General features: G+C 47.0%; 2 protein-coding genes across 2 annotated transcripts; one reads left to right on the top strand and one right to left on the bottom strand.

Annotated features, from left to right (window-relative positions):
• Positions 1 to 8,079: 8,079 nt before the first annotated feature.
• Positions 8,080 to 18,530, top strand: KLHDC4 (kelch domain containing 4). The gene is made up of 12 exons (XM_070952778.1): positions 8,080 to 8,247; positions 8,850 to 8,941; positions 9,096 to 9,174; positions 10,468 to 10,566; positions 11,028 to 11,164; positions 11,489 to 11,581; positions 12,225 to 12,384; positions 12,937 to 13,006; positions 13,218 to 13,426; positions 13,854 to 14,277; positions 16,123 to 16,251; positions 17,709 to 18,530. The coding sequence occupies exons 1-12, from the start codon at positions 8,149 to 8,151 to the stop codon at positions 17,879 to 17,881; spliced, it is 1,764 nt and encodes a 587-aa protein (XP_070808879.1). The 5' UTR covers positions 8,080 to 8,148; the 3' UTR covers positions 17,882 to 18,530.
• A 3,352-nt stretch (positions 18,531 to 21,882) lies between these two features.
• JPH3 (junctophilin 3) lies at positions 21,883 to 54,360 on the bottom strand. Its single transcript, XM_070952890.1, has 5 exons — positions 53,979 to 54,360; positions 40,575 to 41,352; positions 28,995 to 29,119; positions 25,411 to 26,315; positions 21,883 to 21,969 (listed from the first exon to the last, which is right to left on the bottom strand). The coding sequence occupies exons 1-5, from the start codon at positions 54,358 to 54,360 to the stop codon at positions 21,889 to 21,891; spliced, it is 2,271 nt and encodes a 756-aa protein (XP_070808991.1). The 3' UTR covers positions 21,883 to 21,888.
• Positions 54,361 to 56,039: the final 1,679 nt, after the last annotated feature.

Here is a 56,039-nt window from a genome sequence, read left to right as displayed (position 1 = left end):
GTGCTCTTTTGTCCTGTGGACAGTATGGTGCCCAGATCTCCTGTCCTCCAGATGTGTTGCATTACAACACCCATTGTCCCCCGCCCACCCAATTCACTCTTTCTACAATGAGCCATGTAGTAGTTTCCCATCCAAATTGTGCACCTGCTGTGGGAACCCCCCTGGCTTTGAACATTATTCCACCCACCAATTTAGTACGCTGGCGTTGTTTTCCTAAAGGAGGGCAGACATGTGGAGTGTAGACCCAGGTGAGAACTGCAACCGAGCTTTCCGACTCATTCTCTTCCCCCGGGGTCATGCCCTTCTGCTTCACCCCGCTCATTTCCCTTGCTTACCGCTCAAGAATATTTGGCATTCTCTAGCTATTTATTAAGCACCCTCACCTTTTGCAGAGCTTTGTAGAATCGCTTTTGTGTGTCCCCACCCCACCCCGTTCCTTTTGTTCTTATTGTTTTGGGACTTCCGCAAAGGGGCTCATTGCCCGTCTTGGCTTCGGTTGTGCTCACCGTTACCGGTGGAGCCGAGAAGTCAAACCTCGCAGGCTGCAACTTGGTAAAAGAAACCAGCCTGCCAACCTAACAATTGCTTTGCTTTCTTGTGCATTGCCCAGCTGTCTTTCACCACGCCTTTTCTTTCAGCCACGTAGTCCAGTTATGCACCTCTTTGTGCATCGGCCTGGTTGACTTTCTAGTTGCTTGATGTCAAGCGCACCTCAAGAAAAGGCTAAGTGTGCAATTCAACGGAAGCCTAGCCAAGTTCATGAGCGTTGGGCCCAAAATCCATTGCTGGTCTTCTGAAACCACAAGGCCCCAATGACTGAGGAGAGAGCTCCCCAGCTGGTTCCTAAACAAAGGTGATGTTTCTTCAAATAGAGCAGAGGGGTATCCAAGCTTGGCAACTATAACACCTGTGCACAATGGCTGGCTGGGGAATTCTGGGAGTTGAAGTCCACAAGTCTTAAAAGGTGCCAAGCTTGGACACCCCTGAACTAGAGTGGAATGGCCATCTAGGCAACCTGTTATGGTTCTTCTGAACCTCTTACAGTTTGTCTTATGGACGATGAGGCTCATTTCAGGAGTGCTCGGGCAAATGACCAAACATGCTCCAAAAAATGGTGCTTTTCGGAAGAATGCAAAAATCGCAGGATTCGTGCCCTTCCAGGCCCGGGTTTTCTAAGCAACTTGCTTGAAAAGTTCATGCGGATTTCCCTTGTCTTAGGTTGCGTCTCTGTCCTTAATCAGTCTTCTTTTTAATTCCTTGGAAGCAGATTAATCGCACGACGTTTGCACAGGCAACAGGGTTGTTATCTTTGTAACTACTGAGTGAAATCTGACTCCTTAGAAATCTATATTTTCTTTTAATATAGTTTTTTTTATAAAATAAAAAGAAATAAAGTCTTTAAGATAAGGAAAAAAGAAACATAATTTTAAAAACTTTTTGTTACATTTGAAAAATAAATATTTTTACTAATTTAATTATTGTGCTCTATTTTAAACGAGTGAGTATCGGAAAGTGCAGCTCTATTATCTAATATTTTGCATTTGTCCATATAGAGTTGATTCAAGATTTGTGCTGCTTTTTTTTTTTATGAGTTCTGTAGTAAAAAGAGTCAATTTTGCCTTGTAAAAAAATGTGTAATGCAGTCCAGTCTGTCTTTTTTACTGTGTTTTTCTCCCCTTCTGGATTTGTTATTGTTCATTATAAACCATGGCTATTCCATTTTAAATGTTCTGGTTTTTATTTGAACAAAGTTTTCTGAATTTCAAGCTTGCTGTTCTGAGTTGAGTATTTCTTGATTCACTTGTTTAACATGGATCTCGGCTGGGTGTTCTCCCTGGGAATGTCCATTTCTGGTTCTTTACCAATCCGAAAAGAAAATCAGGATTATTTGGGCAGCTCCGTATGGGTGAACAGGGAATACTGTCCCGAGTTGAGAAAAGGCTGTGTGCTGTGGGGATTCTGGGAGTTGAAGTCCACAGGACTTGGACACCCCTGGAATAAGCCCTATTTGGCCATGGGTGCATAGTGCCACAGCACAAGTTTGCAAATCAAAATCTCCAGCTTTGTACAAATTTTGAATTTGCAAAATAGTTGAAGGATCAACTCTGCGCAAAGCCAGGAAGACAACAACAAAGCGGTTCCAGCCATTAGATCTTCACTTACACTAGTACTGTAAAAACAGAAGGTAAGTTTTCTTTTCCCAGGATAATTGACAGTGTTGGGAAAGAATTTTTACCTGCAAATAGAGAAAGCAGGAAGCGCTTAGTGCACTTCAGAAATTGTGCATTGGGTTCTAGCAAGCTCAGCTTGTTTTTACGCCCCTGAAAATCGAAAAGGCTTTTTCCAAACCATAATCCAAACATCGGAGCGGCTGGCAGGAATAATCTGCTGACAGGGTACAATTCCTGGTGGACAAATAGGTAAGGGAGGTTTTTCTTTACGAGAACTGCATCGGGCGGCAAATCTGACTTCAAAATGCCCAGCTTTCAAAATGGGTGTCTGCGAAGACCTCGCTCTAATGTCTCGGTCTTTTTCAAGTCTCCAGCACGAAGGGCACAAGGAGAAAAGGACAAGAAAACGGGAAATTAGTGCCACATTGTCACTCACAGCTTTGCAAAATCCCCGCAGATGGCATTTTGTGGGCAAGCTCCCTCTAATTGTAATAGAGCCGGTCCTTGATGGTGCCGCCCGCTTTGTTTTCTGCTAAAATAATAATTCTGCCTCCCATCCATTATACAGAGGAAGGAAAAGATAAGATTAGGATCCTTCAGGTGAGCTTTCTAAATCAAATTAACTCTGTACCTAGCAATTTTCAAAATCCAGGATTCAGCCCATAATCCCCTTTCTGAGGCACCACCTGCCTGAGACAAATTGCTCTCTGTTTTTCTCAAAGAGCAGCCAACTTCCCAGGTAAGTTGCAATCAGAGGCAGGCAGCTGCTCTGTACTTGTGGCATCAACTGAGTGAGGACTGATGCAAAGATGCAGGACATTTTCACTCCCATCTGGACTTCTGGTGTAAGGAATCAAGTCGAGACCCTCTGAGAAGGTGTAGACCTTCCTTTCTCTGGTCTTCTGAGCCTAGTTTTCTTATCCAGCACATAATTAACCGCCATGCCTGAACATCTCCAGAGGGACCTGAGGAATGGAGGCATCTGCTGTGCCTACGTGCCTTCTACTGAAGCCCTTGTCTTCCTGGAGAAGAACCGATGACAGTGCTTGCAGCTCCTGCTACGTGTGCAGCTCAGACTCCCTTCTCTCACAATCAACAGAGATGATTATCTTACCCTTGTTTTAGGCATACCTGTCCTTGGCTAAGATGTGTCCATGCTTTGAGGACATTGTTTGAGTTTGTTTAGCTTGGCCCCGTTGAGTGTTGCGCTCTCCAGAAAGCACTCAATTGAGCCCAGCACGATCACAAATGGCTCCTTTCTCCGGGAGCCAAAGAAAATACAAATGTCAAAAGATAAAAGCTGCCGGGCACGTTATAAATATCCCATCTGCAGGAAAGCAGATCAAGATAAGAGCCAAGCAGAGCCTGGTCTTGAAAGCACTTCCTCCTCCCCAATTCTGGTTATGCACACTTGTTTGCATGCCGTTCCCAGCCACCCACCTTACATAAGAAAATATCGCAAATATGCAGACCCCTCCTGTTGGAAAGGCACACGGACACCTTGAGCTGCCTGCGTATAATTGCATCTTCTTTTCTTAGGAATCATATTTATTTCTGGGAATTGCACCCCACCAGATCCTTATCCTTATTCTGGGAACCTTTTTAGTTGTTTAGTAATGGGATGCTGTGTGTTTTATGCTGCTGCTGATGAAGCATCTTCTCCAAACTCTGTCCCATCTCCCCTGGCGTAAAAATTAAGCCCCCGCCCCGATGGCTGCTCCGGTACAAGTTCAGGCCGGGGAGCGCATGAGGCAAGACTGTGCAGCACGGCTGGGGCCGACTGCCAGAGGCACGGCGTGGACCCCGAGAGGTGCTCAGACATGGCTTTGGCTGCAATGTTGCATCATGAATCCCGCTCAGCACATCAGCGTTGTAATCCTAGCTGTAGAAGAAGGTAGTGTGTTGGGAAGGGGAGACCCAAACTGCAGAAAGAGGAGATTTACAGGTATGGTGAGGGATGGCGAGATCTTGAAGAAAGTCCAAGGTCTTTGCTGTGGGGCAGGCTTTGAAAATGATGGTGGACCACCTCCTGCAAGAACAATCTGCTGCTTCTAATTCTTGGCTCTTCCCTCTCCACCCAGGTCCCCACCTGCAGGTCCTACCACCTGCAGTTCTTCTCATGCTAGCCTCTTTATCAATGGGTAAATCTATTTGATGGCCACATCCTGCTCTCATTGTTCCCAGGTAGCAGAGTGAGCAAATATAGGCAGAGAAGTGCCATCGAATTGCCAATCCCTCCTCCCAGGTGAAGTGGGCAATATTTCTGCAGTTTCTTTTGTCTCCCTCTGGTATAGCGTTGTCACCAGTTTAATTCCACTGGACACATGGAAGATAATGGACAGAGGCCTCTGCGTGAATGTAAAAATCTGTCAATGCCTCCGTTTTCCATCAGCCTCCAAAGGGATTACAGGCTAAAGGCAGTCCACATCCAAAGACTACAGCCATAGAGGAGTGGGCTTCTCTGTGAATGAGACAAGACAAGAATAGGGGTCCCCAACCCCTGGCTGCAGCATGCCAGAAACTGGGTGGCACAAACAAGCAAGGCCCCACCCACAGGATGAAGGCAGTATATGAAACCATGCCCTCTCCAGTCCAAGGAAAAACTTCTCCACAGAACTGGTCCCTGGTGCCCAAAAGGTTTGGGGGCCGCTGCTGTAGAGGTTCCTCACTAGGATCTCCTGGTGTCCTCCAAGCACTGCTGTGCCAAAAGGACATCGAAGAGGCTTTCTCTCACTTTCTCTCACTTCAGCAGCAACAGGATGGTTGTAGATGCTGTATCACTCAAGGGGAAATCTAGGGCTTTAAACACACACTGTTGGGAGTTGAGGAGCTTCCAAACGGATTGATTTGTTGTTAAAACAAAAACACTCTCTGAAAATAAGCCCATGTAGTAACAGCCCAAATACTTGGCTGTCTCCAGGAAAATCCTTTCAACCCTCCCCAACCAGGACGTTCTCCAGAGGTATGGACTTCGACTCCCAGAATCCCTGGCTATGAATTCTGGGAGTTGGAATCCCAAGCTCCATCAGGCTTAGGCCAGCCGGCCTGTTGTCTTCTCCTGAAGATGACCCATGCTTTGATGGTTCTGCCTTGTGGACAAGGGTTGAAAGTAGTGGTTTTCAAAGCTCCCCCAATAACTAGGAACAGTCTCCGTATATGGTGCTGATTTTTTACTAATGCAATCTTGCTGCTTTTTTATTATTATAAATAATTTCGGGAGGTAAAAAAAAACCAGTACAAAATAATGAATGTGTGCACGGGAGCACAAGGAAGCTACAAAGCAATGCAATTTCACAGCCTGATGAGCTCCTTTGGATTGGTTGATGATGGCTGGTAGGACAGTTAAACCCCTTTCACAGATATTTCACTAGCACTGCAGTTTCTCTCCTGCTTTTTAAAACAGGAAAGAGGACTGCAGAGACAGGGAATCCAGTACAGACGATACTTTAGGAAATGATCAGGAAAAGAATCTTCAGATAATGATCCTCCAAGGCCGGAAATAATGTATTACAAGTGTGAACATCTACAGAAGGACATTCCTTATGTATTGCTTAATGCGCAAGTATTAATACACGGGATATTTTTAAGAAGAAAGACGACTGCTATTTGCCCAGAATGATTTAGGGTCCCCTGCCTGAGTAGAGGGTTGGATTAGAAGACCTCCAAGTTGGAGGCTCCAAGGTCCCTTCCAACTCTATTATTCTAGGTTATTCATGAAATCCTGTTTGTTCCAGGGATCCATAGCTGATCTAGATCAGGAATCCCCAACCTGGGCAACTTTTAAGACTTATGGACTTCAACTCCCAGAAATCTTCAGCCAGCCAGCAGGGTATCCAACCTGCAGCAATTATTCTATACTTGTTAGATCCATTCCATTTTCTTTCCCTCCAGGAATTTAAGAAAGAGCGTTTTCTTCATCTTATCTGGACAACAACTCCCTTTGTGAGGTAGGAGGAGCTAAGAAAGAGACAGGGAGACCCACTTCTTCTTAATTTCCGTGGCTGAGATGGATCTGAATCTGGCTCACCCCAGTCCAGGTCCAACACCTCAGTTGCTCCATCACCGTGACTTCCCATTGAGAGAGAGATGGATGGGCAACAGGGAAGCTAAGGTGAGACCCAACAGACTGTTGGGACTCTGCCTTAATGCCCAGTTCTCGGGGCAAGATGAGGGTGCAGTTCAGAATGGGTTGTGGGTCTTTCATTGAACAGTTTGGGGCTCTGCGGATTTTCTATGTCCTTAAAATTCACTTAATTCCCCAAAGCATCTCAGAGCAACTCATCCTGTCCTTTCAGATTGGAACATGGGGAACAGGGAGTTGGAGAAGGATGGCTGGTGGACGTAAGCCTTCCCACCGCCTGCCGTGAGAAAGCAAATGGAAACAACTCCTAAAGTTCTCCCAGAATAAGTTAGAAAACCAGAATCCTTGTATCCAGGGGAAGGGAAATACATAAGGAATCTAATTATGTCCTAGTAGGGATTTGAGAGCCGAGGCAATTTGAGAGGAAATTGCCAGGAAGAAGCAGTGAAGTTTTGCTACCTGGAGAACCTCTTGATGAAGGCGAGGAGAGGTTTTGGGGTGGAAAGGGCTCAGGAACAGGTCTTGGCTGGCTCCCCAGTGGGGTCAGGCCCATTCTCCATCCCATAGAAATGCAGAACAGACACCCTGGCATGATGCAACTTTTTGGCTGCTCTTGCACCATCCTCTCAGCGATGGGATGGGCAACCAGAGCTTCTAAACCAGGCTGTGATGGTTGCACTGGGAGAAGCTGCCCGTCTGTTGCACAAGACTGCCACCTGGTGGCGATTGACAGCCCCTGCAGCTGCAGCAGCTCATCACATCGCAGCCAAAATTGCATCAGCTGCATGTTTGCAAAAGGAGGGACTCCTGCGTGTGTGTGTGTGAGTGTGTGTGTGTGTGTGCTTCACCCAAAAACTCAAAACCCTCCTGCAGTTTTTTCTTCTTCTTTTTACTAAAGACTAGGATTTATTTAATTACTGGATCTTGCATTTGAGGCTTCCAACCAGCACCAGAGGGTTAGGAAAAGGAGGTTTCTGGATGGCTGTGTGGTTGTGGAGCGAGTGGGGGGCTTTTTCCAAGGGAGGGGTCCTTGGTGCTCTCTGAGCTTGGTTGTTTTCTTTCTAGACATTTCATTATCTAACTAGGTAACCTGATCAGTGCTAGGAGTGGGTGGGTTTTTCAGAGAGGAGGAGGAGGAGGACTGCCATGGAATTGCTCTAGAATTTGCCTGCTTTTGTGCAGAATTTTGTGCAACTACAAGCACAGACGCAAAAGCCTTGGTAGTACAGGGGTCTAAGGCACCCTGTTATTAAGCTGGTTATTAAGACCAGCTGCCTGCAATTACTGCAGGGTTCGAATCTCGCCAAGGCTCAAGGTTGATTCAGCCTTCCATCCTTTCTAAGGTAGGTGAAATGAGGACCCAGTTTGTGAGGGCAATAAGCTGACTTTGTATAAAATATACAAAAGGATGAAGGCTATTGCTTAACGCATTGCAAGCCGCCCTGAGTCTCTGGAGAAGGGCGGCATATAAATCAAATTAAAAAAAAAAAAAAAAGAGTTTGGTGCTCTCTGAGCTTGGCTGTTTTCTTGCAGATGTTTCATGACCCAAACTGGGCGACGTCATCGGTGCCAGTGTAGCTAGCGCTGGCATTTGGGACATAAAATATCTGCAAGGAAACCACCAAACCCTGAGCTACCAGGATTCTCCCTTATTGATTTTTCCAAATGCTGTTTCTTTTTTTTCTTTTTTTTGGCAAGGCTGCGTCAGGCGCTCCCTTCCGGCCTTGCAAAGCAGCCTCCCTCCCGCAGATGGCAACCCTTTTGCAGGCTCAGCCTCTCCGCCTCCTGGTTCTTTTCGCTGGCAGGAAATGCCCCAGGAACGGGAAAGGCCGGGGCTGCCATGTGAGCGACGCCTGCAGCTTCCCTGGCCGGGCACAGCTGCCCTGACTTGCCAAGATGGGCAAGAAAAATAAGAAGGAGAAGAAGGCCAAGGGGGCCGAGAAGACGGCGGCCAAGATGGAGAAGAAAGTCTCCAAGCGGACCAAGAAAGAGGAGGTGATTAGGAGGGTGCTGGGGCTGCAGGGGCTTTTCCAGCTGCAGGGCAGGCAGGAATCCAACTGGTCCAGACTCCCCCACCATCTCTCTCCTGCAGGAGGGTCCCTGCCTGCCCTTCCCCAGCACAATTCCTCTGTGCAATCCAAGAGATCGGATTAGTGCAAGGGAAGGGTAGGAGCAGTGAGTTAGTGCAACAGTAGATTAGTGCAAGAGAAGGAAATGTGCAACAGTGAAAAAGAAGAAGAGAAAAATGGATGTGTAATTTGTAACGAATTTGACAGTTAGAAAGAGCAGCATGGAAAGAAAGCGAGATGTGACCTTAGAGATGGTAAAATATTAACATATTTATAACCACGTTTAAGGAGATTGGAAGGCGTTTCTTTATACTTTTTTTCTTTTTCGCTGATTTCTTCTCCCGCTATGCGCTATTTTTCTCTTTTTCTGCTCCGTCTCTTTTCAGTATCCGTTTTGATCTCGTTAAAATCTCTTTCGCCAAAGTTATACGCACACACAAAACCTATGTTTTCACGTATGCATGAAAGATTGGGGGGGGCACACGTCTCCCTTTTTGTTGCAAAACCAAGCTGTTTCTCGAACTGCAGGAGGACCTGGAAGCGCTGATCGCCCAATTCCAGTCTCTGGATGACGCAAAGACGCAGGTGCTGGAGACCCCCTGCGCCCCTCCCTCCCCAAGGTGAGAGTGGAAATGCCAAGGTTATTTGGGCAGTTGGGAACGTTTGGTCTCAAAATGTTTTGTGCACCCCTTCAATCCCCAGTGAAAAGCTGCTAGTCCTCATGAACTCTGTTCCCTGAAATCTTGCTTAGCCTCTTTTCCTCTTGGTTCCCAGGCTCAACGCCTCTCTCTCCGCCCACCCTGAGAAAGACGAGCTCATCCTGTTCGGAGGTGAATATTTCAATGGCCAAAAAGTAAAGTATTCCTTTTTTTTCCTCTCTCTCTCTTTTCCCTTCTCTCACCCAGCTTCACTTTTAAATCTTCCAGAAATTGCATGTCAAATTTTTATCGTTTTAAGGAATTGCAGAGCCCAAAATGGATCCAGCACTGATCGATATGGGTAGTTCTCAATGTACGACCATGATTGAGCCTAAAATTTCTGTTGCTAAATGAGATTTTGGTTAAGTGGGCTTTATCCAGGGGCAAATAGAACGATGGAGGAGATGGGGGAAAGGGTTTTACTAAAATCTGTAGACTGAATGGATTTCTCATCAGTAGCCCTTCATTTTTAATTGCTAATTTTATCGGTTTTGATTCTGTCGGCTGCCTTCAGGAGCTTCTCTGAGCAGAAAAAAGGGGATATAATTCAAATCAATAAATGTAAATAATGCATATAGGGCTGAAAATGTTCTTTCCCTTCTGCTTCTTGTAGCAATTGATGTCATGGTCAAGTCATCAAAGTTTATTTGGCAGGAAATGTAAAGCAGATGTGGGAGAACTTCATCCCATAGCAGAGGGGTCTTCAAATCTGGCTGCTTTAAGGCTTGTGGACTTCAACTCCCAGAATTCCTCATACTGACTGAGGAATTCTGGGATCTGAAGTCCACAAGTTTTAAAGGAGCCAAGTTTAGAGAACCAACTGCTGTGGAGACCATGAATCCGAATGGCCTCAAGATGGAGCTTCAGCCTTTCTTCTCACCTTCTTCTCCAGACACCCAATATTCTTGTGGAAGGAAATGTGGGAGGCTGATCTTGCTCTGATGAGTGGAGTACCAGCTATCTGGAGCAGGGGTCTCCAACCTTGGCAACTTTCAAGACTTGTGGACTTCAACAAAGCTGGCTGAGGAATTGTGGGAATTGAAGTCCACAAGTCTTAAAGTTGCCAAGGTCGGAGACCCCTGTTCTGGAGGACCTCAGTTGAAGGGAACTTGCGTTTGGCTTCTGAATTCCTGGCCTTGGGATGGCCACTTTTCTCCTCTGGAGCAGGGGAGGAAGTGACCCTCAGCATCACAGCAGCTTGGAGAATTTGCAATTGCTTTATTAAAATAAGGGCCTGTTTAGGGCTGACCTGGTACCATGTGCTGATCTGGATACTGAAGCAGCTAGAGCCGCCCAAGGAATTTAAAGATTTCCAAGAGTTGGGAAGTTGGAAAATGCTGGCTGGGTTGTCGTTTTGAGATATCAAGTTGTGCAGTACAATGGGCCTTTCCTGGAAGATCTCCACTTCTAGCAAAGCCCTCCTCCTCCTCCTTTGATGTCTCCCGTAGACCCTCCTCTACAACGAGCTCTTCGTTTACAACATCCGGAAGGACAGCTGGGCTAAAATCGATATTCCGAGTCCTCCGCCTCGGCGCTGTGCTCACCAGGTATGGTGGTTGGGACAGTCTGGGGTTAGGATCACCCACTGTGCTAAGCAAGGATGGGACTTGTTTCATAATAGTATAGATTGATGAAGGAATATAGTTAAAGTAGCTGCTTCTCCAGAAAAGATGGTTCTGTAAATGCATGTGGACGTCCTCCCTCCCTCCCATTTCTAACCTTTCTCTTCTCTCCTCCTTCCTTCCTTCCTTCCTTTCCTTCCTTCCTTCCTCCCTCCCTTCCTTTCTCCCTCCCTCCCTTCTCCCTCTATCCCTCCCACCCTCCCTCCCTTCCTTTTGTCTCTTCTCCCTCCCTCCCTCCCTCCCTCCCTTTTCTACCTCTTACCTACCTAGCAAGCATGAGCACAGGGGTTCAACCCAGCGTGGTCAGAATGATTAAGAGAAAACCTTGGGTTTTGCATGTCAAAAAGGAGACAGACGCTACCCTCTCTCTCTCTTTTGTCTGGCAGGCTGTGGTTGTTGCTCAGGGTGGTGGACAACTCTGGCTGTTCGGTGGGGAATTTGCTTCTCCGGATGGGGAGCAGTTCTACCACTACAAAGACCTCTGGGTCTTGCATTTGGCCAGCAGGACCTGGGAGCAAGTCAAGTAAGTAAAGAGAGTTCTGGAAGGACCCACTGTTGGTGCCCTCCACCCCCGGGGTTGCCAGAGGCCTCCGATGGAGAACAGGGAATGTCAGAATTGGCGTGGTGTCCCTCCCTGCAGCCCCAAGACATGCTCAGGTCTCTGGAAGTCCATTGTTGCTTTCTAGAAGTGGTCATTCCTTTCTTGCCTTGGCTTTCAGAGGAACAACTTAGGCCAGAAGGGGAAGGGGGACAAAGGGGTAGCCTACAAGAAGGGGACAAGCTGGAGGAGCACCATGACCCACTGAAGAAATCAGAGGGGCTGCTGAATCCCCTTCTTTGATTTCAGAGCTTCAGGAGGGCCCTCTGGGCGGAGTGGACACCGGATGGCCGTCAGTAAGAGGCAACTCATTGTCTTTGGAGGCTTCCATGAAAGTAGCCGGTGAGTCTGCTCCGCTGTCCATTTTTTTGGGGGGGAGGGTTATTTTGCCTCCACTCAGCCCAGGATGCCTCCTGTCCTTCCCTTGAAGATGCTTCCATTAAGCACAAAGGAACCCAGGGCAGATGGAGTAGGAGGTGGTGGTCCAGATTTTGACTCCTTCACCCTGCTATTTTCACCGGGCTTTCCCTGGAGGAGCATATTCTGATGTTGATGATGATGACCTCTAAGCAGTGGGCAGCCAAAAACTGTTCAGCCCCCACTTTCGTTCAAGGGAGGAGCTGAGCTTCACTCATTTAAGGGCAATTTTTATCGGTCCTTTTTTTCAAATGCTGAGTGCTTATGCTTTATTTATCGTGGTTACTTAACTTGAGTGCTTCTCTAGGCAGAAAGTTCAGGTAGAGGGGATTAGAAGTCAACCTACAGACAGCTCATGTAATCTGGAACGTGGGGCTGCCTAGGACAAGGAGATGGGTCGCCAAGAGAAATCAGAAGGAATTCTAGAACAGATGGAAGGTTGGGGGGCCAGGCCTGCACCCTTGTTGCTTATGCTGTTGTGGGAGGCGGTTCTTTGTCTCTGCTGGAGATCTGTTGCCAACTCAACTCTGCCTTCCATCACTTGCGTCTGATGCTTTTGATCAACTAGAGATTACATCTACTACAACGATGTCCATGCTTTCAACCTGGACACCTTTGCTTGGTCTAAGCTGGCTCCTTCTGGGATCGCCCCAGCCCCGAGGTCAGGTTGCCATCTGGCTTCAACACCTGAGGGCCACCTCATGGTCTATGGAGGCTACTCCAAACAGGTGAGGGTCATCTTTTGCTATTAGGGTTGGTATGAGTCGCCGGTCTTTTAAGACTAGAAGTTGTTCAAAGCGGTTTGGAGCACGTTTGAAAGGGACCAGTACGAGGGCCTTCTCTGCAGCAGGTGTAGGTTCAGGGGCTTCACAAAAGCTGCTATTAGGTGCTATGGATCAGCCTGTGGTCCTCCACTGTTGCTAGATTGACCTTCCTTCACCTTGGCAGGCATTGCTGGATATTACGGTTCAGCAACTTCTGAAGGACCTCTTTCCCAGCCCTGCTTCTCAGTAAGGAATGGATGAAGTATTTGCAGGCTCTAAGTCCCCCTAGGAAAATACTTGGGAATATTTCCACACAATGGAAATTTGGGGAAAGTCCCTGGAAATCTCACTGGCCAAAGATCCTGACCCTTTGCTCTTGTAGGTGAAGTCATAAAACAAGGGCTTAGAAGGATTGTGCATGATTCATAAGGAAGATTTGTGGAAATAATTCCTTGTTGATAGCTTGGTTCTACTTCCATAATATGATTCCATAATGCAGCTGCTTTCCTTGTGCAGCGAATTAAGAAAGACGTCGACAAAGGGACCCTCCATACGGATATGTTCCTCCTGAGTGCTGAAGGCTTGGGTAAGTGCAGACCTTCTGTCCTTGCTGAATCCTTTGCTATGCTGAGGGTTGAATGGGGGGGGGGAGGGGTGTCTTCTACGGCAGTGAAGGCTTCTCATGAGTATAGGCCCTCCTCATGTCCTCCAAAGCCTGAAGTTTAAGAAGTTTCCCTATTATTATGCTTTTCATCCATCTCCCACTTTTCTTGTTCTGCTTTTTCTATCTTTGACAGAAAAATGGACTTGGAGCAGGGTGAGTCCTTCTGGTGTGAAGCCAACACCCAGATCTGGCTTCTCGGTGGCCCTGGGGCCCGGCAACCGCTCTCTTCTCTTTGGTGGGGTCCATGATGAAGAAGAGGAGGAACGTCTAGAAGGAGACTTCTTCAACGATATTTATTTCTACGATCTGGCAAAGAATCGGTGGTTTCTTGGACAATTAAAGGTTTGTGGCAAAATCTCATACAGTGAGGTTTTTCCCCCCTCTGTTCTCTTGATCTCCATCTCCAAGTACTCTAGTTCAAGGGTCTCCAACCTTGGCAACTTTAAGATTTGTGGACTTCAACTCCCAGAATTCCTCAGCCAGCACAGTCTTAAATTGCCACGGGTTGGAGACTTCTGCTCTCAGCTTCCATTTTCAATGGAGGAGAAAAATACTGGTTTATTGAGTTGTCACTTCAAATTTGAAATGGAAGCTGAGGATTTGGGGGTCGGTTTTGGAGACTCCCGGAAACCTAAAAGCAGTCAAGGCAAATGACTGTGGCATCTTAGAAGAAGAGTGGTGGTGGTGCTCCCAGAAGTTCTTTAGAACATCTCTTGTACTTGGGTTGGATTTTCGTGATCTTCTGGTACATGCTTGTCTCTATCACTAGGGGTTGAAGTCCGACAAAAAGAGAAGAAGACGAGGCGCAGCGAAAGGGGAGCCCCATCAGGCTGGTGGTGGAGGGGATGAGGTGGAAGGACAGCCTCCCCCTGGACCTGTGGAGATTGTCAAGGAGGTGGTGGCAGAAGATGGGACTGTGATGATTGTCAAGCAGCTGATCTCAGCTCCCCAAGGGAAGTCAACGGAGTCACCAGAGTCGGAAGGAGAAGACGATGACGGGGGGAATGAAGCCTCCAACCCTCCAGTGGAGCCCTGCCCGCGTTCAAATGCCATGCTGGCAGTGAAGCATGGGGTGCTCTACCTCTACGGGGGGATGTTTGAGGTGGGAGACCGCCAGTTCACTCTCAATGACCTCTACGCCCTCGACCTCCACAAAATGGAAGAGTGGAAGGTCCTTGTGGAGATGGACCCAAGTGAGTTAGGACCTTTCTGGTCTCCGTCTGCTTTCGGGCTTTGTCTCCACCTCATTCTCTGTACCTTCAGATGTCTTCATTTCTTCTCTTCCTTTATTTTTAAAAGGGGGAAAAAACCCTCAAGGATGTTTAGCTTTTACTACAGTCGAAGAGAAGTTTGTAGAAAAAAATATCTGATGAGATTCTGGAACTTGGGAAGATTGGACAATGTTTCTAGGATCAGGAATCTGAATTTTGGGGATTTCTTTCCCTTCCCTCCGAGAAAGCAGAAACAAAATTACACACCTAACTTTCTGCACACTGGTTTAAGTGGCATAAAGTCTGGGATTGCCAAATTTTGCTTCTTACTCAGAATCCAGAATTCTCACTGATCCACAGAATCCGCCCAGATGATTTCTCCACCTGCTGGAATACATAACTAGCATGTGACCAAGAAAGCCAGTCCAGAATCCTTCTCGATCCACTAGATTTCCTTGCTGAATGCTGTGGCCCTCTCCAGAAAGCTTCCAGCATTCCCCAAAAGCTGGGTTAGAGGGGTCTTTGTTGCACAGAAAGTATACAATCACATCATAGCAGTTGCTCTTAATTTTGTTTTTGCTTTTGGGTTCAAACGTTGTGATTAGTACTTTTGTGCTTTAATTCTTTCCCCGCACCTGCGAAGCATCTTCTCTTCTTGCTGAAACGGTCCATTCCAAGGTGGCTTCAGAAGCACAGGGCAGCTTGCGTATTTTACCAGCCTACTTCTGTTGTCACCAGGCCAAGGAAGTTCTAGTTCTGGGTGAAGCACCATCTGCATTAGACCACTGAAAGGGGCTGGGGGTGGAGGAGGTTGTCCATCCACAAGCAACACGTGAAGCCCGATTTAGATTTCCTGAATTCTTGGCTTGGAAGATGTTCCTCAAGAGCTGAAAGGCAGCGGGGTTTAATTCTATCCCAGCTCTCATGTTAATCTGAGACAAAAGCTTATTTGGACCGACGCAGAGACAGGTGATGGGAACTGTGGCTGAGGGTACCGTCATGCCGAGGGCTCTGAATAGATGTCACCAACTGGCCGGCGCAAGAGCAGCTAATTTTGGCCGGGCTTAATCCCTGGAAGGACGCCTTCACCGAGCCTTGGCCTCACTTGATCTTGGGTCCTGAACTTTTTTTTTTTTTTTGTTAATCCTAGCAGGGGCTGTTTAGTGCTTTCTCTTCTCTTAACATGGGCTGGAAATACTTTAAACCTTCCTTTCGGTCGCTGGAATCCGTGTGTGTGTGTGTGTGGGGGGGATTTTTAATGAAATCCTGAAGTTTCACAAGGGATTCTCTCTATTTTTACCTAAACCTGAGCTTTTTTCGCCCAGGAACAGTCCAGCCATCATAGACTGGTCCAGACAGATTTCAGAAGAACTGGGGATACTCCAGGGATACAGGGTCTTCTCTGGATCTTCAGGCTTTGAGGAAGTTATTATTGCTGTACAATTCAAGCATTATTCACCCCCTTCGGAATCAAACAGCCCAGCCTCAGGTTGACTTCGGCATCTTTCCTACTAATTTGGAAGGCACTGTCTGCCCTTTAAGGCAGAGTCTCCAACCTTGGCAACTTTAAGCCTGGCGGACTTCAACTCCCAGAATTCTTTGCTGGCTGAGGAATTCTGGGAGTTGAAGTCCACCAGGCTTAAGGTTGCCAAGGTTGAAGACTCCTGCTTTAGAGGCTAACACATGGAGGACTGATGGTAATTTCAGGACGGAAAAGTTCTTAACAAGTAGTGTTAATTTTGAATGTTCTTCTGCATGCGAGGATCATGTATTTGCATGTGTGTGTTCCTGTGTAAACATTTATGTGTTTATGTTCTGCTGTGGTAGAAGCTCAGGAATGGCTTGAAGAATCAGAGTCGGATGAAGATGTGGAAGGTGCCGAAGGAGGAGAGGAGGAGGAGGAGGAGGAGGAAGAGGAGGAAGAGGACTCTGATGAGGAGGAGAGTGGAGAGGATGGTAAGGCCACCAAAGAACCCTGGACAGGATTCAGTTCCTCAAAGCCTTTGGGCGTTTGCTTCCCATGAGTGGCTCTCTTGGGTCATAGCTGGGTGGGGATTCTTTGGTGAGTAGTGGAGAAGACCAGGGCTCCCCAACTGGACGTTCTCCAGAAGCTCCACTGACGCTTCAATTCCAGGCAGTTAATTCGGAGCCTTAGTATTCCTTGGAGAGTAGCAGGTTGGAGAACGTGGGGTTTTGGTCTTTCAAATCTATTTTATAAAGAAACGGCTTTTGAAACCTATTGCTGAATGTTTGAAAGATTCTTTTACATAATTCAGCTGAATTGCTGTCTAGAATTCAGCATTGCCATCCAGACTATCTGCCTTTTCCTTTCTTCAGTAGCATAAAGCAGGGGTCACCAACCTTCGGACCTCAGGGACCACTAAATTCATAATTTAAAATCCCACAGACCACTATTATGATCTGCCTAATGACCGGCCGGGTGGTCATGTGACTGGGTGGGCATGGCCAACTCGATGTCATTCATGTCGAGGGGTGCTGCGCCGGCCTCTACTTGCCCCTCCCCTCTCAGCCCCTCCTCGCCTGCCCGCCCGCGCTCCTTAGGGCCCCAACAGGAAGCAGTTGTTGGAGCTAAGCAGCCACCACGAGAAAGAGTTGGCAAAACAGGTGGCTCAGTTCATATTGGATCTGACAGAGAAGGAGCCTCAGCAGAAGCACCTCACTGAGGACTAGGAGCATAGGCTTTCCAAGCAGAGGGAAGACCTGGGGAAGGCCAGGTACCGGTGCTGGAGGCTCAGCGGGCTGAGATGGTCAGCCAGTTCCAGGCCATGATGCAGTCCCACTGGAACGAGGCCCTCCGGCTCTTCGCCACCAGTGGCACTTCCCTCCAGCCTTTGCCCAAAGCCCCACACCAGGAGGCTGAAGCACACCCTGAGTTGAAATTTCTGCCCTCCTCCGACCCACACAAAAAGACCCCGAAGGTGGAGACTCTGCAGCAACACAAACATTCATTGTACGTATCCGTCCCAGGGGCCGTAGTTTGATTTAGTGCAATATAAAAAATGCAAATAATTTTTCTGCGGACCACCAAAATTTTCTCGCAGGCCACCAGTGGTTCACGGACCACCAGTTGGTGACCGCTGCCATAAAGGAATAGTCCTGAGTTCCTAGATGTTCTCTAAAGGTCCTTCAAAATATCAGAAAAAGGAACGTCTTCCTCCATAGCCCAGTTGTGCCTTCCCTACCTATAATTTGTATCTCCCCCAACCCCCCCCCTTCAATGTAAATAAATTAGGTAAATAGCTGGATAATTAGACCAAAGCCTATGAATATTCATGCAGGTGAGGGCTGTCCTTGATTCTAGTAGATCCAAAAGAGAAAATAGGACATCATCAGTGGGACAACTGCTTCCTAGTCTCAGTTCTCCACTGACCACTTGCTTTTTCTTCCTTCAGACAAGGAACATCCAGCTGTGCAACAGGATGAAAGATTTGCCGACTACCTGTCCAGGACAGAGCAGTACTGGGTGAACCTGGCCCGCCAGAACTTGGGCCCTGATGCCAAAGAGAAGAAGACGGTGAAAGTGGGGCAGGCCATGGCAAAGGCGTTCTATGAAGGTGCCACCTAGGCGAGGCTTACAAGGACTAGGGCCAAGTGGTTGCGTTTGGCCAATCCTGACCTCCACAAGGCAGGATCTGACTTGGCAGTTCATTGCTTAGAAGGCCTGGGTTGAATAAGTTACTTCACTCAAGGATTTGAGAGCAAAGTAACTTGACATACGCTGAGAAAAATCTGATGTTGTTCTTGATAGACGTAAGCCAAGCCAAGGCTTGGAGGGACAGGCTTTCTGTGGGGTTTAGTCCTTTACAGGCAGGGAGGGGGATCTTTACAAGGTTCAGGGTCTCCAGGAAGATCCATCTCCCAATGTTCTTGTGTTGGGAAGCTAGCTCTGTCAAGAGAGCCACTGTTATTCCAGCTTCTCCTGAGGACTTCTGGGTTGTGGTAGTGTGTCGGTGCTGAATGGCTGGAGGATTTGCTGATGGCCCTGTGGGTGTACGGTTGCGCTCGAAGAGAAAGCCATATGTACGAAGAAAACAGGAAAGGTTTTGAGAGCGAGCGGCTGGAATAACACCTTGAATGTTTAATAGAAGCCACATCTCACATGGATGCAGTCATGAGGCTGGAAGCTGGAGTTTGCCTTTTTAAGAGTGTTTACCAATAAAAATGCTTTTGCTGATGAGGGCGGCATTTTTATTTAACAAATCATGTATCTGAGCAGGATGTATCAAGTCCTTGCGCTTCTCTCTGCACTATCATTAGTGCTGCTGAAAAAGTCAGCTTGTGTGGGGTAAATGCGCGGTGGACTGAGTTTTCTCATCTCTTCGTTTAGGAGCACATCAATAAGCAGATTGTGGTTACGGGTGGGGGCCTTTAGTAGAGGAAAGGGACTTGTAGCCTGGAGCTCTTTCTGTGTGTAATTCTAACCCTCTTACAATCTTTTTTTTTTTTTTTTAACTGGAGACCTTCCAGAATTTGGCCTCCAAATCCTTTCGGCCCCAACTCACACGGCTAATAGTAAATGATGGGAAGGGTAGTTTAACAGCGTCAAGGTCAAAAGCTTGCTTTTGTTTGCTTTCTGTACCCAAGAGAGAATAAAGGAAAACAGATCAATAGCAACCTTTCTCAACTGCTTCTCTGCATGTACCTTGGCATCCAAGACCCATAATTCACAGCCAACAGATCTGAAAGACTGCCATCTTGACTATTTTGTTGGGTGGTTAAGCCATTATCTTCCAGATGTTGACCAACGGCAGTGCCTGGCAACATCTGCCAACGTAGATAATGGGAAAAGATGGAGATGATTTGAACACGATCAGGAGGGTCACGCTTGGCCCACCGTGGCTCTTGATAATTGCACTGGGTCTTGAGTAAGGGATCAAGTTGCATTTCCCTCACTGCAGACAATGCATGGCCACGATGCCATTTTTGGATTGGTGGGAAAGGGCATGGGAATTCAGCTGCATGTTTTCCAGGCCACCCCCAGCTGTTGACCAGACCTCTTCAATCCAGCTTTGCAAGGTCAACTTGGGCTGCAAAGCTACTCAGATGCATCCTTCTCCTTCGCTGAAACTTAGGGATGAAGCCGTGGGTTTGTCTTGTGTCTGTGAATGTTTTTTTTTTAAGTGATGTATTAAATCAGGGATGTCCAACCTTGGCAACATTAAAACTCGTGGGCCAACTCCCAGAATACCCTATCTAGCCTACCACGGAAGTAGTATAAGCCAATCATCCAGTTGGAAGCCTGGTCAATTTTCCCAGCTGGACAAAAACCAGATGGGGGACAGAAGATCCTTTTGGTTTATGCAACAGAACTGGGACACCCTCCAGGTATGGTCAAAAAAGTCAACATGGCAGCCAAGAGTGCAAACAAAGCTGTGTCATAAGGGGGGAAATGGACTTTGTTTTTTCTTTGAAGATGTTTTGCTTCTCATCCAAGAAGCTTCTTCAGCTCTGACGGGATGGAGGGGAATGGAAGGATTTATATTCCTTGCAGACAGCTGGTCATTTGCATCCTTTTAGAGTCATTGAGGCCACCTGGAGGTTTATCTGTGTCTTCAGGGTCACTGGAGTGGTGCTCCTGATTCCCATAGTCTGCAATTTTTCCTCTGGAAATCCATTCCTAACTCCCACACCATTCCAAGGGTGTTCACCCCAAATTGCATAGCTAAAACACCCTCTAAAAAGGATGCAAATGACCAACTGACTGCAAGGGATACAAATCCTTCCATTCCCCACTATCCTGTCAGAGCTGAAGAAGCTTCTTGGATGAGAAGCGAAACATCTTCAAAGAAAAAAAACGAAGTCCAGTTGCCTCTTGAAAAAGCACCCTTGGGACAACCATGACCTGAATGACTGAGAATCTCTACAGACTTTTAGAAACGAAGCTGTGCATTACACCCGAATGAACATCCATTAGACCTGCATGGAGATTTGCCTGGGCTTTAGAGGCAATGCACATGGAAAACAGCTAGAGCTTTGACGGAGGGTCCCGGCTGCCTTCTCAACTCTTCACCCACCGATTGGTTGAAGAGAACTCAACCAATATTGTGCCTTCCCCCCCATAGAACAGAAACTCAAAGGGCACTGCTGCTTCCTTAGTAACCAAGGTGTATTTTCAGTGAATGACCGAGGCAGAGGCACCCCACCTCGCCCCCCAAAATAAGAAGAAGAAAAAAGAACAACGCAGGCATCTTATAAAGATGTTTTGAACCATACCAAAATTAAGTGATACATAGAGGAGAGAAAACAAATTATAAAAAGAGCATTACATACTCAGAGGCTGTTGTTGACAATGTTTTCGTTGTTGTTGTTCTCTAGTTTTGGTTTTGGTTGTTTTTTTTTTCCTTTTTTTGTACAGGGATTATGTTGGAAGCTGGAATATACATCCTGCAGACAAAATGCAAAACTATTACATGCTCCGAGGCCAAGCAGGACATCTGGAAATGGCTCATGGCAAGATGGAAGAAGGGATGCCCGTCGCGCCCCGTTCCTCGCGGTGCCACGGTGGCTCTTGGGGGGTGGGGGAAAACATTCAAGCATCGTTCCCCATAGAGAGGGGGGCCGACTCCTTGGCAATTCTGGAGGATGCGTTTCCTGGAAAACCTTGGTCATCTTTCACAACAAAACAAAACTTTTCTGCGTTTATTTTAAACACCTGCCGGAAAGGATGAAAAAAATGTGTCGAATGAGATTTGAAGAAAAAAAAAAGAGGAAAAAAAAAAGGTGCAGTTTATAGATACAGGATTTTTACCTGAGCCTCAGCATCCTGCAGGTGACTTTATGCAAAACTTTGATAAGACGGGTGGCCAATAAATTTGACAAATAAATAAATAATTTTCTATTGTCGCCTGGGACAAGGAATGATTTTTAACTCATAGGATGGAAAAAATATTTTGGACGACGATGGGGAAGGGCTTAAGACTTTTGTGCTGGATATGGCTGTTTAAATGATTCAAGAAATGGTTCTTGACCATCAGCATCACCCCTTGAGTGCCATCTGCTCGGGCCATTCTCTGGGCCGCTCAGACTTTCCCAGCTCAACGTGAATGCCGGGGTCACGCTGGGATTTTCTCAAAGGACCCCACCCTGCATATCACCAAGCAATGCCAGGACCGCCGCATCTCTCCAAACGTTGCCTTGAATGAAACGTCTGAAGATGGAGGCAATTCATGTGAAACCACTTTCCTAGATCTGGCTAAATCCACTCGGAGGAACGCTTTCCGTCCTGTCTGGTGCTGGGAGGGGCGGGAATGCTGCTGCTACCATTCTGCCATGCCACACAGCAAAAGGATTGTGCAAGCAAAGAATTTTGGGCTAAAATCCAAAACGTTACCTAGGAAGGGGACGGGGTGGGGTGGGGGAAAAAAGGCAAACTGTGAGTGAGACTCAATCGGTGGTGAAAAGACTTGAAAGTTGTCGCGGGATAGTTTGAAACGACGACATCGTTCTCCCGTTGGGTCTCTCGCAGCATTATCCCCATTTTCAGACCGCTTGGGGGCGGTTTTTGTTGTTGTTGTTGTTTTTTATTAATTAATTATTAACCGGTTGGAGTTTTGCAAACAAGACAGTCTCGGTTTAGATGAAAAAGTTAATAAACAAAATGGCGACTCCAATGTTTAACAAGATCACCATGACGACTAGGATGGGAGCTGAACCCTGAAATAGAGGAAAGAAAAAGAGGGAGAGGATTATAGGGGGACCCCCAGATCAATTGGGAGGGAGGAGAGGTGGTCAATGGCTGCTGGAATTTCCACATCTGGGGGAACCTCAGAACCAATGATTCCCAAGTCCCAGGGTTTTCAACCTTGACTACTTGGTGGTGGACCTCAACTCCCAGACTTCAAGGTTGTGGACTTCAACCATGGGCTGGCTGGGGAATTCTGGGAGTTGAAGTCCACAACATCTTCAGGTGGCCAAGGTTGAAAACACTGTCCAGTCCAATGCAAGGGTTTATTGGGTTTCCACTTTAGAAGGTCGCTGTCTTTCTTCACTGTCCCCTGCTCAACTGACCCTTAAAATGATCCTTAAAGATTGTCCTCGAGCCATCCCCCTCAACCTTTCTAGTTGTGATGTCTCCATCCTGTTTCCACCGCAGAAGATGGAACAGACAAGCTTCACGCATTGCATTAAACCATTATTGGATGAAGAAGCCCCATTGATCCAGAACTTAACATATACAACTAAAGTCATGAGCCACAGAGGCCAAGTTCCTCTATCACGCTCACCAAAGTCAACTAATCCACATTCAGGGTTTGGGCAGTAGAAGCTAAGAGGCAGGATGAAACGTCTGCACCTTGCTTTTGTTTCAGGAGTTATTTTGCACCATTTTCCGAGAACGCTCACAAGATACTCTCAGAGTGCCCAAATTCTCCACCGAAGAGATTCCCTTCCCGAGTTTGGGTGAGCAAAAAGGAGGGTCTGGGAAATCTGTGGCGTCTCCAAATGGAAGGATTTTTTTATACAGCATTTCTCTCTCGCCATCCAGCTCTCGCAGCTTTGGACGGCAACGCACGTAGAACTACTAAATATCTGCAGCCTTGTCCTGCAGATAGATGCCTTCAAGGAGCACTTGGGGAGTTTCCTTACACAAATCTGCAGAATTGTGTCTGTGTGTGTGAGAGAGAGAGAGAGAGAGAGAGAGAGAGACGGAAAGAGAGAGAGAAAGGTTGAGAGAGGAGAAGCTCTCCCCTTTTCAGCGTAGGAAAAACATCCCTGTTGCTGCATAGCAACACACTGCAAGGATGCTGGCCAACCAGATCAACAGCTCACACGCCTCTTCCCCCCCCCCCCCCGCAATACCTGGCTGCCCAAGCTTGGCTTTATCCAGGTAGATGCACATCCCTTTGGCCATCTGCCTAACAGCCTTGATGAATCCATCTGTCCCTTCAATCTGTATTTGTAGCCTTTCAGTTTAGCATAAATAGTCCCTATTTCCTGATCTCCAAGGCTGGCAAACGGAGGAGACTTTACACAAACTGTAATGGATCTGCTGGGGTTTTCCTTCACCCACCCCAGAACTGCTCTAAGCTTTCGGATCCCACCTGGGAGTCTAGGGCTGGAACATCTCTCTGCTGCAACAGGTAGGCTCGCAAAGGCTCCATGTACAGCGGCCAGACTTATGGCGAGCAGGACCACACCGGATTGCACCACAAACTCGGCCGTTGCAAAAACCCCCAACAGAATGGAAGCAGGGAGAGCTTTCAGCAATGTGTAAATGAGGAGGAGGTGGGAAGTGATGTTTTGGGAGGAGAACAGGTGGGCCACAAGGATGTCCCTGTCCTTGTAGATGTAATGACTGTCTTTGTTTCTTGTTCTTCTCTTTCTCTTCTAGGTTCTACGTTTCCAGGCTAGGGAACTCTGAACAAGCCAAGGCCAGATTTGAAATTCCCCGGGGCCATCTCCTGAGGGCTAAAAGCCCAACTCACATCAAAGTGGGTGCTCTTCCCGAATAGGACTAAAAGGATACATGCCAGCCTAGTGGATTTGGCAGTATATAAATGGAATAAACGAATAAACCACCAGACAAGGGGTCTGAGGACTCCAAAGTAAACACAAGGGGTGGTTTACACTTGGCACAAACTCAAAGAGAAGTTCGGCAGTCATTCCAAAAGGTTTTCCCTGCAAAGGGTCCAGAGTCCCATGACTGGCTAATACTCATTGGATAAAAAAGGGTGTGACATTGCTTCATCATCCCCCACCCCTCTTTGGTTCAGCAACTCCAGGAAAAATATCTATCACTAACCTATAAGCTTCTTACCTCTTCAGCACTTCCCCATGTTCCACAGCCATGGAAAAGGAAAGCCACCCCATGGGGTCTGATCCTGACCCGGGTCTAACCAATTCCCTGCACAGATGTCATATTCACACCACACTGGTCTTACACAGTATGGGAACTCCATCAGGTTTAGCATTATTTGACATTCATATGTATATATAGACGTAACCTAACTTCCAACACATCGCAAAGATCTTCTGAGTAGCCAGCAAAACTTTGCCTGGCGATCAAACTGTTGTAGCTGAAAGAATCTCAGTGCACACACATCTACCGTATGATTTGACCATTGGCAGGGGAATGAGGGCTATTGGGAGATCTCATTGCTGAGTAAACCAAGGCAATCCATTCAATTATATCAAAGGCTTTCCCAGACCAAAAGCCACAGCTAAGAATATTGTAGAGTTACTACCACCTATTCTAAGAAACCACTTCATTTATTTATTTTTCTTAACAAAATCAAAAAAGGAGGAGGATTGTCAGTTTGCTTACTTTGCATAGTAGACAAGAATTTGTAAAAATCATGTTCAACAGTCTTTGTTTTTAAAATGAGACTCCCCTAATTGGTTCTTACAGTTGATGGGAAAAAACATAGACAAATAAACCAGCACTGAACAAGGACACCATCGAAGGGAGGGCAAACCTGCTTCCTCCCAATATTCTTTTACGAGGAAGATCATGGGGGATGACTTGAAAGTTACACATTCCATCCCGGACTATCAACAAATCAAATTCTACCTTGGCTGCTTGTGGGATGCAAATACAAACTACCGGTATCTCACCAATCCAAGAACTGTCCACTCAGTTGCTAAGCAGAGATGTTGAGGGTTTTAAGCTGGCATGGATGGTTTTAAGGGAGCTGATTACTGTCCCCTATGTACATGAATGGATGAGACTGCTTTCAGCTTGCCCCTCCACCGCCCCCCCCCAAAATGTGGCTGATACCTGTGTTGCCTTGCCACACTTCCAAAATTCCAGACACAAAAGTCTCACAGCGAACCATACCAAAGGCCATTGTAAAGACTGCCAAAACGTCTTATTCTCTGCTCCTTATTTTAGTTAGCGAACAAACACCATTTGGTTTGAGTGGAGAGTCAGAAGATAAATTCAATTAAAAGTTTGAAATATAAAATTAGTGAGGGAACGAATCAATAATAGCATGCAAGTGGCCACTCACATATTCCATGCATACTTTGTATGCATGCAGAGCTCAGCGTCTCTCAAGTGGCCTACTCCTCGTAGCTAGGGACATCATCCACCCAAGGACTTCAGCGTCACTACTTATGAAGTCTCACAGACAAGCCCATCCAGAGTGCTCCACTTACCGCGCTGGATTTGAGCTCATCTCCATTTTCCTCCTCTGATTCTAGTGCAACAGGTAAGGATTTCTGTGGTGGAGAGCAAGTTAAGTCCCACCTCAACAGCCGGGGTTCACCTTTATCCCCGAACCTCAGGCTCTCTAGTTTCTGCACTGCTGGCTCACCAGAAGATGCTGGCTTGAAGTTCTCCTTGTTCTGAGAGGTGGACCTCAGCCTCTGGACACCAAAGCCCCGCTCTTCCCCAGGATGTTGTTCTTCAGCCAGGTTCTTGCTCAGACCCATTTTGCCGTGATGCCTTTTTTGGGATTGCATCTCTTGCATGTAAGAGTCCATCCTCATGAGGGGCTTCATCTCCATCTCGTAATTGCTCAGCTTCTCCTCATCCAGCTCCGAGAGCTTGTTGCTCCCTGAACCGTGGTGGTGTGGGCGGTGATAAGTCCACGAAACCATGGTTGGAGGGTCTGCCCACCTCTCCCGTGGTTTGTGATTGGCGGTACCATGCTTGTGCCCACCACCACTCCGGCCTCGATGGTCTTCCAATTGGCCGCTGCGCAAGACCCCGCCTCTTATCCCATAAGGCCCGCCCTCCTTGTCTTCGCCCCAGCTGTTAGGCCTCATGAACTCCCTACTGCGTCCCTCCAACAACATCTGGATTTCCCCACCCCTCTCCTCGTCCATAGAGACCTGTCTGGTGAAGTGGGCATTCTTGTTCCGACAGGAAGGACCCAGAGGTGGGGATGAGGAAGGGCTGGCAGGGAAGCTTTGGAGAGGGCTGTCATCCGGCGTGAGGTCCGAAAGTGTCGTTCCTTTTCTGTAGAGTTCTGGGCTTTCCTGCTGAAGGGGAGTCCCTGTAGAAAGGACCTCGATCTCATCGCTTGAATGCTGGTGCTTTGGCCTCTGACACTCAAGCCCTAGAAGATGAACAAGGAGCAGAAGATAAACAAGGAGCAGAAGATGTCTATGGAGATTCCCAGTCCTCCAGGTCATGGTTGTCCCAAAGGTGCTTTTTCAAGAGGCAACTGGAATTTCTTTCTTTTCTTCTTTGAAGACGTTTTGCTTCTCATCCAAGAAGCTTCTTCAGCTCAGAGCTGAAGAAGCTCCTTGGATGAGAAGCAAAACGTCTTCAAAGAAAAACCATAAAGTCCAGTTGCCTCTTGAAAAAGCACCTTTGGGACAAGAAGCAGAAGATGAACAAGAATCAGAAAATGAACAACAAGGTGGTCATTTCATAAGGGCCCCCTTCCTGTTATCAGTTCAGGAGGAGGCAGGAGAATACCTACTCATGTTCTATGTCAAGCAGAGATCTTAGTAACTGATGTAAAGAGAGGCTAACCTCTTGTACAAACACAACTAACTGTCTTGAGATAGCTTCAAGGCTACCAGTTAATGGCCTCACTCATTTTCATGAAACGCCTCTCACCAAACGATTCCCTGAAGATAACACACAATCACTGCTGTATTTCTCCAGGGGAAGGGGGGAATCCAGTCTTAATAGTTGTATCTATTAAAAAATATAGACTCTTGAGTTTAGCTAAGCCCTTCACACACACTTTCATTAAGAGTTGTTTTAGGACCAGTAAGAAAATAGTCTGCCACTGCTGTCTTCTGGGATTTGAATAGTTACTTTCTGGCTTGCAGTCACTTCTGGATATGCTCCTGGTTTTCTTTCCAAATATCAACCAGGTCCAACCCTGCCTATTTTTCCCAAAATTACTTAAGGTCCTGTAAGGGATACTACCACCTTCTGCCCGGCAATACATTGGTTAGGACTAATCAAAATTTCACAAAAGGATCTTCTGTAGCTTTCTCCAGAACTTTCTCTAGAAAATAAATTAATAAGTAATTAAAGTGCCATTTCTGCCACATTCTTCAAATCGTCTTGGCAAATAAATGGGGAGAAAAGATGTCTACTAAAAAGAAAAATAAGTGGAAAAGAAAATGTTGAAACTGTTAAGTATATTTGGTACTTGAAAAGTTGGCAGACCACTAAAAGGTGATGAAGACAAGACTAAAAAAGACACTTGTACCCATTTTTTGACTCATTCATCTGTAGGTAGGGTAGAGTGGTGCGGTGGCCTAGAGGTGGAGCTCTCACCTCACAATTAGGAGGCTGTGAGTTTGATCCTAGGTAGCGGCAGATATTTCTCCCTTTGGGCACAGTGAGAAAATATCTGCTGCGAACTCTGCATTGGCAACAGAAAAAGGCATCACTTGGCTCCATTCAGTTGCCCCGATGCAAGGGATTACAAGGTCATTAAAAGACACGTCCCCCCAAAAAAATCATCTGTAGGTAGGGTAGCACTTGGTATACATTTCCAGTGAAGATCAAAAGAGTTGGCAACATCTTTTCCAACTAACAAATTGTATTCAAGGGCATTGTGAACTACGCTCACTTCACAAGACGCATCAGACAGCCATCAAAAACAGGCAGAGTTTCAGTCTTGTCAATCCCAACCACGATCTTGACTTTTCTGACCTTTAGGTGGTGGGTTGCTCCTGAATACATCCTTCAAAAATTCAAATTCCACTACATTCTTTTATTTGCAGTTTAAGGAATAAATCCCTTCCATCAGAGAACCGGCCCTGTTTGCAAGTAAAGTCCCAAGAGCAAAGCATTTTCTAGATGTCGCTTGTTTGGGTAGATGATGTACGTACCTACAATCCACACCCACAGCTAACCACAATGTGAAAGGACTTGTCAAAGCCTCAACAGCCCAAAAGGAAGCGAGATAAAGAAGCCTGGGTTAAAACTACTTAAATCTTTCGTTTTTCACTAAGTTAGCAAAAGCCTTCAACTCAATGCAAAGACTAGCATTGTTTGTTGTGGCAGATGCGTATTAATTAGTGGGTTGCTTAAAGAAGGCAGCTTACATCTTTTCTCCCGTCCTATTTTTGGCCCTGCCCAAGAAGACAGATACACACGCACAGAGCTAACTGAGGCAGGTCTTTCTGCCAAAAGTCTCTGCAGATCCCGGATCCTGACTCTATGCAGGGCTGCTAAAACCCTTTGCATTAGGTCTCCAAACGCTGTTTATTAGAGCTTTGCGGGGACTTGGGCTGCGGTTTCTGACGAGGGCTCTTCCATTCCAAAGGAATTGAGTTATTTCAGGTTCTCTTTTTGTTGGTTTGTGTATTAATGTTCATGATTCTCAATCTCCACGAGCCAGAAAATTAGGCTGTACATAAATGGGCAATTATTAATGAATCATATCAGATCCACTAGATTCCTTTGTGCTCTCAGCAGTGGCTGGGCTTCAGCCTCATCCACCAGGCTGCTCCAATGATTAGCACTGGTACCCCGGAGATGTACCTCGTTCTTGAAGAGAAGAGAAGAGAAGAGAAGAGAAGAGAAGAGAAGAGAAGAGAAGAGAAGAGAAGAGAAGAGAAGAGAAGAGAAGAGGAAAAGGCAATCAACAGGGAATCAAGCTGTTTCTCCATTTGGAGAAATGGAGAAACAAGGAGGAATCCACAAAAAGTGGCTTGCTGCATGCTGTGGGAATGTGGCCCTGCCTCCCTAGCCTAGATTGTGGAGTCAGGAGAAAAGACGCTAAGTCCAAGGTTCTGCAGAGGTTCTTCCAGATTGTACTGACCGTTTTCTCGGTGCTGGAAGGAAGGTGAAAAGTCTTTGGCAGTGATCCTAGCAACCCGCGCTTCCTCCTGAGATTTCTGTGCTGCTGTCACGGCGGCATCGGCCTTCGCTCGCGAATGAGAGGTCCTGTGGGAGACGGAAAGAGAAAGGTATGAACGGTTATGAGGTCTGGCTTGGGTAAAGGAGCAGAGGATGTCTGAACAGGGAAAAGAGGAAGCCAACAACTGAAAAGGAAGACAACGGGCAGAAAGGAGAACACACACACTGTTGAACTTTCTTGGCAAAAATCACAGCGAAGAAATGTACTTAGGCCTGTGACAACAACAACAGGTGGAGTTACTTTTTCCAGCACAAATCGGATCGTGATACTTTTCCAGCAAATTTTATTGTCAAGAATGTAAGTTAATGATAATATAGAATCAAGAACGAGACGCTTTCCAAATTTCACCCAAAGAACAGAAGAGGCATGGTGGACTCTACAGACTACCATAATTACAGATTTAAAGGAATTGGATCAAAGCCAACGGCTGGAATCAGGAAATAAGTGAATGTAATGTAAATCGCCTCTCAGCAGATGAGGGGAAAAAAAAAAAGAAACAGACAGGTGACAAGATCCCAATGCAAATGCTTGAATCACGACAGTTATGAAAACAGTTCAAAATTTAACATACTGGAGACACTCAACAAGCTGGACAATATTTGATTTTAAGGCTATGGCTGCTGGATGGAGGATAGGAAGAGAAGGATCTAGTTTGCCAGATTTACTCTGTGAGCCATCAACTTGTCTGGCTAGTTCAGCTCAGCAGCCCTAGAGTTCAGCATCCAGCCCCTATCTTGACCTTCTGGTCAAGTCCCATGGATCAATGCTGAAACTCAGAATATTAGTCTAAGAGGTGAAAAATAAGGTTGCTATCCTTCAACCTGGCACACACACCTGTTTTTCTACCTGCAGCAGTTTCTGTAGCCATGAGAAAACATTCAGGACTGCAGTCTCCCCTTATGCTCCAGCCCCACATCAGGGATCACACATGTGGGGTTTTTTTCTGGATGTACAAATCAGCCCCACAGATGAAAATCAGCATCGTGTACAATTCATATCGGTTCCATCCTTCCCTTACTACAGCTGGATGATCCTTACAAGGCAAATTATATAATGTATGCCTGCAGGCTAAAATTAATTTGTTTTCACTTGTGATGCATCAGTAGCAACATGATTCTTTCTCCTGGAGGTAAAAACGCACTGGCACTAGAGCCAAACGATTGGAGGCCATTAGCAAGTGGTCTGCCCGACTCTACAGGAAGTTCTCGAGCGACTGTCCCGTGGAGCGGCTGTTTGCAGATAGGATGGTGATATAAATGGTGGGAAAGGAATGGGGCTGATGATGGCTGGACCACCGTCAACTAATGATCCTGTTCCCGCTTCATGTAAACACAGGATCACTTTGCAAAAGGAATACTTTTGATCAGTGTTTCTCAAACTTGGAAACTTTAAGATGGGTGGACTTCAACTCCCAGAATTCCCCAGCCACAGTGGGCCATTGGAATCAATCTTTGCTTTCGATGTCTGAAAGGCGCTTTTCCAAAAGACAACTGGGCTTTTTTGTATTTTTCTTTGAAAACGTTTTGCTTCACATCCAAGAAGCTTCTTCAGTTCTGGATGGGAAGCTTCTTCAGCTTCTTGGATGAGAAGCAAAACATTTTCAAAGGAAAACAAAAACAAGAACAAGAAAGTCCAACTGCCTTTTGGAAAAGCACCTTTGGGACAACCATGATCTGGAGAATAGACGCTTTGCTTTCAATGTAGCTTCAGAGAAAAATCCAAAGGTGCTTTTTCAAGAGGCAGCTGGACTTCCTGGTTTTTCTTTGAACCCAGAATCCAAACCAGGATGATTGAGAATCTCCATAGACCTTCAGAGAAAAAGGCCATCGAGCAGAAGAGCCGGAATTCCACCCACCGGTTGCTCACGGTATCTTTGTGGCCCAACCTTTGGTGGTCCAATCTGGGCAAACCTTCCCCTTTGAAGGATCTCAGTGTGATGTCAGGCGGTTACCATAGAAATGGGACAGAAGAGGCCACAGGTGCAGAAACTCCTGCTAGAACCAAAGGCACAAAATCATCTCTTTTTCCTAGAGAGCTCTCTTGGAAACAAAGGCACTGAAGGCAAGAAGGAAGGGAGAGGAGGAGAGAAGCCCACAGTGGGGGAGGTTTTACCTCCAAATTTAGACTGAGCCACTGTTGACTGTTTAGAGGCACAGAATCTGGATGCTCAGGAGGAGGGATGGGGAGGCAAAGCAGGCTTGAGATCAGAGAGAGCCAGGACAAGGGTTGCTCCCCCAAAGGAACAAAAGACAAGAGGAGAGTCCACCCAAAGAGGATCGGCTTCTCTGCACAACCATCAGCCAGTTTATGACCAGAATCCAGGGGCATCCTCTCTGGCTCTCTCTGGAAGCAATCCATGGAGAAAGGTAGCTTGATCATCCTGGCCTTTGGTGCAAGAAGACTGGCGGGAGATGAATTATTCATTGCCACTGCAGATGTTGGCTTCTGCCTGCAGACTTAAGGAGCCATCCGTTCAGGAGGAGGAAAAAAGCAAGAAGGCTGCCCTGTTTGACTGGGATCCATGGAGGGGGGGGAGGGGAGGGCAAAGGAAGGAGAAAGCAGCTGTTGGTTTCTCTGGCCTTCCTTGGGAAACTTCAGAGCCCCCTTTTCACACCAATATTCTGTGATTCAGAATTGTTAATCTCTCTACCCTTAACTCTTGGACCATACAGTATGGTCTGCTTCAGAAAGCATTTCAAATCATAGTTCTTTTCACAACAGATTGTTGAATACGCCACAAATATCTGAACGTACACGATATATTAAGCTAGGAAGTAATACAACACCCTTACAAAGAGCTAGATTCATGAAATTCTACCTTTAACTACATTTATGACCTCATCCAATTCTCAGCCGCTTGCCATCAGCACCTAATCAATAATTTATTAAACTAGTAATCAAATATCAGGTTGTGGAAGTAAACCATTAGCCAGTGCCATTAACTTTTTGTAGACAATTTCCAAATCTCATATATCATTACCACTTTGCTATTATTTCCCTGCTCGCTCCCTGGAACGTGGACCTTAGCTGGATCTCTAATTGGAAAAGGAAAAGCAGCTAATGCAACCTCTGGCATGACACAAACATCTGCTCTGGCACTCTGAAACCAGACAGGAAAGCCAGTGCCCTGAATTACAAACAGCCAAGGCCTGGCTTCTTGGTTGACAATTGACTTGTCTTAACTGATGCTGTGGAGGCAGGCTGGAGAGCATGCAAAGCAGCTCAGATGCCAGATGGCTCTTTCAGAAGGAGATGCTCCCAGATAGCCATAGACTTTTCTCTCCCATCTTTACCAGAATCTATCTCCTACCACCTGTAACATCAGCTATAACGATCCACTTATGGAACTCACTGGTACAAGATGGGAGGATTCTCCTCCAACCTAGGCTAGGGAAATCTACGAAGGATAAAGACCAGAGCAGGGGACATCAGAAATAGCTTCTTTCTCAGTCACAGTTGTTGGGGAATGTGCTGGGCACCATTGCGTGCTAGGCATCTAGTAAGTTACTGTGAAGAACAGCATGGTTCTCAGTGGCAGGAGGTGAGGAACTTTGGCAGGATGTGGTTATCATGTTCCATCATGGAGGCTTCTCACTGCAAGTATGGTGATGCTGTCATAGGGCAGTTTGGATCTGGGGTGCTTCATGTTGGCCCAGATTCTGCTGGTCTCTCAGGGCATCCATGCCCTTCACTTAGGACATAATGGTTTCTTCTCAAGGTCCCATCAATGGGATTGCAGTCCCTTTCTTTTTTAACCAACATGTATTTGCTCATTCATGAAATCAGAATAAGAGAAATATATATCTTATCTTCTATTTAACATCAGACCTGCATTGTTAGTCACAGTGGACAAAGGAAAGGAAGTTTATGCTGGTTTGATTAGCTTAGACCAGTGTTTCTCAACCCGAGCAAATTTAAGACGTGTGGACTTCAACTCCCAAAATTTTAGGAGTTGAAGTTCACACTCCTTAAAAGTTGCCAAGGTTGAGAAACATGGATGCAAATGGTTACTTCTTTTCTTGAAGGTGAAATTAAATATGAATTAAAGAAGATGACTATGTAACTCAGGGAAAAGGTGTGTGGGGCTGTGCTGCAAATTCTTTTTTGACTTTCAGCTCAGGATGAGTCACCTGTATGTGCTCAGCATAAGACAAAGCAACATTTAGGGGACGTAGAGTGATGGGGGAACATCACTCACTCTCCATCTAAAAGGCAACATGGAGTCTGTCTGGGTTCCTTACATCACAGTATATGAAAAATATGTGCCCAAGTGCGTTTCTTTTGGGCGCATTTTTAAACCCCGCATGAGAGCCTTAAACAGGGGCATCAGGATGAGTTAAGAACCAGTCTCCATATGTAGCTGTTTCCCAAGGTGCATACTGGGTGGTCTCTAGTCACATCTGTTAGGCACAAATGTATGTTCATATCATAGTGACGCTCCTCTGAAGCACATGTTCACCAGGAGACGTAAGTGGGCTTCAGAAGCTGCTTTTGGGTTATTTCATGATGACAGCTCTGCCATGCAAAACCCGTGTACCAAATATGTCTATATTGGTTATTTACAGATTGCAACTTAATTAACATCTGGAGAGGGACTTGCATTTCCCACCATCTGTCACTTCTAATGAAACACTATCAAGGGCATCAAAGAAGTGACTGATTAAGACAAGGCAGGCAGGAAAAATTATATACAGGAAATGTTCTGTAGGGACAGGAAATCAAGCTGGCTGAGGGTGCATCTGCAAGGATTATCTTTTTCATCGCCGCTCACTTTTTACACAATATCAGATGCTAACAAGGAGAGGCTCGCGAATTAAATCAAGCTGGGAAGATCTTTCTCTGGATCTACTGCTTTCTTTCCCATTGTTACGTCCCGGGGTGGACTGCAGCAACATGTTTTATGGATATTGTAGAAAACAGATTGGCAGGGCCGATGTAAATGCTTGGGACTGAGAACAAGTGACATGTGAACCCTTAGAAAAACACAGGAATTGCATCTACCATCCCACACTGTGCCAACTTTTATGCAAAACTCATCCTACTTGGGTTTTATGGTCCAAAATACTTCAAAGACTCCAAATACATTGGAAACTTCTTTCAGTACCAGATCTTTAGTTCCCTAACCCAAGACCACCAACATGTCAAGCCTTACTTTGCTTTGGTTCTCTGTGTTATATGTGATTGACAAACAGTGGCTCATAGCTTAGCAAGTCAACTACACCCAGCCAACTGCAGTTTCGTTAATAAACTATAGCTAAACAAGGCATAGTCTTGCAAGGGGTTGTGTGGTCATTCTCTATGAAGCCCATCATGGCACAGGGCTGGATATCTGTGGGACCATCTGTCCCCAACTGTCTCTGCTCACCCAACAATACCTGACAGGGTTGGTGCGCTCCATGTCCCAAAAGTTACTTCTACCACCAGGAGAAGAAACTGAAACAGGAAGACAGAAACATGCCTACAAAGACAAGTAGAGCTTCAGACCATCATCTTCATCATGGGGAAAAAGAACAGCCATGATGGTGCTTTTCAAGAGAGGTAGCAATGATTTTGTAGATGTGTTTCTGTCCTTCTAGTTCAGCTCCTTCTCCAACATCATAATAAACACCTATAAAAGGGATTTATAGATAATTACCAGCAGCCTCTTATAACATTTTAGGAGTCTAGTCTCCATTATCTTGTTTTTTTTCCAACGGGGAAGAAATTATGAATTATTGACATCTGCACCTTCTGCTCCTCAGTAACTAGTGAATGGCCACAACCTAGCATGAAGTGCGAATCGGGTCGTGATTTATTAGCCTGAATCACTCATATCCTACCTTGCCATCTATGTTCTAACCGGCAAGGCTCCTGTGCTTGTAAAGGCAAAGTTTTCCTTACCATGAACAATTCTGTATTACTGTTTGTTGCATCTGGAGGCCTGCAGTGATGGAGTGTTGGATGAATCTGACATGGGCAGATTCTGAAATAATTTGATCAGGATTTAGTCATCTCCTGGCTTTTATGCTTTCCAAATGTTCAAATACAGCTTTGGAAAACAGATCAAAATACCCTTTTCTTAAAAAAAAAAGAAAGAAAAAGAAAAAAAGAAGTTTGAGAGAACATAGAGTGAAACTCTGTTTCTAAATCTGTACTTAAATCCATTTTTGTACACTGTTTCCCCCCCTCCCCTCCCCCAAGTAACAAATAATAGTAGAAGCAAACTGGGCTGGACCCCCTAAGCTACTGCTTCTCAACTGCATCAGCTTTAAGATGGGTGGACTTCTAGTCCCAGCTGGCTGGGGATTTCTGGGACTTGAAGTCCACCCATCTTAAAGTTGTTGAGGCTGAGAAACATTGTTCAGGGTTCCCAACCTTTTCTATACCCTGCACCCCTAGAACACTTCTGATATATTCTCGCAGCCCTTACAAACGTAAATAATTATATGCATATAATTATGCATATAAACTATAATTTTGAAACTTTTAAACCCAAGTTTTCGCACCCCCTGGAATATCATCTTGCACTCCCAGGGTGTGCAAGCACCCCCAGTTGGGAACCACTAGAATCTAGATCAACACACACAAGAGCTCACAAACAGGCTGATTTACCCAACCCTCCAAAGGGTGAAAAAATCTTTAAACCCCGTGGGTAAATTGGAAGCCACGAAAGAGCTCGGGCATCGTATGCTCTGCATCGTCGAACGCATTTCTTGTTGAACTCAGTGGGCTGCCAAGCATTGCATGATGCCACCTTGACAATCCACAACATTACAAGGGTAATGAAAGGGATTGGCGTTCATTATCTAGCTAAGCTGGGGCTGAGGGCAAAGCCTTTAATTATCTGGATTACCTAAGAATCTGGGGCCAGCTCTCTTTTCCTCCCGCTGCAGGGCACGTTCAGTATAACCTAAAGTATGTAGAATGAGACACGGCCTGCTTTTTGAAGGCCAACTTCCTTAGGAAGGAGCAAAGTTTGTACAGAGGCTCTGTTTCCAGTGATGGCGTCACTCATTAAGGCAGCTGGTCATCAGGACAAACTGTCTCTGGCTTTAGACCCTAAAATCAGGTCCAAAGAGTCAACAGCCCAACAGGTCTTCTTGCTTCTGCCGGCCAAATGAAGATCCTGGAATTGACTTTCGGCAACATCTGAAAACTCTCCACTCCCAAATTTTGCCCTAAAGCAACCTTTCCTCAAAGAAGCATCTGAGGTGGATGCATTCACCCCAGAATTTCCTGAAGATGTTTCCAAAACCTATCTGGAAGGTGCCCCATTTATAATCCTTCCAGAGGGAGGGAGGAGGGAGGGAGGGAGGGAGGGAGGGAGGGAAGGAAGGAAGGAAGGAAGGAAGGAAGGAAGGAAGGAAGGAAGGAAGGAAGGAAGGAAGGAAGGAAGGAAGGGAGGGTAGAGAAACACAGAAATGCACATGCTTCTACCAAGTTGCCTGAAAACAAGCAGCTTGAGGGGTTGAACATAGATAGCTCTTCTTCTCTTTCAAATGGCAGGAAATGTAGTTTGCTGTCTCTGGTTTTTGCCTAGTAAAAGCAGCAGCAGCAGCAAGACAAGGAGGAAGGAGGGAAGAAAAGGGGGAAGGGGAAATGATTTACACAGTCCAAAAGCAGCTCTGGAATCAAAATGCATCTGCACCAGACAGATCTTCACCTGGTTTAACTTGAGCCATCCGCCTTAAGCACTATATCCGGTCTGGATTAGCTCTTCCATCTTTCTGAGTTTTTTTTTTTTTCAAATTAATCTTTTGGAAATATATCACGGTGTTATTAAGAAGTTCATTAATCGCAGGGTGCATTATGTCCACCATGATTTAGTTCACCTTTCTGGGTTTATATGAAATATGGAACCATAAATCAAGTCTTTGGATGACTTTGCAGCATACCCTGAGCTAAAAGGGACCTGTGTAAAGCTCATTAATAGTCCCTATTTTCCTATTGTTAGCATATTTATTTTACCATTTGTATGTATATACACAGAATTTTGGAATTAGATGATGGTGGTGGTGGTGGTGATGATGATGATGATGATGTCAATGGATGTCTAACTATTTTATAGATGTTTGACTAGAACTTTCTGAAAATTCCCTAAGGAGCAACATGCCCTGCATTGCAAAGGATTCCAGGTGTTTGCAGTTAAAACATCTGCAGAATGCCAGGTTGGGGGAAATTCCTAGAGTTGCTAGTTGACTCTGGAGGCTCACACTCACAAAACAAATGAAGAGCCTTCCTGATTTAAACCAACAAAAATATCTGAGCCTGAACCTTGACCGGGGCTGCCTCTCCCTCTCCTCAGAGGAAGTCTCTTTCTCCTCTACCCAGGGGCCACCCGGTCTTTCCTCCCTGCAACTAAACTGGCAGGATTAGTAGCCAAGGGCCCGCCATAAGGGAGACCGTCTGAGCAGCCTTGTCTGTGCCAAGCTGGGCGTGGGGTGGATGGGGGCTGAGACAGCAGGAAAAATGCCTGGCAGAGAGAGGGGAGGAGGAGGAACAATAGGAGAAGGATTGCCGGAGGAGGAGGAAGAGAAGCAACAAGAGAAGGATTGCTGGAAGAGGAGGAGGAAGAGAAGCAACAAGAGAAGGATTGCTGGAAGAGGAGGAGGAAGAGAAGCAACAAGAGAAGGATTGCTGGAGGAGGAAGAGGAGGAGCAGGTTTGTCCCAGATGTGTGTGTTGGGGGGGAAAGAATCCCATTTCTCCCTCTTGCACATGGCTGGCCCTTTCCCTTTCCCTGCCTTGACCTCCTTCTCCGAAAAAGGAGCGCCTCGCCAAGGATGAATCACCGGAGCCTCTGCCTGCCTCCTTCCTGTCTCGCTACCCCGCCGCTCCACTTCTGTCGGCTTCCATCTGGCCTTGTTGTTGAAAAACACCCAGAGAGCGCAGGGACAGAACGTTCTGCGCCAAACGCTCCCTCCTTCGCCCCGCTTCCAACCTCTTCAGCTTTGGGGGACCCCCTAGCAGGGCAGACCCCATATACAGCACCCCACATGTCATTCTAGGGCCTGGGAGAGCGAATCCAATCGGCAAAGGCTGCCCAGCCATCAGGCTTTTCTTCCCGACCAGGCGCTGAGGATGGGCAAATCCTGCAGAACTATTTTGGTATTCTGTAGCAGTGAACGAGGAGGACGGGGGAGGGGAGGGGAGGGGGGAGGAAGAGGAGGAGGAGGAGCTCTGCACAGGAGCCTCGGCAAGCAGAGCAATTTATTTCACTGGGGTTGGGGGTGGGCGGATGGAGCCTTTTCCAGCCCACTCCTCTGCTGGGCTTGTATGCTGTCCCCCAGGGGAGTGTCATCGGTCAGGGAACATCTGCCGTCTGGGAAGGGGTCCTTCCACAGGTGTCTTTCTGACTGTGGCAGCTTCGAAAACAACATTTCTCAGGGCCTGCCAAAAAACCAAAGCTGCTCTGAGCCTCTTCTTCACCAACAACGGCAGGCCTTTGTCTCTCCCTCTTTAGGGTGCCCACAGACATCGGTTGCCAAACTTGGCATCATTAAGACCTGTGGACTTCAACTCCCAGGATTCCCAATGGCTGGCTGAAGAATTCTGGAGGTTGAAGTCCACAAGTCTTAAAGACAGCAAAGACAGACAGATGGACAGATGGACAGAGCCTCTTCCGAGACCTTTCTGATGTAACCCCACCAGAGATGTCCTCTTATTTATATGCCATTCATACAGTTCTCTATTGCATCTCAATTCAATTCTCTTGGGGTCGTCTGAACGTCCAGACTGGGCCAGGATAATGTCAGAGAGGTCCTTGTGAGGAAGCTGCCAGAAAGAGGGTTAGCAAATGCAAGATGAGCTTTGTGTTTCTGAAACACAACTCGTTTGCAATGCTGGGAGATTTACCTGGTCTCTTGGGGTTGATAAACAACACCTCATATGTGCTCGTCCCTTCAAGCGTTAGAAGACGGCTATCACCCCATTTAAGTGCCTGCATTAATAGACATTCCCTCTCCCCTCTAAAATAGGTTCAGGTGGGATACCTGCCCGACTGGTTTTTCCTGAAACTTTGACTGTCTCTAATCATCTCAACTGAGTCTTAAGCTTCTTCCTTGCATGCAACCTCAGACAGATTCTGCCCAAACCAGAGTACTGACTTTAGTCTTACTCTAGGAAGAAGGTGTATCTACATTTATCCTCTTGTTGAGAGTACTTTTCTCTATTACTCTTAGCTGTAAGTGACTGTCCTTCTCTCTCAATTATTCAGTCCAGATGTCTAGAATGAGAAGAACTTCAAATATGCTTCCTGTTAATCCAAGCTCTGTGGTGGCCAGGTAAGATGACGCTCTAGGGAGCGGAATCTGTTTGGTGCACAGAATGACACAGAAAGGTGAATGAATAAATAACTTACAGAGAGAGACAGAGACACCCCACTTCTTTTCTTACATTACTTATTCACACATCCAAAAGCTTTGACAACTGTCATGCATGATAATATTGCTATTAACGCCACCACCTGTTAAGTGCTAACAGAAAGCCTTCTCTTCAATCGTCCATCTGTAAGCCAGGCCTGGCCATTCTGCCTCCTTAAATTAACATCCCTGATTGCATTGCTGAAATGTTGTCGATGGCACAATTTCCCACTGACGTGGGACAAGAAGTTAAATTAGTGGTACTAAATCTGCTGTAGAATCTGTACTCTAAAGCACCCTACACGCTTAAAAAAAAAAGACAACTTAAAGGATGGAGCCCTGTCTCCTTTATCTGCTCCTGGGGTTTTCAGACCCTGAGAGGAGAAGCAGAGCCCCAGTTTCTCCAGGCAGGGCAAATGCAAGAGATGGAGCCCGGATGATCTCAATCCAAGGTGCTCTCCTGCATTCTTACAAAACCCCAAGTTTATGCTAAGCAATCTATTCCCGATCATTATGCTGAGCAAAAGAATTGCCCAAGAAGTAGCTAGTCTGCATGCTCCTGGCTCTGTAGAATTTGGTCCTTTGCACCATTGAAAAGCACCAGGGATAAAACCTTTAGTAGATAGGAGTGGATTCAAGCAAAGGATACAACCAGCAGGAAGTTTTAACACAGACGGCGATTGTATCAAAGGAAAAAGAAGCCCTCCCAGCAAATTGTTCCCGGACAGTGATGGATTCTGAGCTCTGATTTAGATGATGCCACTCAAGGAACTGCTGCTGTTCCCTTGTTTATTTTCCATCTCCTAGCTGAGGAGAAGAGATGCTGCCACAATATGGCTGCTGAATTCCATAACTGAGTTCAGTTTGCAATAGACTGCCACAGAGGACTAGGCGGCTTGCAAGTTGCACATTGACCAACTCAGCAAAAAATCTACATACAGCCTTCTCCAACTTACTAGAAGCAGAATTCTACCGGTTCTCCATCAGCACTATTCACCAGGTTTGCATACTCAGATCCTATGGAGGATCTAAAGAATGGATCCCAAACTCACGCTTTCAAAAACACTATCCACAAGAATGCATGTCTCCTCCTCCTCTTTCTCCTTGCTGGTCAACCCCCAAGGCCATTGCCAAGGACCTACCTGGAAGCTGCAATCTCCGCTTTCTGCTTGGCGATGGTGGCTGCCCGCTCGGCCGCCTCCACGGCCCGGTCCACCTTCTCACGGATCTTGCTGGCCCTCAAGGGGATGAGGTTCTTCCGTTTGCCGCTGACGAGAATGTTCTGCTTGTACTTCCCCTCTTCCTTCGTGCCGTCAGGGAAGGTCATGCAGCCGTAGCCGTGGCGCTTGTTGGTGGCCCACTCCCCTTCATACTTGAGGCCATCCGAGCGCTGGCTGATGCCAAAACCAGACCTCTTGTCGTTCTTCCACTCGCCCACGTAAATCTCCGTGGTGGTGGCGTCAATGTCATCCTCGATGACAGAGATCTCTGTCTCGGCTTCGCCCAGGCTGATGGTGGAGTTGATATCGCTGGCGGTGGAGCTCACAGTGCTCATGCCTGCCTCGCTGCGGAAGGAACTCTGCTTGCTCCGCTGGCTGGCTAGTGAGCTCTTGGACTCGGATTTGCGCAACTTGAGGCCGCTCAGCAGGGAACGCCGGAAAATGCCCTTCTTCTTGCTCTTCAGGATCTCCGCGTCGCTGTGGGCCATCAGGACAAATCCCCCCCTTGAGACAGCGGGGCTCCCGGCCATGGCAGGGGACGCATCGGGGTGCAATGCCGTGCCATTGGTGTGTTCGCTGCGCAAAGAGTTGATCGATGTTCTTAATGGCGACCGGATAACCGCAGCCATGCCGTATGGGACACTCTGCCGTACGCCGTAGCCCTGACGCATCCCTCCAGCCCACTGGCCTTGGTAAGTCCCTGCGAGCAAGAGGGGGGAAAGGAAAGGAAACAGAGTCACAACCAAATCTTCTCAGCCACACTGTCCTGCGTGGTGGCATGGTGCTGTGGGGCCACGCATCTACTTGCCCCACAACCTTCAGGACATTCCATTATATTTGAGTTCATGGCACATTTTAACTTAGATAGATAAACAGAGTTAGAAGGGACCTTGTAGGTCATCTAGTCCAATCCCCCATCCAAGCAGGAGACCCTACACCATCCCTGATAAATGGCAGTCCAATCTCCCCTTGAAAGCCTCCCGTGATGAAGCTCCCACAACTTCTGAAGACAACTTCTGTTCCATGGGTTGATTGTTCTCACTGTCAGAAAATTTCTCATTTCTATTTTAGAAGCAACCTCTTCTTAAAACTAGCACGGATGATGTTCCCTAGTTTTGGTAATGAAACGACTGGAAAGCAACCAAGCTCGGAGAGCACCAAGGACCCCTCAGCTGCCTTTTCTCCAGCTGGGGAGAAGGATTTTGTCCAAACTTCCATTTCTGGAAGGGATTGAGATTCCTTTTGCAGGTTGGGCGTGGGGGAGGGCAATTTGGCTCAGCAAGCGAAGCCAAAATAATTTGCCACCAGCACGTGGGATGAAGCTTTTGACAGGTGGCTGTGGGTGGGCGAGAGGGGGGCTGTGCCAGGGCTCGGTTGCTGAAAACCCACCGCAGAGCAGTTCCTGGCTGGTCCGGCAGGGGTCAGTACTCTGCACCTCCTAGCATCTGCTTACCAACAATATCTTAGAAGTTCTTCATCCTGTTTACATCCTGTTCATCTCCAAGGAGCACCTCAGCCCAGCTTACATAGATATTTTTGACAGTCTTCCAGCAAATTCTGGATCAAGCCATGACTGCCCCCCCCCACCCCCACCCCAATGTGATTTGTCTCATCATCTGTGACTGCAGCCTAGGAGGCTGCTTTTCACCATGACCTCTCCCTGGGCTGAAGTCATGTGAGGGCTTGAATTTAGTGCTGCAAAAGCAGTCGTCTAGGGAGGATGAACCCAAAGGAACATCTGCAAAGTTCTGGAAGGAGGCTGGTCTCTTCATTCAATCTCACTGGCCCCTGCTGCTTGATACCCCAACCCATCAACACAGTTATCCTTGCTGCTGCATTCTCTCCCTAACCTAAGCTAAGAGTCACCAACTCCAAAAAGCTCTGATCCAGCTTTTGCTCATCTCACTTGCCCTTCCTTCCTTCCTTCCTTCCTTCCTTCCTTCCTTCCTTCCTTCCCTCCCTCCCTCCCTCCCTCCCTTCATTCCCTCCCTCCCTCCCTCCCTTCCCTTCCCCACAACCATCGAAAGGACCATGACCCATTCTCAACAGAAACCTATTGGGCAAACAGAAGGGGAGTGGAATGGAAATCTTTCCAGGTTCAGCTGCATTACTGGGTCAAAACAAAAATGGTGCTGCGCCAGAGTTCAAGAAGCTGCAAGGCCATCCCTGGATAGAAACAATACAGCTTCAAATTAAGTTTACGTTTATCATATTTCAACTAGCCACCAGCTATTATTCCACCCACAAATAGGTCTAGTGTTGTGAATAAATTTAAAGGTTCTGCTCAGTCCTGTAGGCACGACAGAAAGACGTACAGATTCAACTGTCAAGTAACAGATAAAAGCAGGCAGCTTTTGTAAGGGAGAGACTAAGAGAATAAAAAGTAACGCAGGCTCAGGCACAGACCACGTCAAGCTGCTTTTAGAAAATAAAAATGCAATTCCTCTCTTTTTCACACATCTTAGGAGATGCCATGATTTGTTCACTTACTTATGACAGGGAATGCTCAGACTTTTCCCCTCTTAATTGCTGCATTCCAGCATTTTCTGTGCTATTCCTTTTTGTGGTGCCATTTTTAAAATCTGGGATGTGAGTATTTTGTGAACTTGCAAGGCATTCATTCCAGCAACCAACAGGCAGTCAGGTGTGGACAGGTAAATTTCTACTGTGACTTGCAGTTACATTTATTTATCAGGGTCGGGACAAGGCAGTTTGCTGGCAATAGCTCCCGGGTGCATCTGTTCATCTTCATCCAATCAAGCTTCCCAAAGGCAGAAAATCCTAAATTATCTCTTCCTGTTCCCTAGCAAACACAAGAGATGAAATAACATCTGTTGCACTTTCATGGAGCCCAAAACCTTCAACCTTGCTTGGCCATCTACTTTTCTGGAGCAAAAGACCCTGAGACTTGTAGCTCACTTTCCTTAGTAAAAGCATTACAAAGCAGACTTTTATTTCTGGGTAATATGTGTGTGTGTGTGTGTGTGTGTGTGTGTGTGTGTGTGTGTGTGTGTGTGTATACACATGCATTACCCAGAAATAAAAGTCTGCTTTGTAATTGTTTTTATTTAATTGTTTATATTTATATAATTTCACTATAACAGAAAGAAGATCTATGCGCATCCAGTTGAAAAATGTTAATGACACAGTGTCCCTCTTCCCTCCCAGTGGATGATGAAGAGATAAAAGCTGATTAATTAAAGGGTAATTTAGGGATAATCCCCAAATGCTGGTCAGGGAAAGGACAAACCAAGCTGAATCTTTAAACAGGAAACTATCAATAGAAGACAAGGATCAAGAAGCACCAAGGACTCTACAGGAAACTATCAATTAACCTTATGAAAGGCCCTTCTTAGGGGGAAATGCATCTTAAGGAAGTCTCAGAAATTGGTTCGCTCATCATGGTTGCCTCACCAAAATTTGGATGATGAAGCCACAGTCTTCTTACAGTACACTCATTTCAGAAGGGGTCCACAATGGTTGGGTTTACAAGCATGTTAAGCCCCAAAATAAGTATTTCTGTGTTGGGCAAATTCATTTGTTAGAAGCACTTGGCTCTCAGGTGGATTTAAGTGGGTGGGGAGGAATACGTAGCTTTTCTCAAGATTGTTGACTCAAGCGCCCAGCAATTCTCCAGGAAATGGGGGAAAGGTTGCCATCCCTGAACCAGAGAAAGTTGAGCATATAAGAAATCACTGTATGTCTTTTTCCCAGGAGTTGTCTTTGTTTTTGTTTGTTTTGATGGGTGGCATATAAATTTAATAAATAAATAAGAGCCATGGGTGGATAATTCAAATGGAGCAAGGAAGAGGAGCAACAGATGGGCAACTAATGCAGCAAGAAGATTTTGCTGGAGCAATGAAGGCTAATCAAAAGCTGAGGTCATAAACAGAGTTGCATCCCCAGTTGTTGTCCATGATCACACAATACTCTCAGCCAAAATGTGGCTTGATGGTGGGTGGGGCTGGATGAGTCCAGCCAGAATGGAATCTCTTCTTGGCTTGAGATCCAGGTTATTCTCCTGTGACTCAGTGGTCCAATTCACCACCCTGGTGTCCCCTTCTTGGTCCCCATGTATGAAGAGGACATAATTATGAATCTTGGCCACCAAATGTCTTGTTTCTCTTCTCTTCCTACTCTTCCTTTAAGCTGCTTCACTTACATTCCAGGTGACTCGCCACCTGGCCTGGCTGGCCTGGCCTGGAAAGGAAAGGGGTGGGGACATCCTTGGCACCTACTCCTTTGAAAGAGGCCAAGGCACTGAATTCTCTCCCTCCAGAGGCTGGCGGGCAGCAGGCGCCAAGGAGACTCACGCCGAAGGCAGAGGTGTTGGCACAGCTCCTCTCTGCTTGGAATAAGGATCAAAGAGAGAACCTGAGGTGAAGAAGGAAGACACGGTGATAGTAAAGGAATATAGTATTGTATCTGAAGAACCATGGAGAATATTTCTCCGGGAGTTGAGCAAGAACTTTAGATGCCCTCGTGAACATGAAGAAGTCGTCATTGGCACAGGGGAGCTGAGCAAGCCAGGATCTGGGCCAAGGCGAACCCAGGGGGAAAAGAATGCCAGGAAGAAAATGGCAGGAGACTTTGGCCTGAAATGTTGTTGAGTGTGCAAAGGGAAACCACCACATGCCAATCTAGCAGAACTTCAATCTGGATTTCTGAGTGGTAGGGGTGGGGGGGGGAGGGGTCTGCTCCATCGGCCTCCAACGGTGGATGGGGAAGCCAACCTTGTTTCAGGGAGAAGTGGCAGTTGAGAAGTGGCATCGCAAACACAGAACACCTTGGCTGAAAAAGGACAGGGTGGGGACTTGCTGTGAGCTTGCTAGCCACTGAAAAGTAGAGACGGTTAAAATATGCACATGCATGTGGTCTCTCTCTCTGCAGAGCAAGCAGATATGGCAGACTTGCCCTCTGCCATAGCACCAATAGCTCTTCTTTACCCAAGACCAATATCTGTTCTGGGGCACAAAAGAGCATAGCTGGGCCAGGCGAGGCTGCTCTCTCCTCCCAGCCCACAGTGAGGATTCAGTCTCTGCTGACTATGCTGAGCTGTCCTGTCCTGAAGCCGAGGTAAGAGTGTGTTTGTTTGTGTGTGTGTGTATGTGCATGTGTGCACAGGGATCTTTTCCCTTAATTATTTTTAAACTTGTTTTTAGTCCCGCAAATCTTATTGTTCCTATTTGCTCTTCCCACGCTTAGCTAATATTGTGTGTCAGTGTGAATGTTTGTGTGGTGCCATTTAATTACTACTCAAGGACTGACATTCACACTCAAGCACTGCTAATGGAGGGACAGATGCAAGGAAGGAAGGAAGGAAGGAAGGAAGGAAGGAAGGAAGGAAGGAAGGAAGGAAGGAAGGAAGGGAGGGAGAGGTAGCTATCTGGGAAGGTCTTTCTGCAACCTTCCTTAATGGGCTTGGAAGCTAGATCAGGAAAAAACCCTGCTTAATGTAATTTTTTTGCACTATACAGTATTTAGGGACAATATTCTTCCAGCATTTTCTTTGTTTGTTGAAACATGTGTAGCTCACTGCTTTGTACCCTCCAGAGAGAATGAAAAGGCTTGTTTTCATCCGTTTCCACAAGGGAGAGTTAGGTAGTCTCACTACATATCGTCCAAGTTTCAGAACATAGCATATGATTTTAAGGCCTGTTTGGAGGCCCTTCCAAACTCAGTAATCACTGATTCTATTTTTGTAGCACTAGAAGAGTCACCTATTCTTTTTTTTTTTATTCTTTTTTTTTGCCACAGCCTGTGAGGACACGGTCGAGTTCATTTACCAGATAAGGCTTTTGAGTCTGAAGACACTATCCTGCTCATGATTAGCTGGAAAGTTTCTGGCCTGATGGGAGATGGATTTGATAATCGAACTGAAACACCCAGTGTTCTCCATTGTGAAGTTAAGTTAGCCTTTGAATATGGATTAAGGCTTATTTTCCCTTTTTCTTTCCCCCTGAGTCTGTCTGTCTGCCATCGTCTTTTAGACAAGGTCATCAATTTTTAATTTTATTTCCTGCATGAGGAGACTTGGTCTGAAAGATCTGTTTTGAGAAATAGCCTCAAGGTTAAAGTTAGGATGTTATGAAAGTTGAAACCTGGACCTGTGTGGAAGGCTGCTTGGACATCATTGTACCCATTCTGGCTGGGGATTCTGGGAGTTGAAGTCCACACACATTAAAGTTGCTGAGGTTGAGAAACTCAGCTGTACATAAAGGTGAGCAAATACTTGTCCAAACTACAAGAAACTCCCTTCAGTTCTAAGCCGGGAATTGATTTTCTTGAGTGGCCATTTATGGAAGGAAGTGAAGGACAGCTGACCAGGCCCTTCATCATCCCTCTCCTGTACACACTGATGGAGCTTCAAGGCAAATAGTGTGGCATCTTTTGCAGATCATGATCTCGCTGTACAGTCACCAAAAATATGCCATCTTTTGCTCCCATTGACACCCAGGTGGCCATGCCTCCAGACTGGTCACAAATTCCTCTTGCTCAATTGAAGCCAAGTCCTCCTGCAGCTTCATAGACAAGCTTCCAGACGGCAACCAAGATTAAGCCACAAGCCATTGTTGAGTACGGGGTGGTCTAGGGAAAAAAGATATCCTGGGCTGGAGTACCTCCCAACCCAAGTGATCGCCCTTTGGGTACTTCTTCACTGCTTGCTATGAAGTGGTATGATTCTTTCAGCAGTACAGGTGGTCCTCAGCTTATGACCACATAACTGAGCTCAAAATTTCTGTTGCTAAATGAGATAGTTATTGAGTTTTGCCCCATTTTACGACCTTGCTTGCCCCAGCTGTTAAGTCAAGCATTGCAGATGTTAAGTTAGTAACAGTTGTTAAGGGAGTTGGGCTTCCCCATTGCTTGTCGGAAGGTCGCAAAAGGGAATCACCAAAGTGACCCTGGAACACTGCAACCGTCATAAATATGAGTCAGTTGCCAAGCGTCTGAATTTGGATCATGTGACCCTGGGGGTGCAGCAATGGCCATGTGAAAAGCGGTCATAACTGACTTCTTTCAATGCAGTTGTAACTTCCAACGGTCACTAAATGAACTGTTGTAAGTCGAGGACGACCTGCACCCTCCCCCTGATATGGGAGGCTGAGCAGCGAACGGATTGTCTCTCTGCCATGGCAGCCGTGTGGGCGATCCAGGCAGGCCTCGCCAGAATGATTCAGGAGCAGCTGAACCAGAGCGAGCTGTATCTATGGCAATACTACAAAAGCAAGGGGCTTAGAGGGCACGAGGCCTGGATTCCCAGGAGGGGAACGTCACTGCCACATGGGCCAGCTGTGCCCAAGAACCTCACAGCATCCTTGGGGGGGAGGAGAAAGGATGTTCGGCACCACGCTCGGAGCCTGACGTTGAAACAATCTGGAATTGAGGAGAAGCCTCCTCACAGTGAGGACAATGGACCAGTGGAACAGAAGTTGCCTTCAGACGTTGTGGGTGCTTCATCACTGGAGGCTTTTAAGAAGAGACTGGATAGTCCCCATTGTCTGAAATGGTGCAGGATCTCCTTCTTGAGCAGGGGGCTGGACTAGAAGACCTCCAAGGTCCCTTCCAGCTTTATTCTGATTCTGATTCTCCAATTATTTCTGGAGTTCTTTCTGGTAAGAGTAATAAACTTACATGGCAGGCGAGGACTACAGATAGTCCTCGACTTACCATCACAGTTAAGGCCAAAGTTTCTGTGGCTAAATGAATTTTGCCCCATTTTACAACCTTCCTTGCCCCAGCTGTTAAGCGAATCACTGCCGTTGTTAAGTTGGTAACACGGTTGTTAAGAGGATCCAGCTTCCCCATTGACCTTGCTTGCCTGAAGGTTTGCAAAAGGGGATCATGTGACCCCGGGATACGACGACTGTCATAAATATGAGGCAGCCTCTGAATTTTGATCACATGACCACAGGAATGCTGCAACGATTATGTGAAAAGGGATCATGAGTCACTTTTTTCAGTGCCGTTGTAACCTCAAAAGGTCACTAAACAAACTGTTGTAAGGCAAGCACTATCTCTACATGGGGAAACTCTGATTTCCCCACCAGCTGCTTCGTCCAGTGCAACGTGCTAGACCTGCTCCCAGTTGTGAAATGAACTGGGTCCACCATCGGCTCTGCCCTTGAGACCAGGATGAGGGCTTCCCATTCGAAGTTGGATCCTCAAGCAGGCAGAATGCTGAAAGCTTCTCAATCCATTGAGCTAATTAATTCTAATATGCTTCCTGGACAAAGTACAGGAGAATCTGCCTAATTTTCTCTCTCTCTCTCCCTTTCTCTTTGCTAATCATCAAATTCAGTAATCCTCATCATAAACTCTCTAATCTTGCCCCATTTCTCAGTTAAACTAAGCTCTTAATCTCTGTAGAAGCCTCGAAATACAGAGAGGCATGGCGAGAGAGACAAGTGCTTCTCACAGGGCACCCTTTCCCAAACAGTCCTCAAACTTCCAATATTCTGGGGATTCTGGGAGCTGAAGTCCACACACCTTAAAGTTGCCAAAGTTGGAAAGCACCGATTTACATCAAAAACTTGCATCAGTTTTATTCTAAAGCTGCCTTCCCAAAAAACATAGCTGAGAGATAAGAAGAAGAAAACTGGATGTTCTTTGCAAGAATCTTTCCCAACATGGTGCTGGAGTGTTTTGGGGGCTGTCAACCCACCACCCCACCAGAAATCCTGGACTGCAGCATTTGAGCATGATGGGGGTGTGTGCAGAGAATTAAATCCAAGGGCAGTCTTTTTATCATTTTAATTAAATTGACTTTAACTTTAATCAAATGTAATTTTTTGCCCAGCCTCAGTCATTGGGACACCACATGCCATGCCACACCTTACTCTGAAAGATTCATCTATGGTCTGCAGGGCATGGGCTCCACTCCCAATCTCTCACCTTCGGATGCGAAGGAAGGACCCTTGTGACTTGTGACTTTCAGTGCAGTCATTTAGGGATTAAAGCACACCTGACACACCTCTTGACATAGATTTGCAACTGTCTTCACAGCTGCCACCTGGATGTGTCATAGCTTCACATGGGATTGAAAAGACAGCAGCTCCCACATCTTGATGCTGAGACTGTAACTCCCAAGACTGGCAGCAAACATGGATAAAGGCCATGCTGGCTAGGATTCTGGAGAACCACAGTCCCAACAGGCCAAGCATCCTGGCCTTCATCCACCATCCATTTCAGAAAGGGAGGCTTCAACGAGCAGAGAAAGGGCAGGCCTTCCTTGACTTGCAACAGTTTGTTCAGTGACCATTCATACTTACAGCACTGAAAAAAGTGACTTATGACAATTTTTCATACTTACGACCATTGCAGCATCCCCAGGGTCACATAATCAAAATCTGGATGCTTGTTAACTCATATTTATGACGATTGCAATGTCCTGAGGTCATGTGACCACCTTTTATGACCGTCTGACAAGCCAAGTCAATGGGGAAGCCAGATTTACTTAACAACTGAGTTACTAATTTAACAGCTGAGGTCATAAAATGGGGCAGACTCGCTTAGCAGCTGTCTCGCGTAGCCACAAAAATTTTGAGCTCAATTGGGGCTGTAAGTGTACGGTGCTGTAGGGCAAAAATGCTTAGTTCAGGCAGACCCTTTCAGCATAGCTGGGAGTTAGGTGCTCTCCAAGGTCCTGAGCCATGAAAAGGATTTAAAGGAGAAAGAAGGAAATACCTATTTTTAAAAACTCACATTGCTGGACATTCAACTGAAGTTGCCTTGAATATTCTGGGGATCCAGCTCGGTTAATCCGAATTGCTTGCATCAGCCTGACTCAATTACTACAACCTTGTTTTATCATTTCCAGGAGTGGGGCTCTTTTGGTATTGTTCTGCCAGCTATGCTTGAACTTCCAAATATAAAGCAGCTAAAATAGAGATTGTGAGGACACATGAACTGCTGGAAGGCTTTTAAAAATAAAAATAAAAATAAATAAAGCAGACTGTAATTCTGAGACCTATAAATGGAGAGTTACTCTCCTTCACTTCCTCTCTTATTGTTTGGGCTGCTCCAATGATTTGTGTCCTGGAAATGTGAAAATGGACTTTGGGATGATGCAGACCCACTTTTCAAGAGTGAAATGGCGCTGCTGGAAATGACGAGAAACAAGGAAGAGGGAAGGAAGGAAGGGTCACAAAGTCAACCTTTTATCTACACACAAGGAAGTGGGTCTAAGAAACCATCCTCTTTTCTCCCAGAGTCAACGAGAGGACGGGATATTATGCACACACTTCACACAGGATGGGCTCAAGTGAAGATAAATATTATGAGATCCAGAAGTTGGATCTGGATCTGAAAAGAGGAGTGGGGGGAGGCCTGAGCTGTGTTACACTGATGCCCCGGAAAAAAACCTACAGCTGGGCCTTCTCTTATGCATTTCCAGGAGAGTCATCCACGCTTTGCTTCTGAAACCCCAATTCAAACACAGAGATGAGAGTATCTGTGAATAGGTTGGGTGTGAGATGAATGCCCAAACTTCGGGAATTGCTGTGTGAGAATGCCAAGATACAAACCTCCTGACTGTGAGGTTTTCCCATTTCCACTGGGGAAAACAGAGCTGTTTGGAGCCTTTATTCCAACAGCAAGTTAAGGGATGTGGGCCTTCAGTTTGGTTTGACAACAAAGGGAAGGCCTCTGGATGGGGTTTGCCAGTATCTCCTAGACTTTTGAGTTAAGGCATGACAGCTTTTATTTTGATATTACTAAATCCTCAGCACAGGTGGATCTGCTTATTAGACTGATGTCTGTCTGTAGTTTTTAAAAAGGGCATATGGTAGATTATTTTTGACATCTCAGGAAGCAACAAGGCTCCCAGCAGATGGGTTGAGGAGCTACAGGAATCTTAATTTCCAGGAGCTGCCTCGGTTTTGAATGGCAGCTGGGGAGCCATCCTTTCCCAGTGTAATGCAATTACCCCTCATACATCTGGAATGCTACTGTCCAGAGGTAGGAGGTTTGCTAAGTCACTGTCAAGAGGCCTAGAGAAGAGGCTCTGGCCAAGAGAGATTTCATGCTCAGTGGCACCTCTCTTGCACTTTTCAACAATTCAAGTGGGTTCTTTTCCCTTGTCACTGTCATGAAAATAAAGGAACAAAATAGGAGAGATGAGAATTTGAGCGGGACATAAATCTGAGGGCTCTGTGCAGCCCCCTTTCGGGGCTGACCACCAGTGGGATCAGAACCACTCCATACCCTCAATGTTCCCCACAAACTAGCTCCCCATGGGGTTGGGTAGAATTTTTCCAAATCCCCAGAGTCAATTTTCATCATCAATCTGAGGTTTGTTTCTCTGATTCTTTCCAGTTCTGAAGCAGGCCACTGCCTCGTCGAGTTTATGGAGGCTCTGCACATTTATCTCCTCTTTGGTTGAATATATGCATTTTTTTTTCTCAGGTTTCATTGGGGATTGCAGCACTGCAGTACTTGTACAATCGTGCCTGCATGGCTTCTGCGTAAAGGCTTGGTAGAACCAGAATACTTCCAGCCCACCTTCCTTCTTCTAGTGCCCACACGGGAACTAAGATTCCTAAGACTGGCAAAAGAAATTCCAGATACTGAACTCCCAACATTCCTTCAGGGCACCAGATCAGGGAGAGCAGTTTTAGAGGATTCACTCAGACATATTAAATGCAGATTGAGCTTCAGCCCTGAGTTCAGAGAAACCTGGGCACTGAGAATGAAGGTTTCTGGGGGGAGAGGAGGATGATATAAGCCATATAAATACAGCAAAAGATGAAGAGTGTATCCCATTCGGCTTCCCTCCCTTGCTTCACTGCAAGTGCAATTCAGAAAACGGATCCCCAGATCCAGCCACCTGCTTTTGTAAAAATGAAATAAAGTTTGCTCAGTTCCTGTCCTCCCCTCCCCTCTTTGCTTCCAATCAGCAAATTTTATTTCACAGAAATATGTTTTCCCTTTGGCCTTTCCTTTCCTGATCTCTTCCCGCAGGGCCTTTGAAAAGCGGAGGATGTATTCTCAGCTGAACACGGCTCAAAAGCAGGCATGCCGGGGAGAGAGAGAGAGAGAGGGAGGGAGGGAGGGAGGGAGGGAAGCAGAAAGGAAAAAGGAAGGGTTGCGTTCATAGAGGCTGATACGTGACATTAAGACCAAAGACCTGCCGGCTGCTTTCCTCCAGGGATGTGGTAAGTAGGCCTGGCGCCTGCACACCAAAAGGTTAGCAGAGGAAACAGCCACTTAACCGGAGATGGAGTGATTCAGGCCATTCCGGAGGAAAGCTGCTCTGTGCGAGACCTTAATCTTACATTCGTCCTCCTGGTTTTCTCTCTTCCATTGGCCTTGGCTAATTTTGCTTCCACTTAGTCAGTCCCCATCTCTACCTTCCCTCTGCAATAACCCCTGAAGCTTCTTCCGGAAGCCAAGAAGCAGCTGTTCCCACCAGCCTCTGGGTGCTCCACATACACCCAGCCACACATTTGCAACAAGACGAATCTTCTGTGAATTGCAACTGGTTATCCAATGAACTGCGGACCCATGGAGTGGAGGGCCAGACTTGGAGGGAAATTAAAAAAAAGAGGAAGAGTTTGCAATACAGTTTGACCCTGGAGAGAATTGCCTGGCCAAGGCAGGGGTTTTTAAGGGCAAGATTTTAACCCTTCCACCCCATCGTATCCTGTAGAGTTAGTCGTGTGGTGAATGGAGGCCCAGACTCTTTCAGAAATGGTGGTCTCGTGAGGTAGATGCTGAACAGGACCAACAAAACGGCAGGCACCCAGATCTGGTCTAGAAGACTGAATCCACAGAGAGGTTTTCCTGAGCAAATCTCATAATGTTGAATAGAAGCCACCTATCCCTTGAATGAGTTTTATACCAGCCCTTTCCAAAATGCCCCAGCCTCACAGCAGGAAGGGGATATTGCCATATTTCTGATTGCAATCCCTCTCCTCCTTTCCCACAACCCTCCCTGGACCCTGGAGCCTTCACAACCAGGAAGGGGAACGCTTTGCACAGACACACAGATCCATTTACTGACCCCCATCTTGTTTATGCCTAGTCAGTCCTGGGTTAGGTGGAGAGGCAGAGATTCTCTTAGCTGAACGAGGAGGAGTCTGAGCCAGTCTCCAGCCTGCAAACCCGGCTTGGAAAAAAGGCCTTCCTTTCAGCCAGCAAGATTTAATTCCGGCACCAGCGGAACTTCAAGGGCTGGACCGGGGTCAGCAACGCAGGGCAAGGCCGGAGACCTCATGCCCTCACCCTCCTCCTCCTTTTAAAAACATCCCCACCCAGCAGGTGGGTCTAAAAGGGCTGCGTGCGGCGCTTCAGCCGGCCGGAGAAGGTGGGGAAGCCGCGGCTTACCTCCATCCGAGTAGGTCTCTGTTCCGTAGCCATCCTGCAGTCCGTTGCTCCAGGTGCCTTCGTACTTGGCCCCGTTGCCGGTGCACTCGCGCACCCCGTACCGTCCCTTAAATCCGTGAGTCCACTCGCCTCGGTACACCCACTTGCCTTTGCTCTCCACGCCGATGCCGTGGCGCTTCCCTTGCGCCCAGGTGCCCTGATAGGTGTTCCCGCTGGGCCAGGTGTAGACGCCCAGCACTTCGAAGCCGTGACTCCAGGAGCCCGCATACTCGCCTTGCCCCTTCGGGCCGGTGCAGATGCCGTGGCCGTGAGCCTTGCCGTCCTCCCAACCTCCACAGTAGGACCCTCCATCGTCAAAATTAAACCTTCCCCCACTGGACATGCATGTAACGCAGTTCGCAAATTCTCAAAAAGGTGGGGCGGGGGGGGGAGGCGAAAGCCGGGGAAACCAAAAACCGCCCCCTTAAACGCTGCACCAAACGCCCAGAGCCGCCGAGGGAGCCGGGCTTGGCCGCTGGCACATTCTCTCCAGAGGCGGGAGGAGGGAGCGGTTCCGGATCCGTCTCCTCCTGCCTTACTGCCGGGGGGAAGACAGCCCTCCTGGGCCCGCGGAGCAGCAAGGGTTCCGGGGGCCGGGAGGGGCCGAGCGGGCCGGGGGTCCTTTCGAGCCGCCCCGGGCAATAGGCAGAGAGGGGAGGGGGCGGCGCGGGCAAAGGCCAACGGCCAACATATAAGGAGGGGGGCTCCTGGATTGGCAGGAGGGGGGGGGGGAGGGGGGAGCGGGAAAGCAACGCCACAGACCAGACAAAGGGTCTCACAGCCCCCGCGGAGCCTTCCACCTGCTGCTGCCGCTGCTGCTCGGCTGGCACAATTGCTCCGCCGTTCCTGGGCAAAGCAGCATTTTGCCCGCGGCGTGTTCGCGGCAGAGCCTCCGGGTCAGCAGCAATGCAGTGTCTGTGACCGTCTCGATCTCACGCACTCTCTCGCCCCCCCCCACTCACTCGCACACAGACACACACACACACACACACCCAGGCGCGCGCGCTCCGTCTCCCTCGGCCCCCCCAGGACTGTTTTCAGTCTCTTCCCCACGCCTCCCCCGGCCGCCCCACCCCGCTGCCACTCGAAGCTCACTCGCTTCGGCTCCGGCTGGCGGGCGGGCAGAGCTGCCCCATGGCGGCCTTCAGAGCTGTCCTTTGGGGAGGGGGCCCTGGCACCAGCCGGGTGGCGGCAGGAGGAAGGGAGGCGGAAGAGCGGAGGGGGGGAAGGGGGCTCCTTTGCTGGAGCTCCGAGCGGGGAGGGGCGAGGAGCGCCTCCCTCGCCCTGGACCCCCGACTCGCTTGGGTCCCCTCGCCCTCTCCTTCTCCCCACTAGATGGACAGGGGCTTATGAAGGGGAAGGGAGCCCAGCATCTCTGTCTCTCGCTCGCCCCCCCCCGCTCCAGCTTCTTGCATTTAAAGGTACAGCAACTGCAGAAGGTAGAGTCCTCCCCCCTCCTTCTCACAACACAGATCTCGGCCGCTCTTCCCTTCCCTTCCCTTGCTTGGAGGCGGAGGGCTCAAAAACCTCCAAACAGCTCCATTAGGCCAAAGGGATACAATGCCCCGGGAATTGTTTTTTTTTTTTTTTTAAATACTTATTTTTAAGTTTAAAGAACTCGAAAGGGTGGAATCTATCAGCCTGCAGCAGGCTGGCGTTTCTAAGCGGGAAATACTGTAGCCCAAGATGAATTTTCACATCTATGGCTCATCCTGCTTCCTAAGTGACTTTGATTTTAGAGAATGAGAAGGAAGCATGCTTAGGACTGCAGTCTTAACCTAAGTGCTGAGGACGGCTTTTCCTTTTTTATTCTTTTTTTGGTCTCCCACCAACTCTGGACGATGTTTAAGTATTAAGTCTCCACATTAAAGAAAAAGAGAGAAAGCAGCAACATCGATTTAGTATCAATTAAAACTGTAGTCCGGCTATTGCTCCAGCTTTCCACACTGTGGGGGTTTTAATGCTATGAAAACAACCCGCCCTGCAAAATCCGAATATTGTAAAAATTGGTCTGCAGCGGAG

The sequence above is a fragment of the Pituophis catenifer genome, unplaced genomic scaffold, assembly GCF_029215685.1.
Source record: "Pituophis catenifer annectens isolate HBS135680 unplaced genomic scaffold, rPitCat1.0.hap2 SCAF_13, whole genome shotgun sequence".
NCBI lineage: Eukaryota > Metazoa > Chordata > Lepidosauria > Squamata > Colubridae > Pituophis > Pituophis catenifer.
This window is presented reverse-complemented; position numbering and strand designations above follow the sequence as displayed.

What these genes read in the sequence shown, in the direction of transcription:
- KLHDC4 (XM_070952778.1), top strand. Translation starts at nt 8,149, where the DNA reads ATGGGCAAGAAAAATAAGAAGGAGAAGAAGGCCAAGGGGGCCGAGAAG. An exon ending in AGCGGACCAAGAAAGAGGAG is followed by an intron (nt 8,248 to 8,849) that starts GTGATTAGGAGG and finishes CTCGAACTGCAG; the next exon opens with GAGGACCTGGAAGCGCTGAT. An exon ending in AGGACCTGGGAGCAAGTCAA is followed by an intron (nt 11,165 to 11,488) that starts GTAAGTAAAGAG and finishes CTTTGATTTCAG; the next exon opens with AGCTTCAGGAGGGCCCTCTG.
- JPH3 (XM_070952890.1), bottom strand. Translation starts at nt 54,360, where the DNA reads ATGTCCAGTGGGGGAAGGTTTAATTTTGACGATGGAGGGTCCTACTGT. An exon ending in CTTCCAGCACCGAGAAAACG is followed by an intron (nt 26,316 to 28,994) that starts GTCAGTACAATC and finishes TTCATCTTCTAG; the next exon opens with GGCTTGAGTGTCAGAGGCCA. An exon ending in ATGAGCTCAAATCCAGCGCG is followed by an intron (nt 21,970 to 25,410) that starts GTAAGTGGAGCA and finishes CCTCTATTTCAG; the next exon opens with GGTTCAGCTCCCATCCTAGT.